This window comes from Lathyrus oleraceus, chromosome 6, assembly GCF_024323335.1.
Source record: "Lathyrus oleraceus cultivar Zhongwan6 chromosome 6, CAAS_Psat_ZW6_1.0, whole genome shotgun sequence".
Classification (NCBI taxonomy): Eukaryota; Viridiplantae; Streptophyta; class Magnoliopsida; order Fabales; family Fabaceae; genus Lathyrus; species Lathyrus oleraceus.
Genome location: NC_066584.1, coordinates 512,308,130 through 512,380,218, shown reverse-complemented (window position 1 = coordinate 512,380,218; position 72,089 = coordinate 512,308,130). Strand labels below are relative to the sequence as shown.

The 72,089-nt window shown below is 38.7% G+C and overlaps 2 non-coding genes across 2 annotated transcripts; both read right to left on the bottom strand.

Annotated features, from left to right (window-relative positions):
• Positions 1-42,555: 42,555 nt before the first annotated feature.
• LOC127099855 (small nucleolar RNA R71) lies at positions 42,556-42,662 on the bottom strand. The gene has a single exon (XR_007794322.1). It is a non-coding gene; the product is annotated as a small nucleolar RNA R71 (small nucleolar RNA).
• Positions 42,663-53,066: 10,404 nt separating this feature from the next.
• LOC127099854 (small nucleolar RNA R71) lies at positions 53,067-53,173 on the bottom strand. Its single transcript, XR_007794321.1, has one exon. It is a non-coding gene; the product is annotated as a small nucleolar RNA R71 (small nucleolar RNA).
• Between the last annotated feature and the right edge of the window lie 18,916 nt (positions 53,174-72,089).

Here is a 72,089-nt window from a genome sequence, read left to right as displayed (position 1 = left end):
GAGTTTGCTCTGTCAATCAAAGAGGTTGTCGCCACGTGCCCAAAGATGTTCAAGAAATGCTCGATGAAGGAGTTATTGAGATCCTTCAAAACAGAAATGTTGACGAAGATGCTGATGAGGTCAACGTAATTTCTCCATTGTTTCGGATCCCTGAGCCCGTTATTATCAAGTATGATAGTAGCAAGCAGAAGGTTTCTCCTGCATTAACCATTAAGCCAGCCGGACCAGTACCGTATTCTTCCGAAAAAGCAATTCCCTATCGCTACAATGCTGTTGCGGTAGAAAATGGGAAAGAGGTGTCCTTGCCATCTTCAGCTGTTGTTAACATTGCGGATGTTAGTGGTTTGACCCGCAGCGGTCGTGTGTTTTCAGCACCCTCAAAGCCCCAAGCTAATGCTGAATCTGTTGAACGCTCGATTGGGAATGATGTGAGCACTCCAAATCTGGCACCTGCTGTTAAGCCCTCCTCTACATTGAGAACTCCTACTTCTGTTGGCCCAAGCGGCAATATGAAAGAAGACTGTGATGAAATGTTGAGGCTCATTAAAAGGAGCGAGTACAATGTTGTAGACCAACTTCTACAAACGCCATCCAAAATATTGGTACTATCATTGCTTTTAAATTCAGAACCACACCGAGAGGCTCTGCAGAAGGTTTTGGATGTGGCATATGTGGATCACGATGTCACGATAGAACAATTCGATAGCATTGTTGCAAACATTACTTCTTGTAACAACTTGAGTTTCTGTGAATCTGATCTCCCCGAGGAGGGAAGAGACCACAACTTGGCATTACATATATCTATGGGTTGCAAAGACGATGCCATGTCCAATGTGCTGGTAGACACTGGGTCATCATTGAACGTATTTCCAAAATCCACTCTCGCTAAGTTGTCATATTAAGGGCCTTCCATGAGGCAGAGTGGAGTAGTTGTGAAGGCTTTCGATGGGTCTCGCAAAACAGTGATTGGGGAAGTTGATCTCCCAGTCAAGATCGGACCAAGTGATTTCCAGATTACCTTCCAGGTTATGGACATTCACCCATTGTATAGTTGTCTCCTAGGCAGACCATGGATTCACGAAGCAGGCGCCGTGACATCCACCCTACACCAGAAACTGAAATTTGTGAAGAACAAGAAGCTGGTGGTGGTAGGGGGGAGAAAAGGCTCTCCTGGTTAGCCATTTGTCTTCCTTCTCATATATAGATGCTGAAGATGAAGTTGGAACTCCCTTCCAAGCTTTATCTATTGCTGAGCCTATTGAGAAGAGAACTTCTTCATTTGCTTCCTACAAGGATGCAAAGTTGGCCATTGAGCGTGGTGCAACTGTTGGCTTAAGGAAATGATTGAGCTAGAAGACAACAAGTCCCGGGCTGGCATATGCTATTCATTTGGGGTTTTCAACACGCAAGGTCTATTCAAGAGTGGAGGTTTTATCCACATTGGTCAAGGCGAGGAGGCTGCTGCCATCTTGGAAGAAGACGAAGAGGATTCTGGCAACTTCGTCATCCCTGGGGGAATCTGCAATAATTGGGTTGCTGTGGATATTCCAACAGTTATCCATAAGTTAAAGTAATGTTCATTGTGTTTAAAAACCCTCCTCCCATGCCAAAAGGCGGAGTGATGACATTGTTGGCGCATTAATACAATGATATTTTCATTCAATAAATTCATGTTAAATGTTTGTTTTTCCAATTATTTTCCCTTTTTGCTTCTTGCATGAAATTGGTGATCACATAAAACCTAAAAAATAGAATAAAATCAATCTTTTCATCTGTATAATGATTGCCTTGTTTGAATTCTAAAGTTTTTCATATCCAAAATCATTATGCAGTTTAATCAAACCCATTGAACATAATGATCCAACACCATCTCCCAATTTTGAGTTCCCTGTATTTGAGGCGGAAGAAGATGATGTTGAAGAGATTCCTGACGAGATTACCCGTCTACTTGAGCATGAAGAGAAGATCATTCATCCGCATCTCGAGAATCTAGAAACAGTCAACTTGGGGTCTGAAGATTGTGTGCGAGAAGTGAAGATTGGGGCACTCCTTGAAGAATCTGTTAAGAAGGGGTTGATTGAATTGCTACGAGAATATGTTGATATCTCTGCATGGTCATATGAGGACATGCCAGGTCTAGATACAGATATTGTGCAACATTACTTACCTTTGAAGCCTGAGTGCGTGCCTGTGAAGCAGAAGCTCAGAAGAACTCATCCTGATATGGCAGTAAAGATCAAAGAGGAAGTACAGAAGCAAATTGATGCGGGGTTTCTGGTGACTTCTACATATCCTCAATGGGTGGCCAATATTGTGCCCGTGCCTAAGAAAGATGGAAAAGTCCGAATGTGTGTAGACTATAAAGACTTGAATAAAGCTAGTCCAAAAGATGATTTCCCTCTACCACATATTGACATGTTGGTAGATAATACAACTAAATTCAATGTCTTCTCATTTATGGACGGATTTTCCGGATATAATCAGATTAAGATGGCACCCGAGGATATGGAGAAGACAACATTCATCACACCTTGGGGAACATTCTGTTATCGAGTGATGCCCTTCGGTTTGAAGAACGCCGGAGCCACGTATCAACGAGCTATGACCACCTTGTTTCATGATATGATGCACAAGGAGATCGAGGTATATGTTGATGATATGATCGCCAAGTCAAGAACGGAAGTTGAACATGTAGAGCACTTGTTGAAGCTTTTTCAGCGTTTGAGGAAGTACAAGCTTCGCCTGAATCCCAACAAGTGTACATTTGGAGTCTGTTCCGGCAAGTTATTGGGCTTTATTGTCAGTGAAAGAGGTATTGAGGTTGATCCTGCAAAGGTCAAAGCAATACAAGAGATGCCTGCGCCCAAAACTGAGAAGCAAGTCCGAGGTTTTCTTGGCCGCTTGAATTATATTTCTAGATTCATATCCCACATGACTGCCACGTGTGCGCCGATATTCAAGCTCCTCCGGAAAGATCAATCTCATGATTGGACCGAGGATTGCCAGAAAGCTTTTGATAGCATTAAAGAGTATCTGTCTGAACCTCCGATCTTGTCTCCCCCTTTAGAAGGAAGACCATTGATCATGTATCTAACTGTTCTTGAGGACTCAATGGGTTGTGTCCTTGGTCAGCAAGACGAATCAGGGAAGAAAGAATATGCTATTTACTACTTAAGCAAGAAGTTCACTGATTGTGAGTCTCGATACTCAATGCTTGAGAAGACATGCTGTGCTTTGGCTTGGGCTGCTAAGCGCTTATGCCAGTATATGATAAATCATACGACTTGGTTGATATCTAAAATGGATCCAATAAAGTACATCTTCGAGAAGCCTGCTTTAACCGGGAGGATTGCCCGATGGCAGATATTGTTATCTGAGTATGATATTGAGTATCGAGCTCAGAAGGCTATTAAAGGTAGTATCTTGGCTGACCACTTGGCACATCAGCCGATCGAGGATTATCAGTCAGTTCAGTATGACTTCCTGGATGAGGAGATTCTGTATTTGAAAATGAAAGATTGTGATGAGCCTACACTCGATGAAGGGCTAGAGCCTGGATCCAGATGGAGTATGGTGTTTGATGGTGCTGTAAATCAGTATGGAAGTGGTATTAGGGCAGTGATTATTACTCCTCAGGGCACACATATTCCTTTTACAGCAAGGCTAACTTTCAAATGCACGAATAATATGGCTGAGTATGAGGCCTGTATTATGGGATTGGAGGAATGCGTTGATCTAAGGATCAAGCATCTTGATGTTTATGGTGATTCGGCCCTCATTGTTAATCAGATTAAGGGTGAATGGGAAACGAATCAGCCGGGTCTCATTCCATATAGAGATTATGCGAGGAGGATTTCAACGTTCTTTACTGAGGTTGACTTCCATCATATTCCTCGAGATGAGAATCGGATGGCAGACGCTCTTGCTACACTTGCTTCGATCATTGTGGTAAAACTTTGGAATGAAGTTCCCAATATCACTATGATGCGCTTGGACAGACCAGCTCATGTATTTGCAATAGAAGAAGTAAAAGATGATAAGCCATGGTATTATGATATCAAGTGTTTCCTTCAGAACCAGGTTTACCCGCCAGGGGCATCTGTGAAAGATAGGAAGACTTTGAGGAGATTATCAGGAAGTTTCTACCTCAATGGCGATGTGCTTTATAAGAGGAATTTTGACATGGTTTTCCTCAAATGCGTGGATAGACACGAAGCAGACCTGTTGATGACTGAGGTCCATGAGGGTTCATTTGGTACTCATTCCAATGGACATGCCATGGCTAGAAAGATGTTGAGAGCAGGCTACTATTGGCTGACAATGGAGTCTGATTGCTGCAAATATGTGAAGAAATGCCATAAGTGTCAGATTTATGCGGATAAGATTCATATTCCCCCGACACTCCTGAATGTGATTTCATCACCATGGCCTTTCTCCATGTGGGGAATTGACATGATTGGCATGATAGAGCCGAAAGCGTCCAACGGACACAGATTTATTCTCGTAGCAATTGATTACTTCACCAAGTGGGTTGAAGCGGCATCATATGCAAATGTGACCAGGCAGGTGGTCGTGAAGTTTATCAAGAATCAACTCATTTGCCGATATGGTGTACCAGATAAGATCATTACTGATAATGGATCTAACTTGAATAACAAAATGATGAAAGAGCTGTGTAGTGAGTTCAAGACCGCGCATCATAATTCTTCTCCTTACAGACCCAAGATGAATGGGGTTGTTGAAGCTGCTAATAAGAATATCAAGAAGATTATCCAAAAGATGGTTGTCACGTACAAAGATTGGCATGAGATGTTGCCATTTGCTTTGCATGGATATCGTACATTTGTCTGCACTTCAACAGGGGAAACCCCTTTCTCTCTTGTTTATGGCATGGAGGTTGTACTCCCAGTAGAGGTGGAGATCCCATCAATGAGAGTTCTGATGGAAGCCAAGTTGAACAGCTGAATTTGATTGAAGAGAAAAGATTGACTGCCATGTGCCATGGTCAGTTATATCAACAAAGAATGAAGAAAGCCTTTGATAAGAAGGTCAAGCCTCATGTGTTCCGAGAAGGTGACCTTGTGCTCAAGAAAGTCTTGTCTTTCGCGCCCGATTCCAGGGGCAAGTGGACTCCAAACTAAGAAGGCCCATATGTTGTTAAGAGAGCCATTTCAGGCGGTGCTTTGATACTTAGAACTATGGATGGGGAGGATTTCACTCGTCCTGTGAATTCAGATGCAGTCAAGAAATACTTCGCCTAAAAATAAAAATAGAATAGCTCGCTAAGTGGAAAACCCGAAAGGGCGGCTTAGGCAAAAATGAGCGTCTCGGTGGATTGGAAACCCGAAAGGGCGATCCAAGCAAAAGTTAGAGACATAAAAAATGAATATAGGTATCCCGCTAGATTGAGTACCTCATCCTGGGGAAATCTAGGAAAAAATTAGGGATTTGGCAAGTAACTGCATGCTGACAAGACTTTGTTCTACAACTGTCATCCGTCGGAGATTCTTGCTCATTCGTCATCAACCGAAGCTTCGAATACATCGAATTCAGAATTGGTGGAGAAATGGTCATTATGTTCAATGTAGCCCTTTTCCAATATATATCACCAATTTCAAACTTGTAAAGATCTATGGAGTCTTGTCATTTGTAGACTGCCATTCCACCAAATAAATTTGAGCCCTTTTATCCAATTATTTGCACTCTTATTTGTTTCTATTCGACAAATGTTTTGCATGTTTTAATTGAGAAAATATCATTGTTTTGAAGAAATGAATTTTGCATAACTTGTTTTTTAAACAAAGTGAACATTCACAACGACGAAAAGATACTTAGGAGATCCTCAGTGCTCTCCCAAGGATGGTATGATCTCCAACAGGGTAAGACATTTGTTTCTATTCCTGGCATGACTATATCTTCTTCCTCCGGAGCCTTTTGTGGTTTATCCTACTGAGTGGAATGCTTGTTGAGATATTCACCACTCTTCCCTTCAGCAGGGTAGCAACCTTTCCTCCTCAGCAGATGTGATCTCCTTGGTGGGTACGGTACTTGGTGGTTGATCCCCAGAATCCCTTTATCTCCTCGGATAGATTCCCCAATAGATTTGCTTGTGTGGCAGATTTTATCTGTGCAATAAACTCCTGTCCCCAGCTGGATTGACTGATGATTCATCCCCTGCAGAGGTCTTTGTTTCCGGATACCCCTGATTCCCCGGCATATTGGATACTCTCCGTGGAACCTGGCTTTCTCTTTTGAGATGTAGTACCGGATGTTTGTGTGCTTATTCCCTAGAGATGTTTGTGTTAGAAATGTCTGTTTGTCAGCATTCATCATACATAAATCACGCAGGTGTGCATATAATTTTCAAACATTCGGATATTCATATTGCATTCTTTGCCATATATCTTTGTTTGTTATTCCCTGCTAGTTGGTAGTACATTCCCAAGCAGATGTCGGTGTCTGATCCCTCAATATAGAGTCAGCCCATTAGGCAGAAAATGTTTATCTTTCCTGCCACATTCCCCACTGAGTTATATCCTCGTGGACGACGGTTGTTTTTGCTTCCTCCCAACACATATATTGGGATGGGTTCCCCTATTGAGTTATATCCTCACTAGGACGAGTCTTGATTCAGTTTGCCTCTTTGGTTTGATCCTAAATTGCCTCCTTGTGACTGTTTCCTGTGTTTCCCCGTGGTATAAATGAATAATTGCTCAGTAATCGGTAATTATTCATCTTATCCTCGATGGAGTATGTGGTTTTCTACCCTTATACCAGTAGTTGTAAGCCCTATTTTCTCCCCTTTGCAGAGTTAACCTTCTTGTTCATCCTAATCGATGACGGTTACTCTTCCGTGGTTTTCTACCCAGTATCCGGTAGATGTAATCTCCTCCTTGACGGTTATCATTATCCAATATTCGGTGTTGATAGTCCCTCATCCTCTTGGATAATTGCTCTTATTAGGAAATTTTATCCCCAGCAAGTCATCTTTCATATCGGTTGCCGGTAATGTTTGTTGCTCCCCTTGATTGGTCATCATTATATACCTAGTTTCGGTATCCCGATGCCTTTCTTTATCGGTCGATTTATCCTTTATTAACCCAGTAACCGGTTGTGGATAATCTTCCATGCGAGTATATTATCTACGTTCTGACGGTAATAGATAATATGTCTCATGCACTCATTGGTCGAAGCCTTTTGTTCTTCCCCAGCTGAGTAAGATTCGTATCCCTTTGTGGAATCGAATGTCCATCCCGTAATCGAGTTTTATTTTTGCCCTCTTTTCGGATGATGAGTGTTTTGGGAATATTCCCCAATTCACGCTTTGGTTGGTCACCTATTATATGCCCAGTAACTGGCATCCCTGGTGTTACTTCCTTCTGCTCCCTATTATGACTTTTTGTCCCCTGTGGAGTCAGATTTTCCTGAGTTGAAATATACCTTTCTAGGTCTTCCTCAGATGGTTTGGTTGATTGATATCTCTCACCCTTATACCGGTCTTAGATATTCATTCTCCCTAAGCATGTTGTTCTCTCACCCTTATACCGGTGTTCAGATCACACGTCTCTTTGAGCTTATTACCCAGTAACCGATAATACCTCATCCCGTTGCTTCCCCAGGAGATTTTCTGTTGGGATCTCACTCAGTTGAGTCCTTAGTGGACATCCCCACCTGAGTCCGGATTTTTTTATCCGAAGTATCCGTTACGGATAAGTTTTTGGCTGTATTGGCATATTCCCCAATACATGCATCTTCGAGTCAGCTCGAGTTCTTCCATTGATTCATCTCATGGATTCTTTCTGTGTCTCTCAACAAGTCTCAAGTCGTGACCTGCTCACGCATTTTTACCCTTTTACTCCCTCAGAGTCCCCGTCTCCCTAGTGAGTGTATTACTCCTTCGGATTTTTTAGTTTTTTCGGATTTCTTTTTCTTTTGTGGACGCATATCCCCACAAAGTTTTACCGTTTTTGCATGCATACATCTGCATCATGAGGTCTCTTAGGGACCAAAATTCGTCTCTTTGATATTATTTAAGCCCATTCTACCCCGTCGAGACGAAGTCTTTAACCTTCACTTCTCCGGCTAGAATGACCTTAAATAAGGGCATCTGTAAGACCTTAATTTTGTCCCTAAGATCCCTCATGGCATCATAACATTGCACTTGCATTGCCTCAAGGATCATAAGCATCTTGGTTCCCTTTGCCTTTGGATGGGACTTCTTGTGAGTGGCTTGAGATCACCGAGCATGTTTGAATTGTATATCATTGCTTTTCTTATTTTTTTTACTAACCAAAAGCACAAAAATATGTCACTAACATCTTTTGTTTGTAGCTTGAGCAATCACAAGGTCCAAAGCTTCCAGGAGATCTTCTGTGCAATTATAAGGCCAAGAGGAGATGAAAGCAAGCATGGTAATGGTTCCCAAAGCTCTCATCCATCAAGTATGCCCCCCTAGCATCTTAATTCATCATTTTGATCAAAGCAAGTCAAAGGGTTTGAGGTTTGTGCCCCAAGGAAACCCTAATTCATCTATGCACCACAATGCCTTGCTCTTGAAGCAACCTCAGCCCATGGTCAAGTACAATCAAGGGAAGTTATTTAATTCATCATTCCATGCATATTTGAACTTATTTGAGTGTCCTCAATCATCAATTCATCAAGATATGAGGCATGGACTTGAGAAGTTGATCAACCAATTCATCTGACTATTTTGAAATGCACTGAGACCTAACTTTTTATGTGTTGGCCAAATGGAGATGATTCCAAAAGCAAATATGTTCTTACGGGCAATATGAACAATTTTCATGATCATCAAAAATTGATTTGAAGCTTGGAAGGCCATCTCCCATTCCAATACATTATAGGTTATTTTGACTAAAACCCTAATTTTGGGTCAACTTCCCAAGGACATAACTCATTCATGTTTTATGATTTTGAGGTGGGATCAAATGCATTGGAAAGAGTACGATGTCTACTTCAAATGTTGTGTTGAACAAAATTTCAAAATCTCAAAGGAAATACATGTGATAATGCAAGACATTATAGGTCCTTTTTTACCAAAGGCATTAAAAGGCAAAAAAGTCCAACTTCAAGTGCCCATAACTTCTTCATCAAAAATCCAAATGATTCAAAATTTAAGTCCATTTTGATTGTATTGAAGAGGTATACAACTTTGATGTTGGAGATGTTTTCATTTGAGGCTTGCATCATCAAAACAGAAGGGCTTGAACATTGGCCAAATTTGGAAACCTTGCATTGACATGTTTTGCACATCACACTTTAAACTCAAAATTCACTAATTTCCACATTTCAAATGGATTTTTGCCCAACATAACAATTGTTCCTTACATCAAGACCTTTCCAACCATTACTCACATGATCATGTTTGGATTTGGCAAATGGCATTTTCGAAGAAGGGAATATTTTGGTGCATTTATGGAAACTTGATTCAAACTTCATGCATAATCCAATTACATATCTCCACGTCCAAAACCAATATGCTGATGTTAAGCTTGCCAAATCAATTAGATTTGGGCCCTCCATGCGCCTGTACAGGCCCATGCATGGAGGCCCTCTTCATTCATGCACATGAAATTTTCATGCATTGCCCTTGCCAATTGCTATATATAGAGTTGTTCAGTCTCACTCTTCCTCAACCTAATGGCGCCAGAAATGCTGCACAACTGAAACCATAACCAATACCAAAGAAGCTATCTCACTTTCTTTTAAATTTTTCAGATCCAAAATTCAACTACATCGGGTTGAATCTTTGGATCTAAAGCTTCTAAACCTCCATCCTTCAACTCATTGATCTTCTGTTTTGGCAAAGAAAGCAAGGAATCGAGCTCAAGTTTCCAGAAATCAAGCTTACTCTTCAACTGGTATTTTCTTCGAATCTCATCATCCATTGACCTATTTGCTTGGATCTGATGTTGGCTGAAGTCTTCTCAATAGAGGCATCATGATTATGCATTTAATTTTTGAAATCCATTGAGTTCATGATGAACACCACAGAACTTCCATCTCTGATTTCTCTCAATATAGAGATCTAGAGTGGAATTGAGTGGTACAGGGATGATGTACATCATCCCAGCTTTCTAAAGATGTATGGATCGTGCATTTTGGTTGCCTTTTGGATCTCTGCAATTTTGGCCGGAAAATCCAAGCTCACCGGAGAAGAAGGTGGCTCTGGTGGCCGTCCCATTGCCATATGCATTGTGGACCCTTGGATTCATTTTCCAGATTTGATCTTGGCCTTTGATTGTTATGACTTATTTTAATGTTCTGTGTTACGCATTGACCTGGACTCATGGTGAACGCGCGCCTCTGTACCATTTGATATGCCACGTTAATTAATGAAACACATCCAACGATCCCTGATTTTCCATATTATTTCAATTTCTGATTTTATTTTGTTTATTCCCTTTTATTTCAAAAATCAATATCTTCTTCATTTTTAATCCAAAAATTATGGGACCAACTGCATTAGTCTCCAAATAAATTCTAGTTTCTATTTCTGATTTTTAATATTTTTTATTTCATCATTTGATATTTTTGGTGAATTTTCTCTTTTCTGGTTGTTTTTAATTCATTTTAAATAGTTTTTGATATTCAAAAAATACAAAAATATTTTCCTAACCTATCTGGATGATGATGGATCTATGAAAAATATTCTAATCAATTTTTTAATTGATTTGAGATTTATTTGAGATTTTAGTTCAATTAGGTTATTTTTATTCATTTTTAATTGATAAAAAATAGTTTCTGACTTTTAAAAATGCTGAATTTTTTTTCAAACTTTGTTTGACCTTGTTGAACTTGGGATAAATTACTTGGGCCTTTCAAGGTTGATTTGAAGTGATTTTGAAGTTTGACCTTTCTTTTATTTTTAATCCAAGTTTATTTTTAATATTAAAAAAATGCCAAAAATATTTTGTTCATTTCTTGACTTCCAATCTTCATCTCACTTCTGTTTTTTATTGTTGGATTTTGACTTTCAATGTTATTGGTCAACATATGATGATTGGTACATGGTATTTCATTTAATGCATTTGTATCATTTTGCCTTCTTTTGTTTCCATTTATTCATCTCCTTCTTCTTCTTCTTCCTTTTTCTTTTTGATCAATGAGTTGAAGGTTGATAAGTTAGCATTGATTAGGGAGACTTAATCTTCCTTGATCCAAACCTAATTCATCTTGATCAATTGATCAAGTGAATGGCTTTGCATTAAGGATAGGTTGTTTCCTAAATCATGCAAAAGGCTTAAACCAATACAAGATCAACTCTCTTCTTCTTTTTTGGCATGGCAAGTTGTTGGAACTTGGTTCACTAATCAAGACTTCTAACTTGTGTTGTTGCCTACATTATTATTGACCGGCCTCAGATAGTTGTGACTTCTACATAAGTCCAATTACGATTGCTTAACATATCGCTAAATTTTCCTTATGGCACACTAACTACTAACACTAACCATTAACAACTAACATTTACTTTTTGCTCTTTACTTTTATGCAATTTACTATTCTTGCACATATTATCCATTTGCTTTTCTCTTTGCTCACTTGAGCACATGTTTATGTTAATGCCATTTGCCTTTTGCTCACTTGAGCACATAATTGTGTATGTATTATTATGCTTGTGTTTGTTTTGATTTTTGTGAACCAAATGCAAAGAAATAGACTTAGTTTCTAGGACTTTCCCTATGCAAAGAATGGAGAATTGGACTTAGATTCTAGGACTTTCCTTATGCAAAATTGGAGTAAATGGACTTTAATGATGAAGATGGATTATGTAACACCCTTCTACCCAAACGACATATTTAAATAAATTATCAGAGTACAACATGTAGAAGAGTTTACATTTCTTACAACATAACACTTATCGCATCACAACATATAACATATTATTTATTTTATTAAAACTTCGCAGCGGACAACAACACAAATATTATCATTCATCATATAACAATTCATAATAATGTTTCAACATTATCTCAACAAAGCATCTCAACATATTAGTCATCATAAACAACGTAAATAATAACCAATTATCTATCGAATCCCATAACCCCGGTGTCACATGACCAGAGCATTTGACTCGACTCCGTAGAATAACTCTACACTTATTCTTCAAACCTCAACAATAGCTACTCCTCTTTATCTGCACATTGCTCATCATAGATGAACATAAACACATGCAGAAGGGGTGAGAATTACATTATTAAATAATAATATAACGACAGAAATATAAACATAAATATATTTCACATATGCCAACACAGCTCATCATAATCATCATAATCAACATACTCATGAACATCAACAAAACAACATATCAAATGCAATGCACACACCCATGCATGACTCAACACGACTCGGTATACCCATTTTGTGACCAACTACAGGATCACCACTCCCAGATTCATCACCATAGAATCCGAGTTCCCCGCAAGGAACCAAGCCTCTCCACAAGCCCGGAGTCAACAACATCATTGGAACTCAGTCCGTTCATCACTAGGCATCGGCCTTTCATGAATGCATGCACACCAAACATGCATCATAATCAACATAGCAACAACAGCATCATATAGTCACGTTATCATCATCATTAATAGCATGACATACAACTCAACAAAACAACAACAACATTACAACGATATCACATCTGGGAGTTTAAAACGCGAAAGCTGTCCGTCAAACTGATATGGCGAACGCCATTAGGCTAATGGCGAACGCCATTAGCGTTAAACGCTCTTATTCTGGAAAAACTGTCCGTCAAACTGATATGGCGAACGCCATTAGGCTAATGGCGAACGCCATTAGCGTTAAACGCTCTTATTCTGGAAAAAAAAGCCCAAATGGCGAACGCCAAAGGCATAATGGCGAACGTCATTTGGCTGTTATGTGCATAAATAAGATTTTAAGTGCGGAAACAGTGGACGCGCGGGCTTCTAAGCATATAACTCAACAAAACTCACAGATCGGAGAATTTCCATCAAAACCCCAAACTTTCCCAATCTCCCTAAAATCCCCAAAATCCATCAACAATCCAACATATATCATGAATTTGCTCGCATATTATCGTTTAATAAGGTTCAGACCCCTTACCTCTTTGGATTGAAGGAAGTTCTGAGCAATCTTTGGCCTTTTCCTCTTCCTTCTCTTTCTCTTCAGCGTTTCTCCCTTTCTCTGACTCTGAGGCAAAAATACGTGAAAACACTCTGAGTTCTCACCTTGGCCTCTTTTATCCATTTCCACTTTTACCCTTCCACTCTTCATATTCCATTTATTTTATTTATTTAATTATTATTAAAATAAATAACATCTATAATAATAATAATTCCCAATATTATTTAATAATTCATTTTACCTTCAAATAATCATATTAAAATAATATTTAAATTAATCTAACAATATTCTGGGTGTTACAACTCTCCCCCACTTTAGAAGTTTTCGTCCTCGAAAACATACCTCAAGCAAATAGAGTCGGATACGACTCCTTCATCTGATTTTCACGCTCCCAAGTCAAGCTCTCACCAGCTGGACCTCCCCAAACAACTTTCACTAGAGCAATCTTCTTACCTCTCAGGGTCTTCTCTTCTCGGTCATCTATCCGAATTGGCAACACCTCAACGGTCAAATTATCCCTCACCTGGATATCATCCAACTGAACAACATGCGAAGGATCCGCAATATATTTTCTCAACTGAGATACATGAAACACATCATGCAGATTAGAAAGCGATGGCGGTAAAGCTATCCGATACGCCACTTCCCCAACCCTCTTCAAAACCTGATACGGACCCACAAACCTCGGAGTAAGCTTTTTAGACTTTAAAGCTCTACCCACACCTGTCGTCGGAGTAACTCTCAAGAACACATGATCTCCCTCTTGGAACTCAAGTGCCTTCCTCCTCTTATCATGATAACTCTTCTGACGACTCTGAGAAATCTTCATTTTCTCCTGAATCATCTTAACCCTTTCAGTCGTCTGCTGCACAATCTCAGGTCCGAGTACAACACTCTCACCTGGTTCATACCAACACAATGGAGTTCTACACCTCCTACCATACAATGCTTCATATGGAGCCATACCGATACTAGCATGAAAACTATTATTATAAGTAAACTCCACCAACGGCAAATAACTATCCCAAGAACCACTCTGCTCCAACACACAAGCTCTCAACAAATCCTCCAAGGATTGGATAGTTCTTTCAGTCTGACCATCAGTCTGAGGATGATAAGCTGAACTCAACCTCAACTTAGTCCCCAACGCTTTCTGCAAACTTTCCCAAAATCTAGAAGTAAATCTGGGATCTCTATCAGACACAATACTGGATGGAATACCATGCAGCCTCACTATCTCCTCAATATACAACTCTGCCAAATTCTCTAAAGAGTGATTAATCTTCATCGGCAAGAAATGCGCCGACTTAGTCAATCGATCCACAATCACCCAAATAGAATCATTACCTTTCACCGTCCTCGGCAATCCCGTCACAAAATCCATGGAAATGCTATCCCACTTCCATTCAGGAATCTTCAAAGGTTGCATCATACCTGCCGGTTTCTGATGTTCAATCTTTGACTTCTGACAAGTCAAACAGGCATACACAAACTTAGCAATATCTCTTTTCATACCAGCCCACCAAAACAACTTCTTCAAATCTTGATACATTTTAGTTGCACCTGGATGGATACTCAATCCACTCCTATGGCCCTCTTCAAGAATACTCTTTTTCAATTCAGACACCTCAGGAACACAAACTCTACCTTTAAATCGCAGGATGCCATTCTCATCAATCTCAAAATTACCACCATTACCCTGGTTAACCATAGTAATATGATCAACTAGAGCGACATCAACTTGCTGACCATTCCGAATATCTTCCAGAATTTCACTAGTCAACTTCAGCATACCCAACTTTACACTATCAGCGGAAACTTCACAACCCAAACTCATATCACGGAACTGTTCAATTAACTCAAGCTCCCGAACCATCATCATAGACATATGTAGAGACTTTCTACTCAGCGCATCTGCAACTACATTAGCCTTACCGGGATGATAACTCAATTCAAAGTCAAAATCCTTCAGTAATTCTAACCACCTTCTCTGCCTCATATTTAACTCTTTCTGATCAAACAGATACTTCAGACTCTTGTGATCACTGAACACTTCGAATCTGGAACCATACAGATAATGCCTCCACATTTTCAACATAAATACAACAGCTGCAAGTTCTAGATCATGCGTAGGATAATTCCTCTCATGAACTTTCAACTGTCTAGAAGCATAAGCTACAACTTTACCATTCTGCATCAAAACACCACCAAGACCCATCAAAGAAGCATCACAATAAACAACGAAGGACTCACCAGGATTAGGCAAGATCAACACTGGAGCACTGGTCAACCGCCTCTTCAACTCAACAAAACTCGCTTCACAAGCTGCATCCCACACATACACTTGACCCTTCTTAGTCAACTGCGTCAACGGCAATGCCAACTTAGAGAAGCCCTCAATAAATCTGCGATAATAACCAACTAACCCCAGGAAACTGCGTATCTCAGTAGCAGACTTCGGAGTCTCCCACTGTAATACAGCATCAACTTTAGCAGGATCAACAGAAATCCCACCACTCGAAATCACATGGCCAAGGAAACTCACTTCCTTCAACCAGAACTCACATTTAGATAACTTTGCATATAATTTCTTTAGGAGCTTCAGCCCCACTCAGGGCAAACACCCTACCAGTAGTATGAGCTGCAGTAGCCGCCTTCTTCGGTTTCGAGCACTGCGAACTGATATGGCCTTTCTCGCCACAATTAAAACATGTCGGACCAGCATCCTTACATTCAGTAACTCTATGACCAGCCTGACCGCATCGGAAACATCTCAGCACTTTCTTGGTACAGCTATCAGCACGGTGGCCTGGCTCGCCACACTTGAAACATTTACCAGCTATGGGAGATCCTCCCCCACTTGGCTTCTTCTCATCTACTACTTTCTGCTTACCTTTACCATTCGGAGATGCATAAGGACTACCACGATCCTTATTCTTCTTCTCACTAAGACTCTTGTAATGAGCAGTCCTAGCCTTGCTATCTTCATCAAATATCCTGCACTTATTAACCAGTGTAGGAAACCTACGAATCTCCTGGTAACCAATGCCTTGTTTGATCTCGGGACGCAACCCGTTCTCAAACTTGACACACTTGGATTCCTCAGCATCAGCATCATTATAATGAGGACAATACTGCACCAGCTCCTCAAACTTCGAAGCGTAATCAGCAACAGACATGTTACCCTGCTTCAGTTCTAGAAATTCCATCTCCTTCTTACATCGCACATCAGCAGGAAAATATTTCTCCAGAAAGACCGTCTTGAACCTTTCCCAAGTCATCTCAGCACCTGGTACTTCAATTCTCTGGCGAGTGTTATCCCACCAGTTTTCAGCCTCTTCAGATAACATATGCGTACCAAACTGCACCTTCTGTGCTTCAGTACACGTCATCACCCGGAAAATCTTCTCAATTTCCCTCAGCCAAATCTGAGCACCATCTGGATCATAGCGCCCTTTGAATGTAGGAGGGTTATTCTTCAGAAACCTTCCCAAATTCATCGACAGTGTCATTTACACTAATCGACCAACAGGGAAAACATCACATTATGACTCGACTGGACTGACTATGCTCTGATACCACTAATGTAACACCCTTCTACCCAAACGACATATTTAAATAAATTATCAGAGTACAACATGTAGAAGAGTTTACATTTCTTACAACATAACACTTATCGCATCACAACATATAACATATTATTTATTTTATTAAAACTTCGCAGCGGACAACAACACAAATATTATCATTCATCATATAACAATTCATAATAATGTTTCAACATTATCTCAACAAAGCATCTCAACATATTAGTCATCATAAACAACGTAAATAATAACCAATTATCTATCGAATCCCATAACCCCGGTGTCACATGACCAGAGCATTTGACTCGACTCCGTAGAATAACTCTACACTTATTCTTCAAACCTCAACAATAGCTACTCCTCTTTATCTGCACATTGCTCATCATAGATGAACATAAACACATGCAGAAGGGGTGAGAATTACATTATTAAATAATAATATAACGACAGAAATATAAACATAAATATATTTCACATATGCCAACACAGCTCATCATAATCATCATAATCAACATACTCATGAACATCAACAAAACAACATATCAAATGCAATGCACACACCCATGCATGACTCAACACGACTCGGTATACCCATTTTGTGACCAACTACAGGATCACCACTCCCAGATTCATCACCATAGAATCCGAGTTCCCCGCAAGGAACCAAGCCTCTCCACAAGCCCGGAGTCAACAACATCATTGGAACTCAGTCCGTTCATCACTAGGCATCGGCCTTTCATGAATGCATGCACACCAAACATGCATCATAATCAACATAGCAACAACAGCATCATATAGTCACGTTATCATCATCATTAATAGCATGACATACAACTCAACAAAACAACAACAACATTACAACGATATCACATCTGGGAGTTTAAAACGCGAAAGTTGTCCGTCAAACTGATATGGCGAACGCCATTAGGCTAATGGCGAACGCCATTAGCGTTAAACGCTCTTATTCTGGAAAAACTGTCCGTCAAACTGATATGGCGAACGCCATTAGGCTAATGGCGAACGCCATTAGCGTTAAACGCTCTTATTCTGGAAAAAAAAGCCCAAATGGCGAACGCCAAAGGCATAATGGCGAACGTCATTTGGCTGTTATGTGCATAAATAAGATTTTAAGTGCGGAAACAGTGGACGCGCGGGCTTCTAAGCATATAACTCAACAAAACTCACAGATCGGAGAATTTCCATCAAAACCCCAAACTTTCCCAATCTCCCTAAAATCCCCAAAATCCATCAACAATCCAACATATATCATGAATTTGCTCGCATATTATCGTTTAATAAGGTTCAGACCCCTTACCTCTTTGGATTGAAGGAAGTTCTGAGCAATCTTTGGCCTTTTCCTCTTCCTTCTCTTTCTCTTCAGCGTTTCTCCCTTTCTCTGACTCTGAGGCAAAAATACGTGAAAACACTCTGAGTTCTCACCTTGGCCTCTTTTATCCATTTCCACTTTTACCCTTCCACTCTTCATATTCCATTTATTTTATTTATTTAATTATTATTAAAATAAATAACATCTATAATAATAATAATAATTCCCAATATTATTTAATAATTCATTTTACCTTCAAATAATCATATTAAAATAATATTTAAATTAATCTAACAATATTCTGGGTGTTACAACTCTCCCCCACTTTAGAAGTTTTCGTCCTCGAAAACATACCTCAAGCAAATAGAGTCGGATACGACTCCTTCATCTGATTTTCACGCTCCCAAGTCAAGCTCTCACCAGCTGGACCTCCCCAAACAACTTTCACTAGAGCAATCTTCTTACCTCTCAGGGTCTTCTCTTCTCGGTCATCTATCCGAATTGGCAACACCTCAACGGTCAAATTATCCCTCACCTGGATATCATCCAACTGAACAACATGCGAAGGATCCGCAATATATTTCTCAACTGAGATACATGAAACACATCATGCAGATTAGAAAGCGATGGCGGTAAAGCTATCCGATACGCCACTTCCCCAACCCTCTTCAAAACCTGATACGGACCCACAAACCTCGGAGTAAGCTTTTTAGACTTTAAAGCTCTACCCACACCTGTCGTCGGAGTAACTCTCAAGAACACATGATCTCCCTCTTGGAACTCAAGTGCCTTCCTCCTCTTATCATGATAACTCTTCTGACGACTCTGAGAAATCTTCATTTTCTCCTGAATCATCTTAACCCTTTCAGTCGTCTGCTGCACAATCTCAGGTCCGAGTACAACACTCTCACCTGGTTCATACCAACACAATGGAGTTCTACACCTCCTACCATACAATGCTTCATATGGAGCCATACCGATACTAGCATGAAAACTATTATTATAAGTAAACTCCACCAACGGCAAATAACTATCCCAAGAACCACTCTGCTCCAACACACAAGCTCTCAACAAATCCTCCAAGGATTGGATAGTTCTTTCAGTCTGACCATCAGTCTGAGGATGATAAGCTGAACTCAACCTCAACTTAGTCCCCAACGCTTTCTGCAAACTTTCCCAAAATCTAGAAGTAAATCTGGGATCTCTATCAGACACAATACTGGATGGAATACCATGCAGCCTCACTATCTCCTCAATATACAACTCTGCCAAATTCTCTAAAGAGTGATTAATCTTCATCGGCAAGAAATGCGCCGACTTAGTCAATCGATCCACAATCACCCAAATAGAATCATTACCTTTCACCGTCCTCGGCAATCCCGTCACAAAATCCATGGAAATGCTATCCCACTTCCATTCAGGAATCTTCAAAGGTTGCATCATACCTGCCGGTTTCTGATGTTCAATCTTTGACTTCTGACAAGTCAAACAGGCATACACAAACTTAGCAATATCTCTTTTCATACCAGCCCACCAAAACAACTTCTTCAAATCTTGATACATTTTAGTTGCACCTGGATGGATACTCAATCCACTCCTATGGCCCTCTTCAAGAATACTCTTTTTCAATTCAGACACCTCAGGAACACAAACTCTACCTTTAAATCGCAGGATGCCATTCTCATCAATCTCAAAATTACCACCATTACCCTGGTTAACCATAGTAATATGATCAACTAGAGCGACATCAACTTGCTGACCATTCCGAATATCTTCCAGAATTTCACTAGTCAACTTCAGCATACCCAACTTTACACTATCAGCGGAAACTTCACAACCCAAACTCATATCACGGAACTGTTCAATTAACTCAAGCTCCCGAACCATCATCATAGACATATGTAGAGACTTTCTACTCAGCGCATCTGCAACTACATTAGCCTTACCGGGATGATAACTCAATTCAAAGTCAAAATCCTTCAGTAATTCTAACCACCTTCTCTGCCTCATATTTAACTCTTTCTGATCAAACAGATACTTCAGACTCTTGTGATCACTGAACACTTCGAATCTGGAACCATACAGATAATGCCTCCACATTTTCAACATAAATACAACAGCTGCAAGTTCTAGATCATGCGTAGGATAATTCCTCTCATGAACTTTCAACTGTCTAGAAGCATAAGCTACAACTTTACCATTCTGCATCAAAACACCACCAAGACCCATCAAAGAAGCATCACAATAAACAACGAAGGACTCACCAGGATTAGGCAAGATCAACACTGGAGCACTGGTCAACCGCCTCTTCAACTCAACAAAACTCGCTTCACAAGCTGCATCCCACACATACACTTGACCCTTCTTAGTCAACTGCGTCAACGGCAATGCCAACTTAGAGAAGCCCTCAATAAATCTGCGATAATAACCAACTAACCCCAGGAAACTGCGTATCTCAGTAGCAGACTTCGGAGTCTCCCACTGTAATACAGCATCAACTTTAGCAGGATCAACAGAAATCCCACCACTCGAAATCACATGGCCAAGGAAACTCACTTCCTTCAACCAGAACTCACATTTAGATAACTTTGCATATAATTTCTTTAGGAGCTTCAGCCCCACTCAGGGCAAACACCCTACCAGTAGTATGAGCTGCAGTAGCCGCCTTCTTCGGTTTCGAGCACTGCGAACTGATATGGCCTTTCTCGCCACAATTAAAACATGTCGGACCAGCATCCTTACATTCAGTAACTCTATGACCAGCCTGACCGCATCGGAAACATCTCAGCACTTTCTTGGTACAGCTATCAGCACGGTGGCCTGGCTCGCCACACTTGAAACATTTACCAGCTATGGGAGATCCTCCCCCACTTGGCTTCTTCTCATCTACTACTTTCTGCTTACCTTTACCATTCGGAGATGCATAAGGACTACCACGATCCTTATTCTTCTTCTCACTAAGACTCTTGTAATGAGCAGTCCTAGCCTTGCTATCTTCATCAAATATCCTGCACTTATTAACCAGTGTAGGAAACCTACGAATCTCCTGGTAACCAATGCCTTGTTTGATCTCGGGACGCAACCCGTTCTCAAACTTGACACACTTGGATTCCTCAGCATCAGCATCATTATAATGAGGACAATACTGCACCAGCTCCTCAAACTTCGAAGCGTAATCAGCAACAGACATGTTACCCTGCTTCAGTTCTAGAAATTCCATCTCCTTCTTACATCGCACATCAGCAGGAAAATATTTCTCCAGAAAGACCGTCTTGAACCTTTCCCAAGTCATCTCAGCACCTGGTACTTCAATTCTCTGGCGAGTGTTATCCCACCAGTTTTCAGCCTCTTCAGATAACATATGCGTACCAAACTGCACCTTCTGTGCTTCAGTACACGTCATCACCCGGAAAATCTTCTCAATTTCCCTCAGCCAAATCTGAGCACCATCTGGATCATAGCGCCCTTTGAATGTAGGAGGGTTATTCTTCAGAAACCTTCCCAAATTCATCGACAGTGTCATTTACACTAATCGACCAACAGGGAAAACATCACATTATGACTCGACTGGACTGACTATGCTCTGATACCACTAATGTAACACCCTTCTACCCAAACGACATATTTAAATAAATTATCAGAGTACAACATGTAGAAGAGTTTACATTTCTTACAACATAACACTTATCGCATCACAACATATAACATATTATTTATTTTATTAAAACTTCGCAGCGGACAACAACACAAATATTATCATTCATCATATAACAATTCATAATAATGTTTCAACATTATCTCAACAAAGCATCTCAACATATTAGTCATCATAAACAACGTAAATAATAACCAATTATCTATCGAATCCCATAACCCCGGTGTCACATGACCAGAGCATTTGACTCGACTCCGTAGAATAACTCTACACTTATTCTTCAAACCTCAACAATAGCTACTCCTCTTTATCTGCACATTGCTCATCATAGATGAACATAAACACATGCAGAAGGGGTGAGAATTACATTATTAAATAATAATATAACGACAGAAATATAAACATAAATATATTTCACATATGCCAACACAGCTCATCATAATCATCATAATCAACATACTCATGAACATCAACAAAACAACATATCAAATGCAATGCACACACCCATGCATGACTCAACACGACTCGGTATACCCATTTTGTGACCAACTACAGGATCACCACTCCCAGATTCATCACCATAGAATCCGAGTTCCCCGCAAGGAACCAAGCCTCTCCACAAGCCCGGAGTCAACAACATCATTGGAACTCAGTCCGTTCATCACTAGGCATCGGCCTTTCATGAATGCATGCACACCAACATGCATCATAATCAACATAGCAACAACAGCATCATATAGTCACGTTATCATCATCATTAATAGCATGACATACAACTCAACAAAACAACAACAACATTACAACGATATCACATCTGGGAGTTTAAAACGCGAAAGCTGTCCGTCAAACTGATATGGCGAACGCCATTAGGCTAATGGCGAACGCCATTAGCGTTAAACGCTCTTATTCTGGAAAAACTGTCCGTCAAACTGATATGGCGAACGCCATTAGGCTAATGGCGAACGCCATTAGCGTTAAACGCTCTTATTCTGGAAAAAAAAGCCCAAATGGCGAACGCCAAAGGCATAATGGCGAACGTCATTTGGCTGTTATGTGCATAAATAAGATTTTAAGTGCGGAAACAGTGGACGCGCGGGCTTCTAAGCATATAACTCAACAAAACTCACAGATCGGAGAATTTCCATCAAAACCCCAAACTTTCCCAATCTCCCTAAAATCCCCAAAATCCATCAACAATCCAACATATATCATGAATTTGCTCGCATATTATCGTTTAATAAGGTTCAGACCCCTTACCTCTTTGGATTGAAGGAAGTTCTGAGCAATCTTTGGCCTTTTCCTCTTCCTTCTCTTTCTCTTCAGCGTTTCTCCCTTTCTCTGACTCTGAGGCAAAAATACGTGAAAACACTCTGAGTTCTCACCTTGGCCTCTTTTATCCATTTCCACTTTTACCCTTCCACTCTTCATATTCCATTTATTTTATTTATTTAATTATTATTAAAATAAATAACATCTATAATAATAATAATTCCCAATATTATTTAATAATTCATTTTACCTTCAAATAATCATATTAAAATAATATTTAAATTAATCTAACAATATTCTGGGTGTTACAGATTAGAGGGACCAAATCTCTAAACTCACTTTTGTCCATTCTTGATTTACTCCATGAAACTTTTGACGTGTGTGCTTTTGTGCTAGGAAATTCTACTTGAGCCTAATTGGAGGACCATTGCCATGTTCATCCAAAGTGAAAGATACAAGATACATTGAGGATCTCTTAAGAGGCTTGTTTGATGATTGTTTATGCTTTGTGATTGCTTATTCCAAAGGATGGGAGCTACTTGGATCATCCATATGATCTCAAGAGAGGGACTCCATTGTGGTTTTGATTCTTCATCCCTCATCTTTTTGCTTTACTTAGGACCTTAGTCATTCTTCTTCTTCTCTCCACTCTAACCCAAGCCAAAAGCTTTTGTGCATACATTTAATTTTTGTTTTCAACTATTAGAAACCTAAGCCTTATGCTTTTGATTTTCAAACTTTCTTTTCATAACACTCATGTTGAATTGAATCTTTAAGACAACTTTGACCTTTTTGTATATACTTCTAATTGGTAAATATAACCCACTCAAATGTCTTTTTGTGGTTCCAATGGCCACTTTCTTAATCAAACTTTCCATAACCTTTAGCTATTATGTTTGAGTTATCCTTGTGGTAGATGTAATACTCACCTACATCCTTAGTGATGGACAATGAGTCTTCCATGCTTATTATAGGGTTAACCCCTCACTAGCATGTTTAAGCTATCCTCACATGGTGGATTTGTGGTTTTAGGTTGAGTTTCCTCCCTTTGATAACAAAAGACCTTAAGGCTTTTGGACCAATCAATTCACCAACTTGTTTTGAGATTTTTACCCCGAACGACGAGGTTTTGATCCTAATCTTTTTTAAGATGGTACGTAGGCAATGGGTTCATACATTCAAACACAAAATGGAAATAACTTGTACATTCTCTTCTCATCTCTTCAATCATGTTTGCAGAAACAAAAATTTCACAAAAACAACAACCTTTACAACAAATGTGAAAAGGGCTCCCTAGGAGTACCTAGGATGTTTTGGATGCCTAACTCCTTCCCATTACATAACCACCCCCCTTACCCAAATCTCTGTTCTCTTTTACTAGTTTTTGTTAAAACTATTAGGTTTTTATTCGCTTTCTAACAATTCCTTTGGATAAATAGAAGTACGGTGGCGACTCGACTTGTATGATTTACCTTGGATTTAGTCAATATCTCTAATGGTAACGAATACCCCGCTACAGTTATGCAATGGGAAGGTTTTAAACACCCAAAACATCCTTAGTACTCTAAGGGAGCCCTTTTTACAAATGTTGTATGGTAGGTTGGTATTTGTGAAAAAATATTTGTGCAAACATGATTGGGGAGATGAGAAAAGAATATACAAATTATTTACAATTTTGTGTTTGAATGGATAAACCCATTGCCTACGTACCATCTTAAAAAGGTAGGATCAAAACCTCGTAGTTCGGGGTAACAATCTCAAAAGAAGTTGGTGAATTGTTTGGTCAAAAGCCTTGAGGTCTTTTGTAATCAAAGGGAGAAAACTCAACCTAAAACCACAAATCCACCATGTGAGGAAAGCTTCAACATGCTAGTGAAGGGTTAACCCTATAATAAGCATGGAAGACTTATAATCCAACACTAAGGATACAGGTGAGTATTATATCAACCTCTAAGATAACTCAAACCTAATAACTAATGTTTATGAAAAGCTTTGGCAAAAGTGGCCATTGGAACCACAAAAACATTTGAGTGAGTTGTATTTACAAATGAAAAGTATTCACAAAATAAAGGCAAAGTTGACTTAAGGTTCAATTCAAAATAAGTGTTATGAAAAAGAGTTTGGAAAATCAAAGGCATAGTGCCTAGGTTTATAATTTTGAAAACAATGTCAATATTTGCACAAAATAAGTTTGGCCTGGGTTAGAGTGGAGAGAAGAAGAGAAGGGCTAGGTCCTAAACATGCAAAGATGAGGGAAGAGAAATAAAACCACTTGGAGTTCCCTTCTTGAGATCATAAAGATGATCTAAGTTGCTCCTTTCCTTTGGACTTAGCAAGCAATAAGCAATTAACTCAAGCAATCAAGCAAATATTCAATCAAACTCCTAGGAATCTTCCAATTGGACTTGTCTCTCTCATTTTTGATGCTCATGAAAATGGTCCTTCTAAGTAGCTCAAGTTTGGTATCCCTACCACAAGAACACACAAATCAAAAAGTTCCACAATGCAATAAAAAGAATGGACAAGAGTGAGTTTAGAATTAGGGGTCCTTTCAATGTCATCTTCAAGATTAAGCATTCTAAAGGCATGAGGCCTAGTTGCTCTTTGACAATTTTAGCATTCTAAAGGCATGAGGCCTAATTACTCTTCAAACTCCATTTAGCATAGGTAAGGTCCTAATTCTAAGTCCTTTCTCCATTTGCATTGGGTTCACACAAACAAAAACAAAACAAAGCACAAGACAATGGTATATACACAATAATGTGCTCAAGTGAGCAAAAGGCAAATTGCATAAGCATAAACATGAGCTCAATGAGCAAAGGGTAAAGACAAATGAATTAATGAGCAAGAAGTTAAATTGCATTAAAGTAAATTGCAAGAATTAAATGCTTGAATTAAAAGTTAGTGATTAGTAGTTAGTGTTAGTGTGCCATAAGGCAATTTAGCGCTATGTTAAGCAATCATAAGTGGACTAATGTAGTAGTCACACCTATCTGAGGCCGGTCCATAAAACTATAGACAAACAAACACAAGTTAGAGATCATGACTAGTAAGCCAAGCTCCTACAACTTGCCATGCCAAAAGAAAAGAAGAATGACCTTGTATGGATTTAAATTTTTTTGCTTGACCAAGAAGCAACCTATCTCTAATGCAAAGCAATTCACTTGATCTTTGATCAAGATGAATTTGATTTGGATCAAAGAAGGTTAAGCCTCTCATATGTCAAGGCTAACCACCAATCATTAACTCATTGGTCAAAAAGAAAAAAGAAGAAGATGGAAATGGAATGTACATAATTGAAATTCAAATGACATAAGTGAAACACATTGATCAAACATGAATGGAATCAAAATCAATCAATGATAAACAGAAGTGAGATGAAGCTTAGAAGTAAAGAAATAATAAAAATATTTTTGGTATTTTTTGGAATTAAAATAATACTTGAAATAAAACGGGCAAATAAAGGTCAAACTTCAAATCCAATTCAAATCAACTTGGAAAAGTCCAATTGGATCATCATAAGTCTAACATGGTCAAACAAGGTTTGACAAAAAATTTCATCATTTTTTGAAAACAGAAACTAATTTTAAACAATTAAAAATGAAGAAAAATAACATAATTGGACTAAAATCTCAAATAAATCTCAAATCAATTAGGAAATTGATGAGAATATTTTTTATAGATTCATCATCATCCAAAGATGTTAAGAAAATATTTTTGACATTTTTGAATATTGAAAATTATTTTAAATGAATTAAAAATAACCAGAAAAGAAATAATTCACAAAAAATATTAAATTGATTCACAAAAATAATTAAAAATCATTTTTAGAAACTAGAATTTAAGAGAATTTTTTTGCAATTGGTCTCATATTTTTGTGATTCCAAATAAAGAAGTTATGAATTTTTAAAAATAATTGGATTAAAAGAAAATTAAAACAGAAATTAAAAATTGGAAAAATCCACAGCGCTTGGATCCCACTTCATTAATTGACGTGGCTGATCACAAGGCTGGGAGACGCGCGCGCACGGTATGGATGAGTCAAACGCGTAACACTCAACATTAAAATAAGTCAATCAACCAAGAGCCAGGATTAGATCTGGGAACATGGATCCAATGGCCAGGAACTCATCCACTTGGGGACGGTGGTGGAAACCACTGTCTTCTTCGGTGAGCCTCACTGTTCCGGCCAGAGTTGCAGGTTTTAAAACCTTCACCAAAACTCACGATCCATACATCATTCAAAAGTTGCGGTGATGTACATCACCCCTGTACCCTTAATTTCCACTCAAGATTCCTATAGAGAGAGAGAGAGAGAAATCTGAGATGGAAAAATGAGGTGTTCAAACTGAACTTGCTCAATTCACAAAATTAAAAGCACAAATCAATTGCCTCTCACATGAGGACTTCAGAGGTACCAACCAAGCCAAGCAATGCACTGTATTAAGAGAGATTCGAATCAAAACAGTTTGAATATAAACCTTTGAAGTGCAGCTTTCAATGGCACGATCTGATCCAATTCTTCAATGCAGCTTGTTCTTGAAGTGACAAGGAAGCAAGGCTAAGGAATTGTAAGTCAGAGATCAACCAATGAAGTTGAAATCTGAGCTTGAAAAATTGAGAGAAAAATCAGAATTCCTTTTAATGGAGGTTTAGGCTTCAATTGTGCAGAGCTTCAGGCGCCTTTAGGTTGAAGTTTGAAGTGTGCAAGGCATTCTATTTATAGCCAAGGGTGATGCAATGCCATGAAGAATTCGTGTGCATGTGAAGTTGGGTCCTCCATGCATGGGCCTGTACAGGCGCATGGGAGGCCCAAAAGCAACTGGTTTTGCATGCTGAACTCAAATGGATCAAGTTTGGACGTGCAAACTTCAATGTATTAGCTTGTGCACAAAGATTTAACATGGTTTCCATAAATGATCACAAAACTTCTTCTCTTCGAAAATGCCATTTGCAAAATTGAAACATAGGCATGTGGGTAATGGTTGTAAAGGTCTTGACATGAGTAACAAATGTTATGTTGAACAAAAATCCATTTGGAGTTTGGAAATTATTGAAAACTAGCCATGAAGTTCAAGGTACAAAACATGTATATGGAAATTTTGCCAAAATGTACCAACTTCAAGCCCTTCTGTTTGAATGATGCAAGCCTCAAATGACAAAACCTTAAACATCAAAGTTGTAGATATTTTCAAGACAATCAATTTGGACTTAAATTTTGCATCATTTGGATTTTTTATGAGAAAGGTATGGGCACTTGAAGTTGGACTTTTTCACATTTCAATGGCTTTGGTCCAAAGTGACCTATAATGTTTTGTATTATCACATGTGTTTATTTTAGGATTATAAAATTTTGTCCAACATAACAATTTAAGTAGACAAATTAAAATTTCCAATTCACTTGGTCCCACATCAAAATCATAAAAAATGAATGAGTTAGGTCCTTGGGAAGTTGACCCAAAATTAGGGTTTCAGTCAAAATGACATATAATGTTTTGAAATGAATGATGACCTTCCAAGTTTAAAATGAAACTTTGATGAACATGAAAGTTGTTCATATTTCTTAAGAACATTGTTTCTCTTGGGGTCATTATCATTTGACAAACACATCAAAAGTTAGGTCTCAGTGGATTTCGAAATAGTTAGATGATTTGACTTATCAACTTCTCAAAGCCAAACTTCAAATATTGATGAATGAATGATTGAGGAAACTCACATGAGCTCATATATGCATAAAATGATGAATGAAAGAACTTACCTTGATTGTATTTGATCATAGGTTGAGGTTGCTTCATGAGCAAGGCACTGTTGAATTAGGGTTTCCTTGGGAAACAATCCTCAAGCCCTTTGGTTTATCTTGATCAAATTGACAAATTGAGATGCTTGGGAGGAATATATGATGATTGAGAGCTTTGTGAACCATTGTCATGCTTGCTTTCACTTTCATCTGGCCACTTCAATGGGCATAGGGGCCTCCTAGGAGCCTTGGATCACATGATTGCTCAAGCTTCAAAACAAACAAGGTTAGTGACATATTTTTGTGCTTTTGGTTAGTAAACAAAATAAGAAAAGCAATAATATACAAGTCAATCATGCTTGGTGGTCTCAAACCAAACCACACAACTCCCAACCTTAGGGTTAAGGAGCCAAGAAGCTATGATCCTTGAGGCAAATGCAAATGAGCAATGTTATGATACCATGAGGGATATTAGGGTCAAATTTTGGGTCTTACAGAAGGCACACAAGATACCTAGATGAATTAGGGCTTCCAAGACAAACAAGCTTCAAACTCTTGATGAGTTATTGATCAAAGTGACAAATAAAGAACATGGGGATCCATATATGATGCTTTGAACCAATATGGACCTTTGCTAACTGGATCCCTTGCACTGAGGGTCTCAAACCCTATATATGAGTTTGATGAGGCATAAGTGGATGCACACAATACCTACAAAAGGAATAAAACTACACTAAACATATTTTTGGATTTTGGTTAGTAAAACAAAGAAAAAAAGAAGTATGATACAATCACAAATTCTTGGTGATCTCTCCCAATGCAAACTCAAATGAATCATAGGTGAGGAAGATACCAAGGTGTGATCCCAATGCCAATGCAAGGTTCATGAGATGGCATGGGGGATTTTAGGGTCAAAATTGGGGTCTTACAGATTGAATCTTGTTCATTAAGATTGACTCATAATTACTCAAAGTTTTAGGTTTAATTCCAACAGAATCTTGCGTCATTAATTGCTTCCACTTTTTAATGATTGATTCACTTACATGTAAATGATAATATATTAATTGTGTTTATATGTATGATTGTAGGTTGATAATACATAATGTGTGATTAATGGAAATATAGTTTCTTTTTATAATATTATATAAATTTAAGTTATTTTACATGCTGATTACATCATGATATTTTGTAAGGACTCCAAAAAAATATCTGGTGTATCTTCGAGATATTCAATGATTATGGGACAACTTCCAGCAAGTAGATAATAATGCAAAGAGTAAATTTTATGTGGGAGTTGTAGCGGGGTATTCGTTACCATTAGAGATATTGACTAAATCCAAGGTAAATCATACAAGTCGAGTCGCCACCGCACTTTTATTTATCCAAAGGAATGGTTAGAAAGCGAACAAAAACCTAAAAGTTTTATCAAATCAAAAACTAGTAAAAATGTCAGAGATCTGGGTAAGGGGGTTGGTTATGCAATGGGAAGGTGTTAGGCACCCAAAGCATCCTAGGTACTCCTAGGTACGTCAACGCTCACCGGGCCCGAGAACAAGAGGACGCAGACAAAATTGAGCATATTTATTTTATTTTCCTTTCTTTTCGCTTTTCTTTAAAACATTGGGGACAATGTTTCACTTAAGTATGGGGGGAAAACTTTGTTTCCGTTATGATTACTTCTTTTCCAACATTCCTCTTTCAAGTATGTTATCTTCCCTTTCATTGTTATTTCCCTTATCTAAATATAATATATTTATTTTAAGTCGAGTCCCTAGTGTGAAAATTTTGTATTATCTTTTCCCCTCAATTTTCTTGAGCCAAAAAAAAAAAATTAACACTTAACACACTCAATAAGTATAAAAGTTGCTTATTTTATCAAACTTGAGTAAAATTAAGACGAAAATTATTACCGCCCCAACGCTCTAAAAACCTCAACATGTTAGATCGGGAAAAGTACCTATTATACCAATCCCTTGAACTTTTAGTTTTATAGTAACCCCGAGTAGTTTATACGAGAAGTCGGCACCATCTTAATAGCAAACTATGTGGAGAGCCGATGAATATAAGTGAATGATTCCCAAAACAACAAAATATATATATATATATATATATATATATATATATATATATATATATATATATATATATATATATATATATATATATATATATATATATATAAGGAAATGCACTAATTAAGTTAGGTGATCCTTACCAGATCATTTAATCCAAAGGTTGCGGACCCTACAAAAACATTGTATGAACGATCCACTGTGAGTTGGTTCAACGGTTTCTGGTGCTGAACTTGGTAGGGCGAACTACGGTCCGATCCCCCGCAATTTACAATGGACTAAATAACGAAGTTATCCAACTTATGTACCAGAACTTCCAGCTAAAAAGGGAATCAGAATCGCTAACCGGTTACTCCACTATGTGCGCGAAAAGATAAAGGGCTTAATGTGATTTCGCTAGAATGAAAACGGGTGAAATAAGAGTAAAAGAACTAGGATAGCTATAATAGCGTAACTGGAACTGGTTTGCATAAGGTGGGGTTATCTGAGGTTGTAACGGTAGTTGTTGATGTTAGGATTAAGCTCAAGTTATTTTTAAACGAGATTTACTTGCAACCTACTACGAATTGATGTGTATTTGGAAATTTCATCTGGCTAATATTACAAATCGATTTATACATTGTATCTTGCTTGAGGACAAGCAAAAGTCTAAGTATGGGGGAGTTTGATAACATGAAATAATATCACATTTTTGGACTCGATTTAATTAAATTATATTATCATTTGATTCGATTTATTTCATATTATTCGATATTACTTGGTATTTTCCTTCTATTTATTTCAGGTCACACTATTTGAAGCATACGTGAAAAAGAAAGAAAAGGAGATGCAAAAAGAGGATAAAAAGCAATCCACTAAAGCCCAGCCCACAACTACAAAAGGAGAGGCGTTGTGATGCTGTGACGAGCGCCACACAAGGTGTGACGAGCGTCACGCCCTCCTGCTAAGTGTTACGAGCGCCACACAAGGTGTGACGAGCGTCACACCCCATTCCTATATTTTTGGCTTTGACGCGTAACAGAAGCGTAACAGAGGCACGTTCACCTTTTTCTTCGCTTGACCAGTTGACGTGTGACCAAAACATACTGAAGGACGTTGGAAGAAAAGGTCACTTGGTGGAGTGGTATAAATAGTGTAACACCCTTCTAAATACCCCAAACTATTATAATTAAAATAACAATATATTCATCAGAGTAATTATGCCCCGAAGGGTGTCACACAATCATTTCACAAAAATCATTAAAATATCCTGTCATGCTCATTTATTTAATCAAAATAAGGTTCTTTGCATAATTCGCAGCGGAATAAAATTCAACTCAATGTAAAACATGTAACACAATACATGTAACTCCTCAACAACCAATATCAAATCAATTAAAACATCCCCTCCCGATGTTACATCTATCAGAGCATGACCCATAAGAACTACTCTAGACTCCAAGCATAAGCTTCTACTCAACTCATTTCTCGTTACCTGAAAAATAGGCGTAAGGGTGAGTTCCTCAATCAATATAACAAGCATTATGGAACAACATGTAATGCTAAGTAATTAACACATTAATTCACCCTAATTAGACTACGCATTCAGCACAGGAATATCCATTCAAACATCATAATCAACAGTACAAATCTCCATCATATTCAATCATTAACAACACAACACACAACACACATATGATACTGGAATACATCCATTCATATCATATGCCATACATTCATTATGCAATGAGACTCTATGCATGCGGTACCGACTATTTGTGAACATATAGTTCAACCTCACCGTCCAAATCCAGGCACGGCTACCAAGCTCACTAGTCCCACTTAATTGAGACATAGTGACTCACTCACTAATTCCTCACCATGGGAATTAGCTACCACCCCAAATGGGCCATGAAATGCACGCTACTCACCTAGCATGCAAACAATCAACAACAGTCCAAAAATGACTAAACTCACTAATTCCTCACCATGGGAATTAGCTACCGCCCGAAGGCCACAATATGCATGCTAATCACCTAGCAATGCAACATCAACAAAAATCAAGAATAGACACATGCTCACACTCTAAGCCATAATACAGTCTATTCACAAATGTATACATTCACATCATCATGTATACCATCACACATCATCAACATAATTAATCACAAAAGCATATCATATCATGCCACAAAAGCAAACACAGTATTAGCACACTCTACTAATACCTATGCCACTCAAAACCACGGGAAATGATCCCCATCACATCATATCTCAGCTAAGTCGCATCCCTCAGCCTAGACAACCAAAAACTGCACAACAGTAGCACAGCAAAACACAATTCTGCCCATACGCGTATTGCCTCTGTCATACGCGTATTGCCCAAACCTGGCCAACTCATACGCGTAATGCCTACTCCCTTACGCGTATTGCGCATTTCCTCGCCCAACTCATACGCGTACCACCTATCCCATACGCGTACGCTACGCGTAACAACTTCCCATTACGCGTACCAACAGAGACCAATTTACGTTCAAAATATCATCTTTTTCTCCCATACGCGTAAGGCCTCCTCCATACGCGTATCAGCCAGCTCATACGCGTATTGCCTAGTGCCATACGCGTATGACCAGAAACCAGAACTCTCAGATCTGCTATGGCTTTTCTGCTACGAGTTCTATTCGATCTAACCTTCCACGATTCAATTCTTACACAAAATCACTCCTATCGTCTTATACACTTCATATCCTGTTCAATCTCACAAAATCCTAACACTATTCCATCTAATTTCTACGGATTTGCTTCGATTTATCATCAAATTCCATTCATCAATCATTTTCACAAATTCACCATACTCATCCAATTCAAAGGTAAATTAAAGGTCTATCACTACCCATGACATGTTATCATATAATACCCGTTAATCAACGATAAACCCCCCTTACCTGAGTTAATCCGGCAGTCTCTGAGCTCCAAGTCTTCCCTTCCTTCAACCTTCGTTCTTTTGCTTTTTGCCCTTTCTGCCTCTTTTCCCTTTTCACGTGAAATTAACCTTTTTACCAAAAATGGGATTTTTTCTAAATTCCAACTTATATATTATTCCAATAAATAATTATCCCAATAATTATTATTCCCAAAATAATAATAATAATAATTCAAATATTCTAATTAAATTAATAAACATATTATTAATTTAATTTAAATAAATACATATTATTATCGGGGTGTTACAACTCTCCCCCACTAAAAGAGTTTTCGTCCTCGAAAACATACCTCAAGCGAACAACTCCGGATAAGACTCCTTCATCTGACTCTCGAGTTCCCAAGTCACATTGCCACCTGCTGGTCCTCCCCAAGCTACCTTCACCAAGGCGATCTCTTTACCCCGCAACTGCTTCAACTCTCGATCCTCGATCCTCATAGGTGATGTTTCAACAGTCAGGTTATCTCTCACCTGTACATCATCTATTTGGACTACATGCGACGGATCATGAATGTACCTCCTCAACTGAGACACATGAAAAACATCATGCAAATTCGCAAGCGACGGCGGCAAAGCGATACGATAGGCTACCTCTCCTATCCTCTCCAAAATCTGATAAGGACCAATGAATCGAGGAGTCAACTTCTTTGACTTCAAAGCTCGACCAACACCAGTTATCGGAGTAACACGAAGAAACACATGATCTCCCTCTTGGAACTCAAGTGACTTCCTCCTCTTATCATGATAACTCTTCTGACGACTCTGAGCAATTCTCATCTTCTCCTGAATCATCTTAATCTTTTCCGTAGTTTGTTGAACAATTTCCGGTCCAACCACAGCACTCTCACCGGACTCGTACCAACATAAAGGTGTCCGACATCTCCTACCATACAAAGCTTCAAACGGTGCCATACCAATGCTCGAATGAAAACTATTGTTGTAGGTAAACTCAATCAAAGGCAAATAACCATCCCAAGCACCTCCCTTCTCCAAAACACAAGCTCTCAAAAGATCCTCTAGCGACTGAATCGTCCTCTCAGTCTGACCATCAGTCTGCGGATGATATGCAGAACTCAATCTCAGCTTAGTTCCCAAAGCCCTCTGCAAACCTTCCCAGAATTTCGATGTAAATCTAGGATCTCTGTCCGAAACAATACTAGACGGAATACCATGCAAACTTACAATCTTCTCAATATACAACTCGGCTAGCCTCTCTAACGGATAATCCATTCTGATCGGAATGAAATGAGCCGACTTTGTCAATCTGTCAACAATCACCCAAATAGCCTCAAAATTCTTACTTGTCCTCGGCAAACCAGAAACAAAATCCATACTGATACTATCCCACTTCCACTCTGGAATAGCCAACGGTTGCATTAGCCCAGACGGCTTCTGATGCTCAATCTTTGACTTCTGACAAGTCAAACAAGAATAAACAAAACTCGCAATTTCTCTTTTCATTCCCGGCCACCAAAATAACCTTTTCAAATCATGATACATCTTCGTAGCTCCAGGATGAATACTCAGACCACTACGATGTCCCTCTTCAAGAATACTCTTCTTAAGTTCCGTAACTCCCGGGATACACACCCGATTACCAAATCTCAAAACATCATTCTCATCAACTCTGAATTCACCACCTTGACCTTGATTCACTAAAGTCAACTTATCAACCAAAAGCATATCGGATTTCTGACCCTCTCTGATCTCATCCAAAATATTACTCGTTAACTTCAACATTCCCAATTTAACACTATTGTGAGTACTTTCACATACCAAACTCAAATCTCTAAACTGCTCAATTAAATCCAATTCTTTAACCATTAACATAGACATATGCAATGATTTCCTACTCAATGCGTCAGCCACCACGTTTGCTTTACCCGGATGGTAATTCAAACCAAAATCATAATCTTTCAGAAATTCTAACCATCTCCTCTGTCTCATATTCAGCTCTTTCTGATCAAACAAATACTTTAAACTTTTATGGTCACTGAAAACTTCAAATCTTGACCCATACAAATAATGCCTCCATAACTTAAGAACAAATACCACAGCTGCCAACTCTAAATCATGCGTCGGATAGTTCCTCTCATGAACCCTTAGCTGTCTCGAAGCATAAGCTATAACCTGCTTATTCTGCATCAACACACCACCTAAACCCAACAATGAAGCATCACAATAAACCTCAAATAATTCCGACGAACTCGGTAGTATCAGAATAGGAGCAGTAGTTAACCTTCTCTTTAACTCTTGGAAACCTTCTTCACACTTTGAGTCCCAAACAAATGCTTGCCCCTTTCTAGTCAACATTGTCAACGGTAACGCCAACTTGGAAAATCCCTCAATGAATTTCCTATAATAACCTGCAAGTCCAAGAAAACTTCTTATCTCAGAAACTGACTTCGGAGCTTCCCACTTAGATACCGCTTCTATCTTAGAAGGATCAACGGCAACACCACCTCTGGAAATCACATGGCCAAGAAAACTAACTTCTTCTAACCAAAATTCACACTTCGACAGTTTAGCAAATAATTTCTTTTCTCGTAGAACTCCCAAAACCACTCTCAAATGCTCAGCATGCTCTTCTTCAGATTTCGAATACACCAAAATGTCATCAATAAACACCACAACAAACTGATCCAAGTACGGATGGAAAATCCTATTCATGTACTCCATAAATACTCCAGGCGCATTAGTCACACCAAAAGGCATTACAGAATACTCATAATGTCCATACCTCGTTCTGAAAGCAGTCTTCTGAATATCCTCAGTTTTCACACGTATCTGATGATACCCAGATCTCAAGTCTATTTTGCTGAACACACTAGCACCAACCAACTGATCCATCAAATCATCAATCCTCGGCAAAGGATACCGATTCTTGATCGTCACTTTATTCAGTTGTCTGTAGTCCACACACAACCTCATAGTACCTTCTTTCTTCTTAACCAACAACACTGGTGCACCCCACGGTGACACACTCGGACGAATAAATTTCTTATCCAACAGATCTTCCAACTGACTCTTCAATTCAGCTAACTCAACAGCAGACATACGATAAGGAGCCATCGATATCGGTCTAGTACCAGGTACCACATCAATTGAGAACTCAACTTCACGCTCTGGCGGTAATTCATTCACCTCTTCCGGAAACACATCAGGGAAATCACACACCACAGCGAGATTGCCAATCACCAGTTTATCTTTAGCCTCCAAAGTTGCTAACAGCATAAACAACTCTGCCCCATCTGCCACTTCCTCATTCACCTGCCTTGCAGATAGAAACAAACTCTTGCCTTCCTCAATCTCAGGAAAGATCACAGTCTTATCAAAACAGTTGATGGAAACTCGGTTAAACACCAACCAGTTCATACCCAGAATAACATCAACTTGCACTAACGGAAGACACACAAGGTCTATCCCAAAATTCCTACCAAAAATATTCAAAGGACAACTCAAACAAACCGAAGTAGTAGTCACTGAACCCTTTGCAGGAGTATCAATCACCATACTTCCACGCATCTCAGATATCTCTAACTTAAGCTTCACAGCACAATCCACAGATATAAAAGAATGAGTCGCACCTGTGTCAATAATAGCTATAAGAGGAAAGCCATTAATATAACACGTACCTCGGATCAAACGATCATCTGCAGAAGTCTCAGAACCCGATAAAGCAAAAACCTTGCCTCCTGACTGATTCTCTTTCTTTGGCTTAGGACACTGTGGACTGATATGACCCACCTCTCCACAGTTGAAGCAAGTCACAGTCTTCACCCGGCAATCCGCAGCCAAATGACCACCTTTTCCACATTTGAAACACTTCTTCTCATTACTGGTACACTCATGGATACGATGTCCAGCCTGACCACATCTATAACACTTAACAGGAGCACTAGAATCTCCCCCACTAAGCCTCTCCATCCCACTCTGTCTCTGGAAACCTTTGCCAGCTGCATACGGTTTCCCACGATCGATCTGATTCTTACCTTTCCTATCAACCCTTTGCTGATAGCTCTCTGCTCTAGCCTTGGAATCCTGTTCAAATATTCTGCAACAGTCAACCAAATCAGAAAACACTCTGATTCGCTGATATCCAATTGCCTGCTTGATCTCGGGACGCAACCCGTTCTCAAACTTCACACACTTGGAAAATTCCCCAGCAGCCTCAGCATAGGGAGTATAATACTTAGACAACTCTGTGAACTTAGCAGCATACTCCGTAACAGACCGGTTACCCTGCTTTAATTCCAAGAACTCTATCTCTTTCTTTCCTCTGACATCTTCGGGAAAATACTTCCTCAGAAATCTCTCTCTGAATACAGCCCAAGTAATCTCAGCATCTCCAGCAGCTTCCAACTCAGTGCGGGTAGCAACCCACCAATCATCAGCTTCTTCTGACAGCATATGTGTACCGAACCTGACCTTCTGGTTATCAGCACACTCAGTTACTCTGAAGATCCTCTCTATCTCCTTCAACCACTTCTGAGCACCATCTGGATCGTATGCTCCTTTGAACATTGGAGGATTGTTCTTCTGGAACTCACTCAACTGACGAGCAGCTCCCATTCCCATAACATTCGGATTTCCTCCAAGTACTCCAGCTAGCATACCCAGAGCCTCAGCAATCGCAGCATCATCTCTACCTCTTCCAGCCATCTCTATTCTGAAAACCCAAACAAGCTAAACAAATAAGTACTGATAGGGTTACACAACACCTATCCCGTACAGGGGAAACAGAATAATTACGACTCGACACGACCGACTATGCTCTGATACCACTAATGTAACACCCTTCTAAATACCCCAAACTATTATAATTAAAATAACAATATATTCATCAGAGTAATTATGCCCCGAAGGGTGTCACACAATCATTTCACAAAAATCATTAAAATATCCTGTCATGCTCATTTATTTAATCAAAATAAGGTTCTTTGCATAATTCGCAGCGGAATAAAATTCAACTCAATGTAAAACATGTAACACAATACATGTAACTCCTCAACAACCAATATCAAATCAATTAAAACATCCCCTCCCGATGTTACATCTATCAGAGCATGACCCATAAGAACTACTCTAGACTCCAAGCATAAGCTTCTACTCAACTCATTTCTCGTTACCTGAAAAATAGGCGTAAGGGTGAGTTCCTCAATCAATATAACAAGCATTATGGAACAACATGTAATGCTAAGTAATTAACACATTAATTCACCCTAATTAGACTACGCATTCAGCACAGGAATATCCATTCAAACATCATAATCAACAGTACAAATCTCCATCATATTCAATCATTAACAACACAACACACAACACACATATGATACTGGAATACATCCATTCATATCATATGCCATACATTCATTATGCAATGAGACTCTATGCATGCGGTACCGACTATTTGTGAACATATAGTTCAACCTCACCGTCCAAATCCAGGCACGGCTACCAAGCTCACTAGTCCCACTTAATTGAGACATAGTGACTCACTCACTAATTCCTCACCATGGGAATTAGCTACCACCCCAAATGGGCCATGAAATGCACGCTACTCACCTAGCATGCAAACAATCAACAACAGTCCAAAAATGACTAAACTCACTAATTCCTCACCATGGGAATTAGCTACCGCCCGAAGGCCACAATATGCATGCTAATCACCTAGCAATGCAACATCAACAAAAATCAAGAATAGACACATGCTCACACTCTAAGCCATAATACAGTCTATTCACAAATGTATACATTCACATCATCATGTATACCATCACACATCATCAACATAATTAATCACAAAAGCATATCATATCATGCCACAAAAGCAAACACAGTATTAGCACACTCTACTAATACCTATGCCACTCAAAACCACGGGAAATGATCCCCATCACATCATATCTCAGCTAAGTCGCATCCCTCAGCCTAGACAACCAAAAACTGCACAACAGTAGCACAGCAAAACACAATTCTGCCCATACGCGTATTGCCTCTGTCATACGCGTATTGCCCAAACCTGGCCAACTCATACGCGTAATGCCTACTCCCTTACGCGTATTGCGCATTTCCTCGCCCAACTCATACGCGTACCACCTATCCCATACGCGTACGCTACGCGTAACAACTTCCCATTACGCGTACCAACAGAGACCAATTTACGTTCAAAATATCATCTTTTTCTCCCATACGCGTAAGGCCTCCTCCATACGCGTATCAGCCAGCTCATACGCGTATTGCCTAGTGCCATACGCGTATGACCAGAAACCAGAACTCTCAGATCTGCTATGGCTTTTCTGCTACGAGTTCTATTCGATCTAACCTTCCACGATTCAATTCTTACACAAAATCACTCCTATCGTCTTATACACTTCATATCCTGTTCAATCTCACAAAATCCTAACACTATTCCATCTAATTTCTACGGATTTGCTTCGATTTATCATCAAATTCCATTCATCAATCATTTTCACAAATTCACCATACTCATCCAATTCAAAGGTAAATTAAAGGTCTATCACTACCCATGACATGTTATCATATAATACCCGTTAATCAACGATAAACCCCCCTTACCTGAGTTAATCCGGCAGTCTCTGAGCTCCAAGTCTTCCCTTCCTTCAACCTTCGTTCTTTTGCTTTTTGCCCTTTCTGCCTCTTTTCCCTTTTCACGTGAAATTAACCTTTTTACCAAAAATGGGATTTTTTCTAAATTCCAACTTATATATTATTCCAATAAATAATTATCCCAATAATTATTATTCCCAAAATAATAATAATAATAATTCAAATATTCTAATTAAATTAATAAACATATTATTAATTTAATTTAAATAAATACATATTATTATCGGGGTGTTACAAATAGGACCAGTGGTGGAACCCTGCAGCTCTCTCTCAATTTTCCAGTTTTCGGCACCGTGCATTATTTTTACTGCTTTTTAATTTTCCAGCACTCTACTTTCCTAGCAATTTTTATTTCCTTTTCTTTTCCAGTCAATTTTCAAAGCATTCAATTAATTTTCTCACAATAGTTTCTACACCGGAAACTATTGTGTATCTTTTACTGGATCTAACCTTACGTTAGATCATAGTATTTTATTCCTTCGCCTTTATTTTACTGTCTGATCGAAGATTGTGAAGAACAAATCCAACCGGTCTGTGGTGGAGTGTTCAAGCATCGAAGCTAGGAATAATCAAGATTTCTATTAATATTACAGGTTCATTAATTTATTGTTTTAATTTATATATGCTAGGTACTGCTGTTTATCTATACTGTTTGTCTGATATGGCTGTATTTAAGCATAATTATTGTTTAGGCTTGTTTAGCATGTCTGGCTAAATAAACTTAGGTATCGGTATGTAAAGCAAGCGGAATAAAGGAATCAAAACTAAGTTGGTTTAAATTTAATTAAAGATATAGTCACTCTTTTTATGGTCTCAATTTACAGGGTTAATACCAAAGTTTTTGTACGAGAGTAAAAGACATAAAGAAGTTAAAATCAATAGAACGACAGTTTGAGCTTTTAACTGGACAGTGTAAATTGGACATTAATTTTAAATCAGGGCGAAAGCAATTTTTAGAGTTAATTAAATTCTAATCAATTTCAAAAAGTATTTTTAAAGGTTAAATGTGAGGACGAGAGTTAAGCATTTAAGTTTAATCATATAATCTAAGTTAACAGAGCGAGAGTTTGAGACGAGGGTGTTTAAATGGTTAACATTTTCTTAAAAAGAGTTTCTATAGATTCTATTGTTTTCAAAAAGTGATTTTAGTTTTAACTAAATAGTGAGAGCATACGTTAAGGTAAAATCATAGTCTATTTAACAGAGCGAGAGTTTGAGAAAAGATTTTTAATCAATGGTGTCTAATGAAAGGACTTATTTTAAAACTAAGAAACCAACGAAGATTTGATTCCCTAATTACGACGAACTACATACCGATATCCGCGTTATTCGATATTTAATCTAGATCTTATTTTAGTTTTACTTTTCCCCCTAATCATCAAAGTATCATTCGCCTTAGCTTTACGAAGTAACCTTAGAAAACTGTATATCGATTCATAAGTCCCTGTGGGATCGATATCTTTTATTACTACGCGATTAGACTGTGCACTTGCAGTTAATACCCCAATAGACTCATAAAGTCGCGATCAAGTTTTTGGCGCCGTTGCTGGGGATTTTTATTTAGTCGATATCGTAACTCTTCTGTTACGCTGTAGAGACTAAGGCAATTTTTATTTTTATTTTTTCTTGTTTTTTGTTGATTTGTATGCCACACACTCGCTCACAAGGCGAACCGTATTACTTACGAATCAACGACGTTGAACGATATCTCTGAGTCTTACGAGGAATTCGGGAGTATCGTGCTGCAAACAATCTTCCGCCAATCGAAATTCCTGATCTCAAAAATCTTCTTCCTTCGCCGATACCCGAGATGGCAGAACCACCTCGTGCTCTTCGAGATTACGCCGCTCCATCGCAAGACGAGCCGCATTCGAGTATTGCTCCACCCGCAATCAAAGCAAACAACTTCGAACTTAAACCTTCGCTGTTACAGGCAGTGCAACAGAATCAATTCTCTGGAAATCCTACCGAGGATCCAAACCTTCATTTATCCGTATTTGTTCAATACGCTGATACTGTTAAAGCTAATGGTGTCACTTCAGAGGCAATTCGACTTCGTCTTTTTCCTTTCTCGTTAAGAGATAAAGCTAGAAGATGGCTTCAGTCTCTTCCTTCCAACTCAGTCACCACATGGAATGAGTTGAAGAAAGTCTTTCTTGCCCGATATTTTCCTCCAAGCAAAACAGCTATGTTAAGAGCCCAGATAAATGGATTTAAACAGAAAGATAACGAGTCTCTTTTCGAAGCATGGGAAAGATACAAAGACATGATGAGACTTTGTCCACACCATGGTTTAGAGGACTGGTTAGTAATCCATACCTTCTATAATGGTCTCTTATACAACACAAGATTAATAATAGACGCCGTCGCAGGTGGTGCGCTTATGGATAAACCTTACGCTGACGCTTATCAACTTATCGAAAGCATGGCCCAAAACCATTATCAGTGGGGAAGCGACCGAATAATGGTAGAAAAACCTCAAACGAAAACTGGCATGTACGAGATAAGTAGCCTTGATCATGTTAATGCAAAAGTGGATGCTCTTGCCCAGAAAATTGAAAGTTTAAATGTATCACCTCCATCCACCGTGGTTGCCGTGACTCAAAATTGCGAAGTCTGTGGAATCTAAGGTCACACTCCTACAGATTGTCAACTCCTAACAGGACTCCAAGCAGAGCAGGTGAACTATGCACAAGGAAATCCTTACTCGCATACCTATAACTCAAACTGGAAGAACCATCCTAATTTTTCATATAAGAGTAACAATGCGTTATACGCACCAGGACAAGCTCCCAATCAAGCCCCAGCTATACCTCCTGGATATCAAAAGCCGACCCCATCTACACCTAACAATAACGTTCCTAGGAAATCCAACTTGGAAATCATGATGGAGAACTTCATAGCTTCTCAACAGCAAACCAATAAAGATTTCTTAAACCAGAATGTACACACTAACGAACAGATTAAACAACTAGCAAGTAAAGTAGATGCCCTGGCTACCCATAACAAAATGCTGGAAACACAAATCTCACAAGTAGCTCAACAACAAGCGCCTACTTCTGCCCCAACTGGTACATTTCCTGGACAACCCCAACCTAACCCGAAAAGCCACGCTCATGCAATTATATTAAGAAGTGGAACAGAGGTAGAAGGACCATCTGATCCAAGAATTGAAAACCAAAACTCTAAAAAGCCAACTGAGGAAGAAAATAAACCTAAGGAAAAGGAAGAGAGTAATAAGGAAACCGTAGAAAAGAAAGAACCTTATGTACCTCCACCGCCTTACAAACCACCTATCCCTTATCCTCAGAGGCTAATTAAAACCAAAGACGCGAGCAAATTTAAAAAATTTGTTGACCTACTGAAACAATTAAACGTCACATTCCTTTCACAGAAGCTATTACACAGATGCCCTCGTATGCTAAGTTCTTAAAAGAAATTCTTTCTAATAAAAGGAAACTTGAAGATAGCGAAACCGTTACACTCACTGCTGAATGTAGCGCTATAATCCAGAATATGCCTCCTAAACTTAAAGATCCTGGTAGTTTCTCTATACCCTGTCACATAGGAAAATTTGTCATAGACAAAGCTTTATGCGATTTAGGAGCCGGTATCAGTGTTATGCCCTTGTCCATATGCAAGAGACTTGAAATGGGAGAATTAAGACCAACTAAAATGTCTGTGCAATTAGCAGATCGTTCCGTTAGATATCCCGTAGGAATTCTTGAAAACGTTCCCGTGCGCATAGGTCAATTCTACATTCCAACCGATTTTATAATTATGGACATAAGAGAAGATGAAGTTACCCTCATTATATTGGGAAGACCTTTCTTAGCAACCGCCGGTGCTATCATAGACGTAAAACGAGGACGACTCACTTTCGAAGTAGGAGAAGAGAAAATTGAATTCATTCTTTCCAAATTTTTGAAAGCACCTGCAATAGAAGACACATGCTACTTCATGGATATCATCAATGAATGCATAAAAGAAACAGAATTAGAAAATGACGAATTAACTGACTGTCGTGTAGAAGACAGACTGAACCAATGCTTAGCAGTAACATCGGATCCTACGCAATGCCTTAAGAAACCTACCCTCGACCTGAAAACACTTCCCAAAAATATGAGATATGAATTCCTAGACTCAGAACTTGAACGACCCGTGATAGTCAATGCAGACCTAGGAAAACTCGAAACCGAAAAACTCCTACATATCTTAAGAAAATATCCGACCGCACTAGGATACAACATCACCGATCTAAAAGGGATAAGTCCTTCTATTTGTATGCACCGCATCATGCTAGAAGAAGACTGTAAAACTTCTAGGGAACATCAGAGGAGACTAAACCCGATCCTGAGTGAGGTAGTGAAGAAGGAAGTAACGAAGTTATTAGAGGCAGGTATCATATATCCTATATCCAATAGCAAATGGGTTAGTCTTGTACACGTAGTACCAAAGAAAGGAGGTATAACAGTTATCGAAAATGAAAAAGGAGAAACCATAACCAAACGAATTGAATCAGGATGGAGAATGTGCATTGATTATAGAAAGCTAAACAAAGCAACCCGAAAAGATCATTTTCCTTTACCATTCATAGACCAGATGTTAGAACGATTAGCCAAGCATTCTCATTTCTGCTATCTAGACGGTTACTCAGGCTTCTTTCAAATACCAATTCATCCTGATGACCAAGAAAAGACAACGTTCACATGTCCTTTTGGTACCTTCGCTTATCGACGAATGTCGTTTGGCTTGTGCAATGCTCCTGCAACCTTCCAAAGGTGCATAATGGCAATATTCGCCGATTTTCTTGAAGACATCATGGAAGTCTTTATGGATGATTTTTCCGTATGCGGACAAAGTTTTGAAGAATGCCTTGAGAACCTAGAAAGAGTTCTAGAACGATGTGTAAAAGTAAACCTAGTACTTAATTGGGAAAAATGTCACTTTATGGTACAACAAGGAATTGTTTTAGGACACATCATATCAAATAGAGGAATTGAAGTAGACAAAGCCAAAATAGAAGTAATCGAAAACCTTCAACCTCCGAAAACTGTGAGAGAAGTACGAAGCTTCTTAGGACATGCCGGTTTTTATCGACGATTTATTAAAGATTTCTCTAAAATAACTAAGCCTCTAACCGGATTATTAATGAAAGACGCTGAATTCATCTTCGACAATAAATGTTTAGAAGCATTTCAAACACTTAAACAAACATTGATCTCCGCGCCCATAATGCAGACTCCGGATTGGAATGAACCATTCGAAATAATGTGTGACGCAAGTGACTACGCCGTAGACGCTGTTTTAGGACAAAGAAAGGATAAAAAACTTCATGTCATATATTATGCAAGTAGAACTCTAGATGAAGCACAAATGAATTACGCCACGACCGAGAAAGAACTTCTAGCAGTAGTATTTGCACTAGATAAATTTCGTTCTTACTTGGTCGGAGCAAAAATAATCATTTACACTGACCACGCTTCCATTAAGTACCTCCTAACAAAAAAGGACGCTAAACCTAGACTCCTAAGGTGGATCTTGTTGTTACAAGAATTTGATTTGGAAATCAAAGATAAAAAGGAACTGAAAACGTAGTAGCAGATCACCTTTCTAGACTCGAAAATCTGGAACCGGAAAGAACATCGATCAACGATGACTTCTCGTACGATAAACTTATAGCTAATTTGGAAGAAAATAGAGCTGATGAACGGGTAGAGACCACCTTGGTTGTATGCGTTACACCATGGTACGCCGACTTTGTCAATTATTTAGCCGCCGGAATGGTTCCACTTGATTTATCCTACCAACAAAAGAAACGATTCTTCCATGACATAAAACATTATTATTGGGACGACCCTTTACTTTTCAAAAGAGGCCCCGATGGTATTTTCCGTCGGTGTATACCTGAAGAAGAGATAGAAAGTATAATCCAACATTGTCATTCCGCTCCTTATGGTGGACACGCAAGTACATCCAAGACCTGCTCTAAAATCCTACAAGCCGGTCTTTATTGGCCAAACATATGGAAGGATGTGCATGCTGCTGTCAAGAAATGTGATAGATGTCAACGCACAGGAAACATATCTAGACATGACGAAATGCCACAAAAGGGCATTTTGGAAGTAGAGATTTTCGACGTGTGGGGAATAGATTTCATGGGACCTTTTCCACCTTCTTTCGGTAACAAGTACATACTCGTAGCGGTTGACTACGTATCAAAATGGAGCTATAGCTTCTCCAACAAACGACACACGAGTAGTAACTAGACTCTTTAAGAATATAATCTTTCCAAGATTTGGTGTCCCAAGAATAGTAGTCAGTGATGGTGGATCGCATTTCATATCTAAGATACTCGAAAAACTATTGTTTAAGTATGGTGTAAAACATCGAGTAGCGACACCTTACCATCCTCAAACCAGTGGACAAGTGGAAGTGTCTAACAGAGAAATTAAACAGATATTGGAAAAAACAGTCGCCACGTCAAGAAAAGACTGGTCATCAAAATTACCTGAAGCTTTATGGGCTTATCGAACTGCTTACAAAACTCCCATAGGAACAACCCCATTTAGGCTTATTTAAGGAAAATCTTGCCACCTCCCGGTAGAATTAGAACATAAGGCCTATTGGGCTATTAAAAATTTAAATTTAAACTATAAGGCCGCCGGTGAAAAGCGAATCCTTGATATAAACGAATTAGAAGAACTTAGACAAGACGCATACGAAAATGCCAGAATCTACAAGGAAAGAACGAAAAAATGGCATGATAAGCGCATATCAAGGAAAACTTTCAAACAAGGAGATGTAGTCCTATTGTTTAACTCTAGACTTAAGTTATTCCCAGGAAAACTACGCTCTAGATGGTCAGGCCCTTTCCAAGTCACTAATGTTTTCCCTAGTGGAGCTATGGGAATTAAGGGAAAATCTATGGAAACATTTATCGTAAACGGGCAGCGTCTGAATCATTATCACTATGATGAAAACAATGAAGACTCGCAAGTCCCGAAATTAGACGTATTGTCTCCTAAATCTATAGATTAACATTTACTAGTTTTATGTCGAGCTTGCGACATTAAACAAAGCGCTTCGTGGGAGACAACCCACAAATTTTTACTATCTTTTCTTTGATTATTCTTTTGATTTTATTTAGTATTCATTCTTCATTTATTTTATTTTATAAAACTTTTCTTCTTTTCTTCTTTCGGCATCTGGCCAAACCCTGACTAAATTCTTGTTTTTTTTTTCTTTTCTTTAGTTAACACTAACCTGATGGAACAAATTGATCGTATGGGTATCAAATTCAGAGGGAGAGCTCAGAGACAAAATTTGAAGAACTTTCTGAGAGAGAGATGCACCCAACCTTCTATGCTGATGAAGATGCAATGATCGTACTTGGGCTAAGAGATAGTGTCCTGTATCTGCTGAATAAGATAGGGTGGGAAACCACTCCTATTCGCAGACAATTTGTTACTTACCGAAGGCTAACTCTAGAATGCCTTAGCTCCCTGATCTATTTACCAAACCATGGAAAAGGAATAAACCGAGGTTTCATTCAATTCAGGATGTTCAACATGGAGTATCAGTTTAACATTCAAGAGTTTACTAACCTTTTAGGGTTCCCTACCTCTTTTGATACATTTACCGTGAGTCAAGAAGACCTTTTTGAATATAGAGAGCTTGAACATTTTTGGGGAAGTTTGACGGGTAATGACGACCCTGAGGAACATGAGTTTCTCTCTAGAAACATACATAACCCGGCTTTTCGCTACTTCCACAAAATCCTAGCACACACTCTTTTTGGAAAGAAATCAAACATTACCACAGTATCACGTGATGAACTCTTCATAATATTCTGTGCTTCCCAGAACCGTCCAGTGAATGGTGCAACTTATATGCTGGCGAGTTTCGACCGTCTTATTCAAGCTGACCGTGCACCGATTCAAATAGGAGGATTGATAACCATGATTGCCAATGCTATTGGATTGCGCCAACCCATGCTTGACTCGAACCCTTTCTGTGGCATCGAGTCTATGAACATACATTTCCTTTTCAACACTTTGTTTATCAGAAATCTGGGACCTGAAGAGTTTGAATTAATAATTAATAACCAAGTTGTTTACCTATTCACAATGCCTAGTCCGATGACTAGTGTTCATGACCGAAACAATTGGCTTTACAACCTGGATGGAATACCTTCTCCTGTTAGATCTGTTGAATCCATCCAAGACTATGAGATTTGTGACGACCAGATTCCTTATGCCGAGTCTGATCCACAGACACCAACTGGTTACCACGATGCAGCCTCTCCACCTCATCCTATCCCGTCCGCAGAATCAGCAATACCAGATCTTAGACATCATCTTCCCGGAAATGATTATAATACCACTATTCAAGCTTTGATGTCAGAACAAGCTGCCATGCGAGAGGAGTTAAATATGATGGGACATGAAATTCTGCAATACATGAGCACTATGACAAATCATTTCCTCGAGTTGGACCGCCGTGTCAATGCCTTTGCTCCTCCGGCCAGAGACCCTGCAAGTGGCTAGAAGTTTTTAGTTAATTAGTTTTAGTTTTAGGGAATCTATAGTTTCATTTAACATTATTTTAATCTTAGTATTTGTTTTTCCATGTTTTCTTTTACCTTCAAATGTTACATTATGTTTATTTTATGAAACTATTGCATTATTGGTTCAATTTTATTTATGCAGTACCTACAATTATCAATAATGATATTTACTGTATGCTACTTACATAGCCTATTAGAGAAAAATATATATACACTATGGTGTGTAGTAGAGTAGCATGCATGGCAGTTCAAAAATATAACAATAGCAAAATATAATAAACATAAACAAAACAAAATAAAAACAATAAAATAATAAAAACATATTATGAAGCACCTACGTAAGTGACCGTTGCAAGCTGACTGGTGTGACGAGCGTCACACAAGCCATCACGGTCGTCATGCAAGTGCATGTGACGCCCGTAACACCTTCTGTCACGAGCGTGACAGCTCCAGAATAGGTGAACGTTGGTGACCGTTGGGGACACGACAGTTCCCCCCCCCCCCACCTTTTTATTTTCCCCATTCATTCACCTCTTTACTCCATCCCACTCACATTCCTCCACATTTATTTTTCTCTCACCCACTCCTCTTCTAACTTCCAAAAACTTTTCCTATAAATACCTACACTCCATTTCTCCCTAAACCACACCATTTATTGAGCATATTTATTTTATTTTCCTTTCTTTTCGCTTTTCTTTAAAACATTGGGGACAATGTTTCACTTAAGTATGAGGGGAAAAACTTTGTTTCCGTTATGATTACTTCTTTTCCAACATTCCTCTTTCAAGTATGTTATCTTCCCTTCATTGTTATTTCCCTTATCTAAATATAATATTTTATTTTAAGTCGAGTCCCTAGTGTGAAAATTTTGTATTATCTTTTCCCCTCAATTTTCTTGAGCCAAAAAAAAAAATTAACACTTAACACACTCAATAAGTATAAAGGTTGCTTATTTTATCAAACTTGAGTAAAATTAAGACGAAAATTATTACCGCCCCAACGCTCTAAAAACCTCAACATGTTAGATCGGGAAAAGTACCTATTATACCAATCCCTTGAACTTTTAGTTTTATAGTAACCCCGAGTAGTTTATACGAGAAGTCGGCACCATCTTAATAGCAAACTACGTGGAGAGCCGATGAATATAAGTGAATGATTCCCAAAACAACAAAATATATATATATATATATATATATATATATATATATAAGGAAATTCACTAATTAAGTTAGGTGATCCTTACCAGATCATTTAAATCAAAGGTTGTGGACCCTACAAAAACATTGTATGAACGATCCACTGTGAGTTGGTTCAGCGGTTTCTGGTGCTGAACTTGGTAGGGCGAACTACGGTCTGATCCCCCGCAATTTACAATGGACTAAATACTGAAGTTATCCAACTTATGTACCAGAACTTCCAGCTAAAAAGGGAATCAGAATCGCTAACCGGTTACTCCACTATGTGCGCGAAAAGATAAAGGGCTTAATGTGATTTCGCTAGAATGAAAACGGGTGAAATAAGAGTAAAAGAACTAGGATAGCTATAATAGCGTAACTCGAACTGGTTTGCATAAGGTGGGGTTATCTGAGGTTGTAACGGTAGTTTTTGATGTTAGGATTAAGCTCAAGTTATTTTTAAACGAGATTTACTTGCAACCTACTACGAATTGATGTGTATTTGGAAATTTCATCTGGCTAATATTTCAAATCGATTTATACATTGTATCTTGCTTGAGGACAAGCAAAAGTCTAAGTATGGGGGAGTTTGATAACATGAAATAATATCACATTTTTGGACTCGATTTAATTAAATTATATTATCATTTGATTTGATTTATTTCATATGATTCGATATTACTTGGTATTTTCCTTCTATTTATTTCAGGTCACACTATTTGAAGCATACGTGAAAAAGAAAGAAAAGGAGGTGCAAAAAGAGGATAAAAAGCAATCCACTAAAGCCCAGCCCACAACTACAAAAGGAGAGGCGTTGTGATGCTGTGACGAGCGCCACACAAGGTGTGACGAGCGTCACACCTTATTCCTATATTTTTGGCTTTGACGCGTAACAGAAGCGTAACAGAGGCACGTTCACCTTTTTCTTCGCTTGACCAGTTGACGTGTGACCAAAAGCTACTGAAGGACGTTGGAAGAAAAGGTCACTTGGTGGAGTGGTATAAATAGGACCAGTGGTGGAACCCTGTAGCTCTCTCTCAATTTTCCAGTTTTCGGCACCGTGCATTATTTTTACTGCTTTTTAATTTTCCAGCACTCTACTTTCCTAGCAATTTTTATTTCCTTTTCTTTTCCAGTCAATTTTCAAAGCATTCAATTAATTTTCTCACAATAGTTTCTACACCGGAAACTATTGTGTATCTTTTACTGGATCTAACCTTACGTTAGATCATAGTATTTTATTCCTTCGCCTTTATTTTACTGTCTGATCGAAGATTGTGAAGAACAAATCCAACCGGTCTATGGTGGAGTGTTCAAGCATCGAAGCTAGGAATAATCAAGATTTCTATTAATATTACAGGTTCATTAATTTATTGTTTTAATTTATATATGCTATGTACTGTTGTTTATCTATACTGTTTGTCTGATATGGCTATATTTAAGCATAATTATTGTTTAGGCTTGTTTAGCATGTCCGGCTAAATAAACTTAGGTATCGGTATGTAAAGCAAGCGGAATAAAGGAATCAAAACTAAGTTGGTTTAAATTTAATTAAAGATATAGTCACTCTTTTTATGGTCTCAATTTACAGGGTTAATACCAAAGTTTTTGTACGAGAGTAAAAGACATAAAGAAGTTAAAATCAATAGAACGACAGTTTGAGCTTTTAACTGGACAGTGTAAATTGGACATTAATTTTAAATCAGGGCGAAAGCAATTTTTAGAGTTAATTAAATTCTAATCAATTTCAAAAAGTATTTTTAAAGGTTAAATGTGAGGACGAGAGTTAAGCATTTAACTTTAATCATATAATCTAAGTCAACAGAGCGAGAGTTTGAGACGAGGGTGTTTAAATGGTTAACATTTTCTTAAAAAGAGTTTCTATAGATTCTATTGTTTTCAAAAAGTGATTTTAGTTTTAACTAAATAGTGAGAGCATACGTTAAGGTAAAATCATAGTCTATTCAACAGAGCGAGAGTTTGAGAAAAAAATTTTAATCAATGGTGTCTAATGAAAGGACTTATTTTAAAACTAAGAAACCAACGAAGATTTGATTCCCTAATTACGACGAACTACATACCGGTATCCGCGTTATTTGATATTTAATCTAGATCTTATTTTAGTTTTACTTTTCCCCCTAATCATCAAAGTATCATCCGCCATAGCTTTACGAAGTAACCTTAGAAAACGGTATATCGATTCATAAGTCCCTGTGGGATCGATATCTTTTATTACTACGCGATTAGACTGTGCACTTGCAGTTAATACCCCAATAGACTCATAAAGTCGCGATCAAGTTTTTGGCGCCGTTGCTGGGGATTTTTATTTAGTCGATATCGTAACTCTTCTGTTACGCTGTAGAGACTAAGGCAATTTTTATTTTTAGTTTTTCTTGTTTTTCGTTGATTTGTATGCCACACACTCGCTCACAAGGCGAACCGTATTACTTATGAATCAACGACGTTGAACGATATCTCCGAGTCATACGACGAATTCGGGAGTATTGTGCTGCAAACAATCTTCCGCCAATCGAAATTCCTGATCTCAAAAATCTTCTTCCTTCGCCGATACCCGAGATGGCAGAACCAGTTCGTGCTCTTCGAGATTACGCCGCTCCATCGCAAGACGAGCCGCATTCGAGTATTGCTCCACCCGCAATCGAAGCAAACAACTTCGAACTTAAACCTTCGCTGTTACAGGCAGTGCAACAGAATCAATTCTCTGGAAATCCTACCGAGGATCCAAACCTTCATTTATCCGTATTTGTTCAATACGCTGATACTGTTAAAGCTAATGGTGTCACTTCAGAGGCAATTCGACTTCGTCTTTTTCCTTTCTCGTTAAGAGATAAAGCTAGAAGATGGCTTCAGTCTCTTCCTTCCAACTCAGTCACCACATGGAATGAGTTGAAGAAAGTCTTTCTTGCCCGATATTTTCCTCCAAGCAAAACAGCTATGTTAAGAGCCCAGATAAATGGATTTAAACAGAAAGATAACGAGTCTCTTTTCGAAGCATGGGAAAGATACAAAGACATGATGAGACTTTGTCCACACCATGGTTTAGAGGACTGGTTAGTAATCCATACCTTCTATAATGGTCTCTTATACAACACAAGATTAATAATAGACGCCGTCGCAGGTGGTGCGCTTATGGATAAACCTTACGCTGACGCTTATCAACTTATCGAAAGCATGGCCCAAAACCATTATCAGTGGGGAAGCGACCGAATAATGGTAGAAAAACCTCAAACGAAAACTGGCATGTACGAGATAAGTAGCCTTGATCATGTTAATGCAAAAGTGGATGCTCTTGCCCAGAAAATTGAAAGTTTAAATGTATCACCTCCATCCACCGTGGTTGCCGTGACTCAAAATTGCGAAGTCTGTGGAATCTAAGGTCACACTCCTACAGATTGTCAACTCCTAACAGGAATCCAAGCAGAGCAGGTGAACTATGCACAAGGAAATCCTTACTCGCATACTTATAACTCAAACTGGAAGAACCATCCTAATTTTTCATATAAGAGTAACAATGCTTTATACGCACCAGGACAAGCTCCCAATCAAGCCCCAGCTATACCTCCTGGATATCAAAAGCCGACCCCATCTACACCTAACAATAACGTTCCTAGGAAATCCAACTTGGAAATCATGATGGAGAACTTCATAGCTTCTCAACAACAAACCAATAAAGATTTCTTAAACCAGAATGTACACACTAACGAACAGATTAAACAACTAGCAAGTAAAGTAGATGCCCTGGCTACCCATAACAAAATGCTGGAAACATAAATCTCACAAGTAGCTCAACAACAAGCGCCTACTTCTGCCCCAACTGGTACATTTCCTGGACAGCCCCAACCTAACCCGAAAAGCCACGCTCATGCAATTATATTAAGAAGTGGAACATAGGTAGAAGGATCATCTGATCCTAGAATTGAAAACCAAAACTCTAAAAAGCCAACTGAGGAAGAAAATAAACCTAAGGAAAAGGAAGAGAGTAATAAGGAAACCGTAGAAAAGAAAGAACCTTATGTACCTCCACCGCCTTACAAACCACCTATCCCTTATCCTCAGAGGCTAATTAAAACCAAAGACGCGGGCCAATTTAAAAAATTTGTTGACCTACTGAAACAATTAAACGTCACCATTCCTTTCACAGAAGCTATTACACAGATGCCCTCGTATGCTAAGTTCTTAAAAGAAATTCTTTCTAATAAAAGGAAACTTGAAGATAGCGAAACCGTTACACTCACTGCTGAATGTAGCGCTATAATCCAGAATATGCCTCCTAAACTTAAAGATCCTGGTAGTTTCTCTATACCTTGTCACATAGGAAAATTTGTCATAGACAAAGCTTTATGCGATTTAGGAGCCGGTATCAGTGTTATGCCCTTGTCCATATGCAAGAGACTTGAAATGGGAGAATTAAGACCAACTAAAATGTCTGTGCAATTAGCAGATCGTTCCGTTAGATATCCTGTAGGAATTCTTGAAAACGTTCCCGTGCGCATAGGTCAATTCTACATTCCAACCGATTTTATAATTATGGACATAAGAGAAGATGAAGTTACCCCCATTATATTAGGAAGACCTTTCTTAGCAACCGCCGGTGCTATCATAGACGTAAAACGAGGACGACTCACTTTCGAAGTAGGAGAAGAGAAAATTGAATTCATTCTTTCCAAATTTTTGAAAGCACCTGCAATAGAAGACACATGCTACTTCATGGATATCATCAATGAATGCATAAAAGAAACAGAATTAGAAAATGACGAATTAACTGACTGTCGTGTAGAAGACAGACTGAACCAATGCTTAGCAGTAACATCGGATCCTACGCAATGCCTTAAGAAACCTACCCTCGACCTGAAAACACTTCCCAAAAATCTGAGATATGAATTCCTAGACTCAGAACTTGAACGACCCGTGATAGTCAATGCAGACCTAGGAAAACTCGAAACCGAAAAACTCCTACATATCTTAAGAAAATATCCGACCGCACTAGGATACAACATCACCGATCTAAAAGGGATAAGTCCTTCTATTTGTATGCACCGCATCATGCTAGAAGAAGACTGTAAAACTTCTAGGGAACATCAGAGGAGACTAAACCCGATCCTGAGTGAGGTAGTGAAGAAGGAAGTAACGAAGTTATTAGAGGCAGGTATCATATATCCTATATCCGATAGAAAATGGGTTAGTCCTGTACACGTAGTACCAAAGAAAGGAGGTATAACAGTTATCGAAAATGAAAAAGGAGAAACCATAACCAAACGAATCGAATCAGGATGGAGAATGTGCATTGATTATAGAAAGCTAAACAAAGCAACCCGAAAAGATCATTTTCCTTTACCATTCATAGACCAGATGTTAGAACGATTAGCCAAGAATTCTCATTTCTGCAATCTAGACGGTTACTCAGGCTTCTTTCAAATACCAATTCATCCTGATGACCAAGAAAAGACAACGTTCACATGTCCTTTTGGTACCTTCGCTTATCGACGAATGTCGTTTGGCTTGTGCAATGCTCCTGCAACCTTCCAAAGGTGCATGATTGCAATATTCGCCGATTTTCTTGAAGACATCATGGAAGTATTTATGGATGATTTTTTCGTATGCGGACAAAGTTTTGAAGAATGCCTTGAGAACCTAGAAAGAGTTCTAGAACGATGTGTAAAAGTAAACCTAGTACTTAATTGGGAAAAATGTCACTTTATGGTACAAGAAGGAATTGTTTTAGGACACATTATATCAAATAGAGGAATTGAAGTTGACAAAGCCAAAATAGAAGTAATCGAAAACCTTCAACCTCCGAAAACTGTGAGAGAAGTACGAAGCTTCTTAGGACATGCCGGTTTTTATCGACGATTTATTAAAGATTTCTCTAAAATAACTAAGCCTTTAACCGGATTATTAATGAAAGACGCTGAATTCATCTTCGACAATAAATGTTTAGAAGCATTTCAAACACTTAAACAAGCATTGATCTCCGCGCCCATAATGCAGACTCCGGATTGGAATGAACCATTCGAAATAATGTGTGACGCAAGTGACTACGCCGTAGGCGCTGTTTTAGGACAAAGAAAGGATAAAAAACTTCATGTCATATATTATGCAAGTAGAACTCTAGATGAAGCACAAATGAATTACGCCACGACCGAGAAAGAACTTCTAGCAGTAGTATTTGCACTAGATAAATTTCGTTCTTACTTGGTCGGAGCAAAAATAATCGTTTACACTGACCACGCTGCCATTAAGTACCTCCTAACAAAAAAGGACGCTAAACCTAGACTCCTAAGGTGGATCTTGTTGTTACAAGAATTTGATTTGGAAATCAAAGATAAAAAAGGAACTGAAAACGTAGTAGCAGATCACCTTTCTAGACTCGAAAATCTGGAACCGGAAAGAACATCGATCAACGATGACTTCTCGTACGATAAACTTATAGCTAATTTGGATGAAAATAGAGTTGATGAACGGGTAGAGACCACCTTGGTTGTATGCGTTACACCATGGTACGCCGACTTTGTCAATTATTTAGCCGCCGGAATGGTTCCACTTGATTTATCCTACCAACAAAAGAAACGATTCTTCCATGACATAAAACATTATTATTGGGATGACCCTTTACTTTTCAAAAGAGGCCCCGATGGTATTTTCCGTCGGTGTATACCTGAAGAAGAGATAGAAAGTATAATCTAACATTGTCATTCCGCTCCTTATGGTGGACACGCAAGTACATCCAAGACCTGCTCTAAAATCCTACAAGTCGGTCTTTATTGGCTAAACATATGGAAGGATGTGCATGCTGCTGTCAAGAAATGTGATAGATGTCAACGCACAGGAAACATATCTAGACATGACGAAATGCCACAAAAGGGCATTTTGGAAGTAGAGATTTTCGACGTGTGGGGAATAGATTTCATGGGACCTTTTCCACCTTCTTTCGGTAACAAGTACATACTCGTAGCGGTTGACTACGTATCAAAATGGAGCTATAGCTTCTCCAACAAACGACACACGAGTAGTAACTAGACTCTTTAAGAATATAATCTTTCCAAGATTTGGTGTCCCAAGAATAGTAGTCAGTGATGGTGGATCGCATTTCATATCTAAGATACTCGAAAAACTATTGTTTAAGTATGGTGTAAAACATCGAGTAGCGACACCTTACCATCCTCAAACCAGTGGACAAGTGGAAGTGTCTAACAGAGAAATTAAACAGATATTGGAAAAAACAGTCGCCACGTCAAGAAAAGACTGGTCATCAAAATTACCTGAAGCTTTATGGGCTTATCGAACTGCTTACAAAACTCCCATAGGAACAACCCCATTTAGGCTTATTTAAGGAAAATCTTGCCACCTCCCGGTAGAATTAGAACATAAGGCCTATTGGGCTATTAAAATTTAAATTTAAACTATAAGGCCGCCGGTGAAAAGCGAATCCTTGATATAAACGAATTAGAAGAACTTAGACAAGACGCATACGAAAATGCCAGAATCTACAAGGAAAGAACGAAAAAATGGCATGATAAGCGCATATCAAGGAAAACTTTCAAACAAGGAGATGTAGTCCTATTGTTTAACTCTAGACTTAAGTTATTCCCAGGAAAACTACGCTCTAGATGGTCAGGCCCTTTCCAAGTCACTAATGTTTTCCCTAGTGGAGCTATGGGAATTAAGGGAAAATCTATGGAAACATTTATCGTAAACGGGCAGCGTCTGAATCATTATCACTATGATGAAAACAATGAAGACTCGCAAGTCCCGAAATTAGACGTATTGTCTCCTAAATCTATAGATTAACATTTACTAGTTTTATGTCGAGCTTGCGACATTAAACAAAGCGCTTCGTGGGAGACAACCCACAAATTTTTACTATCTTTTCTTTGATTATTCTTTTGATTTTATTTAGTATTCATTCTTCATTTATTTTATTTTATAAAACTTTTCTTCTTTTCTTCTTTCGGCATCTGGCCAAACCCTGACTAAATTCTTGTTTTTTTTTTCTTTTCTTTAGTTAACACTAACCTGATGGAACAAATTGATCGTATGGGTATCAAATTCAGAGGGAGAGCTCAGAGACAAAAATTTGAAGAACTTTCTGAGAGAGAGATGCACCCAACCTTCTATGCTGATGAAGATGCAATGATCGTACTTGGGCTAAGAGATAGTGTCCTGTATCTGCTGAATAAGATAGGGTGGGAAACCACTCCTATTCGCAGACAATTTGTTACTTACCGAAGGCTAACTCTAGAATGCCTTAGCTCCCTGATCTATTTACCAAACCATGGAAAAGGAATAAACCGAGGTTTCATTCAATTCAGGATGTTCAACATGGAGTATCAGTTTAACATTCAAGAGTTTACTAACCTTTTAGGGTTCCCTACCTCTTTTGATACATTTACCGTGAGTCAAGAAGACCTTTTTGAATATAGAGAGCTTGAACATTTTTGGGGAAGTTTGACGGGTAATGACGACCCTGAGGAACATGAGTTTCTCTCTAGAAACATACATAACCCGGCTTTTCGCTACTTCCACAAAATCCTAGCACACACTCTTTTTGGAAAGAAATCAAACATTACCACAGTATCACGTGATGAACTCTTCATAATATTCTGTGCTTCCCAGAACCGTCCAGTGAATGGTGCAACTTATATGCTGGCGAGTTTCGACCGTCTTATTCAAGCTGACCGTGCACCGATTCAAATAGGAGGATTGATAACCATGATTGCCAATGCTATTGGATTGCGCCAACCCATGCTTGACTCGAACCCTTTCTGTGGCATCGAGTCTATGAACATACATTTCCTTTTCAACACTTTGTTTATCAGAAATCTGGGACCTGAAGAGTTTGAATTAATAATTAATAACCAAGTTGTTTACCTATTCACAATGCCTAGTCCGATGACTAGTGTTCATGACCGAAACAATTGGCTTTACAACCTGGATGGAATACCTTCTCCTGTTAGATCTGTTGAATCCATCCAAGACTATGAGATTTGTGACGACCAGATTCCTTATGCCGAGTCTGATCCACAGACACCAACTGGTTACCACGATGCTGTAACACCCCAAATAAAGTAAAAGAATTATTTAATTAAGTTGATAATATTATTTTATTAATTTAATTAAATAAAATGGATTATTGGATTATTATTATTATTATTATTATTATTATTTGGAATAATAATATTTGGAAAATATATATATGTTGGAATTAAGAGAAAAAGTTTCTCATTTGGAACAGAAGAGTTTTACGTGGAAGTTGAGAAGCTGCAGAGAAGGGAGAAGCTGTAGAGCAAAGGCTGAAGAGCGGAGAAGCTGAAGCGTTGAGTTGCCGAATTATCTGAGGTAAGGGGTCTGAATCTTATTAAACGATAATATGCGAGCAATTTCATGTATATGTTGGATTGTTGATGGATTTTGGGGATTTTAGGGAGATTGGGAAAATTGGGGTTTTGATGGAAACTCACGTTGGATGAAACTGTGTTTAGACTGTAATTGAATATGTGTTTAGGTTAGTTATGAATTTCCGAACGTATAGCTTTTTACGGAAGTTGAATCGGAGGTCCGGAAGTCCTCCAACGGCGGAAAATGCGGAGAACTCTGCATTCTGCCTTGTGTTAGCGCAGGAACTGCTGTTTTGTCTGCGTTAACCGGTTAACCCAGGGTGTTAACCGGTTAACACTGTTACAATATGTGAATATGTTGAGTTTTGCCTGTGTTAACCGGTTAACCTATAGCGTTAACCGGTTAACACTGTTGCGTTTTGCCAAGAAGTGAGTTTTGCCTGCGTTAACCGGTTAACCTGTGGCGTTAACCGGTTAACAATGTTCCAGTATTGAAAAATGGCTAATTTTTATGTTGAAATTGTGATTTGGCCTATTGTGGTTAAGTGTGATGAATTAATTTGTTAAGTTATAATTTGGTTGTGGTTTTGTTGAGTTGTATGTCATGCTATTAATGATGATGATAACATGACTACGTGATGCTGTTGTTGCGATGTTGATTGTGATGCATGTTTGGTGTGCATGCATTCATGAAAGGCCGATGCCTAGTGATGAACGGACTGAGTTCCAATGATGTTGTTGACTCCGGGCTTGTTGAGAGGCTTGGTTCCTTACGGGGAACTCGGATTCTATGGTGATGAATCTGGGAGTGGTGATCCTGTAGTTGGTCACAAAATGGGTATACCGAGTCGTGTTGAGTCATGCATGGGTGTGTGCATTGCATTCGATATGTTGTTTTGTTGATGTTCATGAGTATGTTGATTATGATGATTATGATGAGCTGTGTTGGCATATGTGAAATATATTTGTTTTATGTTTCTGTCGTTATATTATTATTTAATAATGTAATTCTCACCCCTTCTGCATGTGTTTATGTTCATCTATGATGAGCAATGTGCAGATACAGCGGAGTAGCTATTGTTGAGGTTTGAAGAATAAGTGTAGAGTTATTCTACGGAGTCGAGTCAAATGCTCTGGTCATGTGGCACCGGGGTTATGGGATTCGATAGATAATTACATTTTATTTATGTTGTTTATGATGAATAATTGTTGAGATGTTTTATGGAGATCATGTTGACACATTATTATAATAATTATGTTGTTGTCCGCTGCGAAGTTTTAAATCAAATAAATAATATATGTTATGTTGTGATGCGAGAAATAACATGTTGTATGAAATGTAAACTCTTCTACATGTTGTACTCTGATAATATATATAAATATGTCGTTTGGGTAGAAGGGTGTTACATTAGTGGTATCAGAGCATTGTCAGTCCAGTCGAGTCATAATGTGAGGTTTTCCCTGTTGGTCGATTAGTGTAGATGACACTGTCGATACCTAACGGTTGTGGTCGTGTTGTGCAGAGTATGGCTGGAGAAAATGACCTTGCGATTGCTGAGGCTTTGGCTGCTATAGCGCAGGCTATGCAGGCGCAGCAGAATCCGCCGGTCGACGAGTTTAAGAATTTGGGAAGGTTTCTGAAGAATAACCCTCCTACATTCAAAGGGCGCTATGATCCAGATGGTGCTCAGATTTGGCTGAAGGAAATTGAGAAGATTTTCCGGGTGATGACGTGTACTGAAGCACAGAAGGTGCAGTTTGGTACGCATATGTTATCTGAAGAGGCTGAAAACTGGTGGGATAACACTCGCCAGAGAATTGAAGTACCAGGTACTGAGATGACTTGGGAAAGGTTCAAGACGGCTTTTCTGGAGAAATATTTTCCTGCTGATGTGCGATGTAAGAAGGAGATGGAATTTCTAGAACTGAAGCAGGGTAACATGTCTGTTGCTGACTACGCTTCGAAGTTTGAAGAGCTGGTGCAGTATTGTCCTCACTATAATAATGCTGATGCTGAGGGATCCAAGTGTGTCAAGTTTGAGAACGGGTTGCGTCCCGAGATCAAACAAGGCATTGGTTACCAGGAGATTCGTAGGTTTCCTACATTGGTTAATAAGTGCAGGATATTTGAGGAAGATAGCAAGGCTAGGACTGCTCATTACAAAAGTCTTAGTGAGAAGAAGAATAAGGATCGTGGTAGTCCTTATGCATCTCCGAATGGTAAAGGTAAGCAGAAAGTGATAGATGAGAAGAAGCCAAGTGGGGGAGGATCTTCCATAGCTGGTAAATGTTTCAAGTGTGGCGAGCCAGGCCACCGTGCTGATAGCTGTACCAAGAAAGTGCTGAGATGTTTCCGATGCGGTCAGACCGGTCATAGAGTTACGGAATGTAAGGATGCTGGTCCGACATGTTTTAATTGTGGCGAGAAAGGTCATATCAGTTCGCAGTGCTCGAACCCGAAGAAGGCGGCTACTGCAGCTCATACTACTGGTAGGGTGTTTGCTCTGAGTGGGACTGAAGCTCCTAAAGAAGATAATCTGATTAAAGGTACTTGCTTGATTAATAATGTTGAATTGCTTGCTATTGTTGACACTGGTGCTACTCATTCGTTTATTTCATATGAGTGTGCAACTAGGATTGGTGTGATTATGTCGTCCCTAGGCGGAAGTATGGTGATAGATACTCCTGCTAATGGTTCTGTGAAGACTTCGGTTGTTTGTCGAGGTTGTCATTTGACGATCTTTGAGAGAGAGTTCGTGGTCGATTTGGTGTGCTTACCCTTGCACCAAATTGATATTATTCTGGGAATGAATTGGTTAGAATTCTATGGCGTGTTTATCAACTGCTATAAGAAGACGGTACGGTTTTCTGAAGTTGGTGAGAATGATGAGGCAAGATTTCTATCTGCTAGGCAGGTGGGGGATTTTGTGAAAGAGGAAGCTCAGATATTCGCTTTATTTGCGTCTCTGCAAGCGGATAAGAAAGTGGTGAGTGTAGATTTGCCTGTTGTCTGTGAATTTCAGGATGTGTTTCCGGAGGATGTAAGTGATTTACCTCCAGAACGTGAAGTCGAATTCGCCATTGACTTAGTACCAGGTACGAGTCCAGTGTCGATGTCTCCTTATAGAATGTCGGCAACTGAATTAGTTGAATTGAAGAAACAACTTGAAGAATTGCTTGAGAAGAAGTTTGTGCGTCCAAGTGTTTCTCCTTGGGGTGCACCAGTATTGTTAGTGAAGAAGAAAGAAGGTACGATGAGGTTGTGTGTCGATTATCGGCAGTTGAATAAGGTGACTATCAAGAATCGGTATCCATTACCGAGGATTGATGATTTGATGGACCAGTTGGTTGGAGCTCATGTTTTCAGTAAGATTGATTTGCGGTCGGGTTATCATCAGATCCGAGTGAAGTCAGATGATATTGCGAAGACTGCTTTCCGTACGAGGTATGGTCATTATGAATACACTGTGATGCCGTTCGGTGTATCTAATGCTCCAGGTGTGTTTATGGAATATATGAATCGTATATTTCATCCGTACCTTGATAATTTTGTTGTGGTATTCATAGATGATATATTGATATATTCTAAGACGGAAGAAGAGCACGCAGGACATCTGAGGATTGTTTTGCAGGTGTTAAGAGAAAAGAAATTATATGCAAAGTTATCTAAATGTGAGTTCTGGTTGAAGGAAGTGAGTTTCCTTGGCCATGTGATTTCGAGGGGTGGAATTTCTGTTGATCCTGCTAAAGTTGATGCCGTATTACAGTGGGAGACTCCGAAGTCTGCTACTGAGATACGCAGTTTTCTGGGGTTAGCTGGTTATTATCGCAGATTTATTGAAGGCTTCTCTAAGTTGGCATTGCCGTTGACGCAGTTGACTAAGAAGGGTCAAGTGTATGTGTGGGATGCAGCTTGTGAAGCGAGTTTTGTTGAGTTGAAGAGGCGGTTGACCAGTGCTCCAGTGTTGATCTTGCCTAATCCTGGTGAGCCCTTCGTTGTTTATTGTGATGCTTCTTTGATGGGTCTTGGTGGTGTTTTGATGCAGAATGGTAAAGTTGTGGCTTATGCTTCTAGACAATTGAAAGTTCACGAGAGGAATTATCCTACGCATGATCTAGAACTTGCAGCTGTTGTATTTGTGTTGAAAATGTGGAGGCATTATCTATTTGGTTCCAGATTCGAAGTGTTCAGTGATCACAAGAGTCTGAAGTATCTGTTTGATCAGAAAGAGTTAAATATGAGGCAGAGAAGGTGGTTAGAATTACTGAAGGATTTTGACTTTGAATTGAGTTATCATCCCGGTAAGGCTAATGTAGTCGCAGATGCGCTGAGTAGAAAGTCTCTACATATGTCTATGATGATGGTTCGGGAGCTTGAGTTGATTGAACAGTTCCGTGATATGAGTTTGGGTTGTGAAGTTTCCGCTGATAGTGTAAAGTTGGGTATGCTGAAGTTGACTAGTGGAATTCTGGAAGATATTCGGAATGGTCAGCAAGTTGATGTCGCTCTAGTTGATCATATTACTATGGTTAACCAGGGTAATGGTGGTAATTTTGAGACTGATGAGAATGGCATCCTGCGATTTAAAGGTAGAGTTTGTGTTCCTGAGGTGTCTGAATTGAAAAAGAGTATTCTTGAAGAGGGCCATAGGAGTGGATTGAGTATCCATCCAGGTGCAACTAAAATGTATCAAGATTTGAAGAAGTTGTTTTGGTGGGCTGGTATGAAAAGAGATGTTGCTAAGTTTGTGTATGCCTGTTTGACTTGTCAGAAGTCAAAGATTGAACATCAGAAACCGGCAGGTATGATGCAACCTTTGAAGATTCCTGAATGGAAGTGGGATAGCATTTCCATGGATTTTGTGACGGGATTGCCGAGGACGGTGAAAGGTAATGATTCTATTTGGGTGATTGTGGATCGATTGACTAAGTCGGCGCATTTCTTGCCGATGAAGATTAATCACTCTTTGGAGAAGTTGGCAGAGTTGTATATTGAGGAGATAGTGAGGCTGCATGGTATTCCATCCAGTATTGTGTCGGACAGAGATCCCAGATTTACTTCTAGATTTTGGGAAAGTTTGCAGAAAGCGTTGGGGACCAAGTTGAGGTTGAGTTCAGCTTATCATCCTCAGACTGATGGTCAGACTGAAAGAACTATCCAATCCTTGGAGGATTTGTTGAGAGCTTGTGTGTTGGAGCAGAGTGGTTCTTGGGATAGTTATTTGCCGTTGGTGGAGTTTACTTATAATAATAGTTTTCATGCTAGTATCGGTATGGCTCCATATGAAGCATTGTATGGTAGGAGGTGTAGAACTCCATTGTGTTGGTATGAATCAGGTGAGAGTGCTGTACTCGGACCTGAGATTGTGCAGCAGACGACTGAAAGGGTTAAGATGATTCAGGAGAAAATGAAGATTTCTCAGAGTCGTCAGAAGAGTTATCATGATAATAGGAGAAAGGCACTTGAGTTCCAAGAGGGAGATCATGTGTTCCTGAGAGTTACTCCGACGACAGGTGTGGGTAGAGCTTTAAAGTCTAAGAAGCTTACTCCGAGGTTTGTGGGTCCGTATCAGATTTTGAAGAGGGTTGGGGAAGTGGCGTATCGGATAGCTTTACCGCCGTCGCTTTCTAATCTGCATGATGTGTTCCATGTATCTCAGTTGAGGAAATATATTGCGGATCCTTCGCATGTTGTTCAGTTGGATGATATCCAGGTGAGGGATAATCTGACCGTTGAGGTGTTGCCAATTCGGATAGATGACCGAGAAGAGAAGACCCTGAGAGGTAAGAAGATTGCTCTAGTGAAAGTTGTTTGGGGAGGTCCAGCTGGTGAGAGCTTGACTTGGGAGCGTGAAGATCAGATGAAGGAGTCGTATCCGACTCTATTTGCTTGAGGTATGTTTTCGAGGACGAAAACTTCTAAAGTGGGGGAGAGTTGTAACACCCCAAATAAAGTAAAAGAATTATTTAATTAAGTTGATAATATTATTTTATTAATTTAATTAAATAAAATGGATTATTGGATTATTATTATTATTATTATTATTATTATTTGGAATAATAATATTTGGAAAATATATATATGTTGGAATTAAGAGAAAAAGTTTCTCATTTGGAACAGAAGAGTTTTACGTGGAAGTTGAGAAGCTGCAGAGAAGGGAGAAGCTGTAGAGCAAAGGCTGAAGAGCGGAGAAGCTGAAGCGTTGAGTTGCCGAATTATCTGAGGTAAGGGGTCTGAATCTTATTAAACGATAATATGCGAGCAATTTCATGTATATGTTGGATTGTTGATGGATTTTGGGGATTTTAGGGAGATTGGGAAAATTGGGGTTTTGATGGAAACTCACGTTGGATGAAACTGTGTTTAGACTGTAATTGAATATGTGTTTAGGTTAGTTATGAATTTCCGAACGTATAGCTTTTTACGGAAGTTGAATCGGAGGTCCGGAAGTCCTCCAACGGCGGAAAATGCGGAGAACTCTGCATTCTGCCTTGTGTTAGCGCAGGAACTGCTGTTTTGTCTGCGTTAACCGGTTAACCCAGGGTGTTAACCGGTTAACACTGTTACAATATGTGAATATGTTGAGTTTTGCCTGCGTTAACCGGTTAACCTATAGCGTTAACCGGTTAACACTGTTGCGTTTTGCCAAGAAGTGAGTTTTGCCTGCGTTAACCGGTTAACCTGTGGCGTTAACCGGTTAACAATGTTCCAGTATTGAAAAATGGCTAATTTTTATGTTGAAATTGTGATTTGGCCTATTGTGGTTAAGTGTGATGAATTAATTTGTTAAGTTATAATTTGGTTGTGGTTTTGTTGAGTTGTATGTCATGCTATTAATGATGATGATAACATGACTACGTGATGCTGTTGTTGCGATGTTGATTGTGATGCATGTTTGGTGTGCATGCATTCATGAAAGGCCGATGCCTAGTGATGAACGGACTGAGTTCCAATGATGTTGTTGACTCCAGGCTTGTTGAGAGGCTTGGTTCCTTACGGGGAACTCGGATTCTATGGTGATGAATCTGGGAGTGGTGATCCTGTAGTTGGTCACAAAATGGGTATACCGAGTCGTGTTGAGTCATGCATGGGTGTGTGCATTGCATTCGATATGTTGTTTTGTTGATGTTCATGAGTATGTTGATTATGATGATTATGATGAGCTGTGTTGGCATATGTGAAATATATTTATGTTTATGTTTCTGTCGTTATATTATTATTTAATAATGTAATTCTCACCCCTTCTGCATGTGTTTATGTTCATCTATGATGAGCAATGTGCAGATACAGCGGAGTAGCTATTGTTGAGGTTTGAAGAATAAGTGTAGAGTTATTCTACGGAGTCGAGTCAAATGCTCTGGTCATGTGGCACCGGGGTTATGGGATTCGATAGATAATTACATTTTATTTATGTTGTTTATGATGAATAATTGTTGAGATGTTTTGTGGAGATCATGTTGACACATTATTATAATAATTATGTTGTTGTCCGCTGCGAAGTTTTAAATCAAATAAATAATATATGTTATGTTGTGATGCGAGAAATAACATGTTGTATGAAATGTAAACTCTTCTACATGTTGTACTCTGATAATATATATAAATATGTCGTTTGGGTAGAAGGGTGTTACAGATGCAGCCTCTCCACCTCATCCTATCCCGTCCGCAGAATCAGCAATACCAGATCTTAGACATCATCTTCCCGGAAATGATTATAATACCACTATTCAAGCTTTGATGTCAGAACAAGCTGCCATGCGAGAGGAGTTAAATATGATGGGACATGAAATTCTGCAATACATGAGCACTATGACAAATCATTTCCTCGAGTTGGACCGCCGTGTCAATGCCTTTGCTCCTCCGGCCAGAGACCCTGCAAGTGGCTAGAAGTTTTTAGTTAATTAGTTTTAGTTTTAGGGAATCTATAGTTTCATTTAACATTATTTTAATCTTAGTATTTGTTTTTCCATGTTTTCTTTTACCTTCAAATGTTACATTATGTTTATTTTATGAAACTATTGCATTATTGGTTCAATTTTATTTATGCAGTACCTACAATTATCAATAATGATATTTACTGTATGCTACTTACATAGCCTATTAGAGAAAAATATATATACACTATGGTGTGTAGTAGAGTAGCATGCATGGCAGTTCAAAAATATAACAATAGCAAAATATAATAAACATAAACAAAACAAAATAAAAACAATAAAATAATAAAAACATATTATGAAGCACCTACGTAAGTGACCGTTGCAAGCTGACTGGTGTGACGAGCGTCACACAAGCCATCACGGTCGTCACGCAAGTGCATGTGACGCCCGTAACACCTTCTGTCACGAGCGTGACAGCTCCAGAATAGGTGAACGTTGGTGACCGTTGGGGACACGACAGTTTCCCCCCCCCCCCCCCCACCTTTTTATTTTCCCCATTCATTCACCTCTTTACTCCATCCCACTCACATTCCTCCACATTTATTTTTCTCTCACCCACTCCTCTTCTAACTTCCAAAAACTTTTCCTATAAATACCTACACTCCATTTCTCCCTAAACCACACCATTTATTGAGCATATTTATTTTATTTTCCTTTCTTTTCGCTTTTCTTTAAAACATTGGGGACAATGTTTCACTTAAGTATGAGGGGAAAAACTTTGTTTCCGTTATGATTACTTCTTTTCCAACATTCCTCTTTCAAGTATGTTATCTTCCCTTTCATTGTTATTTCCCTTATCTAAATATAATATATTTATTTTAAGTCGAGTCCCTAGTGTGAAAATTTTGTATTATCTTTTCCCCTCAATTTTCTTGAGCCAAAAAAAAAAATTAACACTTAACACACTCAATAAGTATAAAGGTTGCTTATTTTATCAAACTTGAGTAAAATTAAGACGAAAATTATTACCGCCCCAACGCTCTAAAAACCTCAACATGTTAGATCGGGAAAAGTACCTATTATACCAATCCCTTGAACTTTTAGTTTTATAGTAACCCCGAGTAGTTTATACGAGAAGTCGGCACCATCTTAATAGCAAACTACGTGGAGAGCCGATGAATATAAGTGAATGATTCCCAAAACAACAAAAAAAAATATATATATATATATATATATATATATATATATATATATTATATATATATATATATAAATAAATATATATATATATATATATATATATATATATATAAGGAAATTCACTAATTAAGTTAGGTGATCCTTACTAGATCATTTAATCCAAAGGTTGCGGACCCTACAAAAACATTGTATGAACGATCCACTGTGAGTTGGTTCAGCGGTTTCTGGTGCTGAACTTGGTAGGGCGAACTACGGTCTGATCCCCCGCAATTTACAATGGACTAAATAACGAAGTTATCCAACTTATGTACCAGAACTTCCAGCTAAAAAGGGAATCAGAATCGCTAACCGGTTACTCCACTATGTGCGCGAAAAGATAAAGGGCTTAATGTGATTTCGCTAGAATGAAAACGGGTGAAATAAGAGTAAAAGAACTAGGATAGCTATAATAGCGTAACTCGAACTGGTTTGCATAAGGTGGGGTTATCTGAGGTTGTAACGGTAGTTTTTGATGTTAGGATTAAGCTCAAGTTATTTTTAAATGAGATTTACTTGCAACCTACTACGAATTGATGTGTATTTGGAAATTTCATCTGGCTAATATTATAAATCGATTTATACATTGTATCTTGCTTGAGGATAAGCAAAAGTCTAAGTATGGGGGAGTTTGATAACACGAAATAATATCACATTTTTGGACTCGATTTAATTAAATTATATTATCATTTGATTCGATTTATTTCATATTATTCGATATTACTTGGTATTTTCCTTCTATTTATTTCAGGTCACACTATTTGAAGCATACGTGAAAAAGAAAGAAAAGGAGGTGCAAAAAGAGGATAAAAAGCAATCCACTAAAGCCCAGCCCACAACTACAAAAGGAGAGGCGCTGTGATGCTGTGACGAGCGTCACACCCCATTCCTATATTTTTGGCTTTGACGCGTAACAGAAGCGTAACAGAGGCACGTTCACCTTTTTCTTCGCTTGACCAGTTGACGTGTGACCAAAAGCTACTGAAGGACGTTGGAAGAAAAGGTCACTTGGTGGAGTGGTATAAATAGGACCAGTGGTGGAACCCTGCAGCTCTCTCTCAATTTTCCAGTTTTCGGCACCGTGCATTATTTTTACTGCTTTTTAATTTTCCAGCACTCTACTTTCCTAGCAATTTTTATTTCCTTTTCTTTTCCAGTCAATTTTCAAAGCATTCAATTAATTTTCTCACAATAGTTTCTACACCGGAAACTATTGTGTATCTTTTACTGGATCTAACCTTACGTTAGATCATAATATTTTATTCCTTCGCCTTTATTTTACTGTCTGATCAAAGATTGTGAAGAACAAATCCAACCGGTCTGTGGTGGAGTGTTCAAGCATCGAAGATAGGAATAATCAAGATTTCTATTAATATTACAGGTTCATTAATTTATTGTTTTAATTTATATATGCTATGTACTGCTGTTTATCTATACTGTTTGTCTGATATGGCTGTATTTAAGCATAATTATTGTTTAGGCTTGTTTAGCATGTCCGGCTAAATAAACTTAGGTATCGGTATGTAAAGTAAGCGGAATAAAGGAATCAAAACTAAGTTGGTTTAAATTTAATTAAAGATATAGTCACTCTTTTTATGGTCTCAATTTACAGGGTTAATACCAAAGTTTTTGTACGAGAGTAAAAGACATAAAGAAGTTAAAATCAATAGAACGACAGTTTGAGCTTTTAACTGGACAGTGTAAATTGGACATTAATTTTAAATCAGGGCGAAAGCAATTTTTAGAGTTAATTAAATTCTAATCAATTTCAAAAAGTATTTTTAAAGGTTAAATGTGAGGACGAGAGTTAAGCATTTAAGTTTAATCATATAATCTAAGTCAACAGAGCGAGAGTTTGAGACGAGGGTGTTTAAATGGTTAACATTTTCTTAAAAAGAGTTTCTATAGATTCTATTGTTTTCAAAAAGTGATTTTAGTTTTAACTAAATAGTGAGAGCATACGTTAAGGTAAAATCATAGTCTATTCAACAGAGCGAGAGTTTGAGAAAAGATTTTTAATCAATGGTGTCTAATGAAAGGACTTATTTTAAAACTAAGAAACCAACGAAGATTTGATTCCCTAATTACGACGAACTACATACCGATATCCGCGTTATTTGATATTTAATCTAGATCTTATTTTAGTTTTACTTTTCCCCCTAATCATCAAAGTATCATCCGCCTTAGCTTTACGAAGTAACCTTAGAAAACGGTATATCGATTCATAAGTCCCTGTGGGATCGATATCTTTTATTACTACGCGATTAGACTGTGCACTTGCAGTTAATACCCCAATAGACTCATAAAGTCGCGATCAGTAGGAGGCCTAAACCTCTTGTCAAACACATACATTAAAAGGGTATCAAAAAATTTCAGGTTGAAAGTATAAAGTAGTGGAAATAGGGCATACCTGATTGGGGAGGATCGATTGAAATTGAGTTGCACCCGTGAGTTTTGCAGAGCAATCTGAGGGTTTATATGAGAGGGAATTGGTTATTTGCCGATGAGTTCCCTTCAGCCTCTGAAGGTTGCTCTGAACTCTGTTAGCTCTTCTCTCACTTTCTTTTTCCTGCCAGGGTAATAGGAATGGGATTTCCTTTTGTTTCACTGAAACTCTGAATTTATAACCTGGTTTTTGTGGACCTGTGGGCTCAAATGAGAGAGGCCCAAGTCCAAAAAAAAATTGTTATTTTTTTTTTATTTTATTTTATTTATTTATTCGTTTTTTTTTTCTTTTAGTAAACAAAAGTAATAGAAACAATGATGTATAATTCAAGCATGCTTGGTGATCTCAAACCAATCACAAGGAGTCCCACCCAAAGGCAAAGGGAACCAAGATGCTCATGATCCTTGAGGCTATGCAAATGCAATGTTATGATGCCATGAGGGATCTTAGGGTCAAAATTGGGTCTTACAGATGCCTCTATTTAAGGTCATTCTAGCCGGAGAAGTGAAGGTTAAAATCTTCGTCTCGACGAGGTAGAATGGGCTTAAATAATAACAAAGAGACAAATTTTGGTCCCTAAGAGACCTCATGATGCAGATGTATGTATGCAAATAGTACGAACTATGTGGGGATATGTGTCCACAAAGAAGAAAAGACATCCGGAGAAACTGACAATCCATATGAGAAATACACTCAAGGGGACAGAGACTCTGGGGACTCTTATGGGGATAGGAGAGGGAATAAAATGCGTGAGCAGGTCACAACTCAACGCTTGGGGAACGGAATTCCAAAGGGAAAATATCCAATGGAAAGACCCGAGCTGACTCAAAGGTGCATGTATTGGGGAATATGCCAATACAGCAAAAACTATCCATAACGGATACTTCTGATAAAAATCCGGATGAAAACAATCCACTAAGGGACTTTGCTGGGGATGCCTAAAAGGACACTCCTGGGGAAGTAGCGGGACGAGGTATTACCGGTTACTAGGTAATAAGCTCAAGGAGACATGTGATTTGATCGCCGGTATGAGGGTGAGATACAACATGCTCGGGAAGAATG